This window comes from Lycium barbarum, chromosome 9, assembly GCF_019175385.1.
Source record: "Lycium barbarum isolate Lr01 chromosome 9, ASM1917538v2, whole genome shotgun sequence".
Classification (NCBI taxonomy): domain Eukaryota; kingdom Viridiplantae; phylum Streptophyta; class Magnoliopsida; order Solanales; family Solanaceae; genus Lycium; species Lycium barbarum.
This window is the reverse complement of record NC_083345.1, coordinates 122,661,985-122,733,719: the sequence shown is the minus strand read 5'-3', so window position 1 is coordinate 122,733,719 and position 71,735 is coordinate 122,661,985. Positions and strand designations below refer to the sequence as shown.

General features: G+C 37.5%; 4 protein-coding genes and 1 pseudogene across 8 annotated transcripts; 2 read left to right on the top strand and 3 right to left on the bottom strand.

Annotated features, from left to right (window-relative positions):
- Nucleotides 1-28,259: 28,259 nt before the first annotated feature.
- Nucleotides 28,260-29,207, bottom strand: LOC132612295 (probable glycosyltransferase At5g03795; annotated as a pseudogene).
- Nucleotides 29,208-30,363: 1,156 nt separating this feature from the next.
- On the top strand, nt 30,364-31,774 carry LOC132609805 (3'-5' exonuclease-like). The gene has a single exon (XM_060323966.1). The coding sequence runs from the start codon at nt 30,614-30,616 to the stop codon at nt 31,325-31,327; it is 714 nt and encodes a 237-aa protein (XP_060179949.1). The 5' UTR covers nt 30,364-30,613; the 3' UTR covers nt 31,328-31,774.
- Nucleotides 31,775-31,874: 100 nt separating this feature from the next.
- On the bottom strand, nt 31,875-41,591 carry LOC132609804 (protein transport protein SEC16B homolog). Of its 2 annotated transcripts, none has more exons than XM_060323964.1 (13): nt 39,071-41,591; nt 38,656-38,976; nt 37,330-37,458; nt 37,124-37,246; nt 36,649-36,816; nt 35,559-35,684; nt 35,319-35,453; nt 35,037-35,164; nt 34,852-34,960; nt 34,476-34,778; nt 34,224-34,385; nt 33,827-34,125; nt 31,875-32,775 (listed from the first exon to the last, which is right to left on the bottom strand). In XM_060323964.1, the coding sequence occupies exons 1-13, from the start codon at nt 41,180-41,182 to the stop codon at nt 32,265-32,267; spliced, it is 4,626 nt and encodes a 1,541-aa protein (XP_060179947.1). In that variant the 5' UTR covers nt 41,183-41,591; the 3' UTR covers nt 31,875-32,264. The 2 variants fall into 2 exon arrangements, with proteins under 2 accessions (XP_060179947.1, XP_060179948.1); XM_060323965.1 differs by having other exon boundaries at nt 34,224-34,379.
- Nucleotides 41,592-43,637: 2,046 nt separating this feature from the next.
- Nucleotides 43,638-53,251, bottom strand: LOC132609803 (protein transport protein SEC16B homolog). Of its 2 annotated transcripts, none has more exons than XM_060323961.1 (13): nt 50,617-53,251; nt 50,198-50,518; nt 49,553-49,681; nt 49,347-49,469; nt 49,013-49,180; nt 47,363-47,488; nt 47,124-47,258; nt 46,841-46,968; nt 46,656-46,764; nt 46,280-46,582; nt 46,028-46,189; nt 45,644-45,945; nt 43,638-44,510 (listed from the first exon to the last, which is right to left on the bottom strand). In XM_060323961.1, exons 1-13 carry the CDS (start codon nt 52,804-52,806, stop codon nt 44,003-44,005), a joined length of 4,704 nt encoding a protein of 1,567 aa, XP_060179944.1. In that variant the 5' UTR covers nt 52,807-53,251; the 3' UTR covers nt 43,638-44,002. The 2 variants fall into 2 exon arrangements, with proteins under 2 accessions (XP_060179944.1, XP_060179945.1); XM_060323962.1 differs by having other exon boundaries at nt 46,028-46,183.
- A 4,906-nt stretch (nt 53,252-58,157) lies between these two features.
- Nucleotides 58,158-71,689, top strand: LOC132609801 (DNA mismatch repair protein MSH4). 3 transcript variants are annotated; one of them, XM_060323958.1, is made up of 24 exons: nt 58,158-58,348; nt 60,955-61,158; nt 61,256-61,291; nt 61,396-61,508; nt 62,495-62,540; nt 63,264-63,310; nt 63,536-63,643; nt 64,095-64,170; nt 65,171-65,243; nt 65,335-65,480; nt 65,557-65,642; nt 66,174-66,313; nt 66,488-66,627; nt 66,704-66,754; nt 67,149-67,212; nt 68,012-68,155; nt 68,246-68,313; nt 68,441-68,499; nt 68,939-69,095; nt 69,346-69,398; nt 69,488-69,586; nt 70,414-70,528; nt 70,606-70,728; nt 71,247-71,689. In XM_060323958.1, the coding sequence occupies exons 1-24, from the start codon at nt 58,283-58,285 to the stop codon at nt 71,412-71,414; spliced, it is 2,382 nt and encodes a 793-aa protein (XP_060179941.1). In that variant the 5' UTR covers nt 58,158-58,282; the 3' UTR covers nt 71,415-71,689. The 3 variants fall into 3 exon arrangements, with proteins under 3 accessions (XP_060179941.1, XP_060179942.1, XP_060179943.1); XM_060323959.1 differs by lacking the exon at nt 66,704-66,754; XM_060323960.1 differs by lacking the exon at nt 58,158-58,348 and having other exon boundaries at nt 61,019-61,158; nt 61,252-61,291.
- Nucleotides 71,690-71,735: the final 46 nt, after the last annotated feature.

Below are 71,735 nucleotides of genomic sequence, written 5' to 3'. Positions count from 1 at the left end.
TTTTGTTTTTGTTTTTTGCCTTTGTAGGATTTTGATTTTTGATGTAAAAAGCATCCCTTGTATATATGAAGAATGTCTTTTTCCTGTTTCTTTGTTTGAATGTTCGCTTTTGTGTTTTGCCGTAATGGTTGGTCCGTTTTAGGACAAGCTGACTCTTGGTCGTTTAATTCATCGTGTCCGTAGGACTTATCCGATGCTTTATAGGTTCAGACGTCTCCGAACTACGATAGGCAATTCATTTAGGGTCGATATTTGTTCAGCCTTGGCTAAATTTTTGACATAGCAGTCCCCGTTTGGGGGAGTTTGTCAGACTTTGGCTCGGATCGTTTTGACCTTGTTGCCTTTGTCGAATTTCTGGCACAGTCCTCGGTATAGAGTTGTGAATGAGGCAGTGCCGGAATACGGCGGTTACCATCGAGGCAAAGTCCTTTTAATAGAAAGACACCCAAGATTTTTCTATCCAAGCTTTTGATAACTTTGTGTTTGCAAAATGTTTGCACATATGAGAATTTTGATTCCTTTTACCTTTGATGTAGGAACTATACAATGGGACACGATTCATTATGATCGTTTGGTCCTTACATTAAACGCTATGGCCGGTGACCGGGCCTTAATTTTGCCGTAGCAAGTGTTGAGCTTCTCCGTCTACTTTGACCGGGGTCATCTTTTGGTGCGGGCATAGAACTCCCCTAGCACTTATCCGAGCCTCGAGGTCGGGTTAGTGCTATTAAGTCTCCAACCGGAGGATGTGACCTCGGCTTTCTGGATACTCGCCCTTCATATTTGTCAAGTAACACGTTGTACTTGTTGCCTCATTAAAAACCTTATCGAAAAACCCGTCTTGGGACAAAACCGTACTAAGGAAAAGAGTGCAACACGTGTTTTCAGGCCTAAATTTTAACTTCATCTCGTTCTTGATTCCTGCAAAAGAGAAAGGTTAGTAGGAGAACACGGGGAGGCCATACCTTAGCAGTAGTATCTTTTCAGATGAGCCACGTTCCAGTTGTTACGCAGGCATTAGCCATCCATGGACTCCAATTGGTACGATCATTTTCCCGTTATACCGGTTACCTTGTACGGGCCTTTCCAGTTCGGACCATGCTTTCCCTCGTTAGGGTTCTTGGTGTGTAAGGTAAATTTTCGAAGCACTAAGTCCCCAACTTGAAAATGTCGAAAGTTGGCTCTTCGATTGTAGTATCTTTCCATTCTCTATTTTTGGGCCGCTATGCGGACCGATGCGCTTTCGCGTATTTCATCTGTGAGGTCGAGCTTCACGGCCATGGCCTCCTCGTTTGACTCCTCAGTGGTGTACCTGAAACGGAGAGTCGATTCGTCAACCTCCACGGGGATAAGGGCTCCGGCCCCATAGACCAAAGAGAATGGGGTTTCCCCCGTGCTCGATTTGGACGTGGTTCTATAAGCCCACAGCACCTCCGACAATACTTCCCTCCAATGGTGCTTTGATGCTTCAAGTCTTTTCCTCAGATTTTGGATTATTGTTTTGTTCGTGGATTCCGCTTGTCCGTTTGCGCATGGGTGATACGGGGTTGACACAATTTTCTTGATCTTTAATCCCTCAAGAAAATTGTTGACTTTGGTGCCCACGAACTGAGGACCATTATTACAAGTTATCTCGGCGGGGATGCCGAAACGGCAGATGATGTGATCCCATATGAAGTTGATGGCTTCTTTCTCTCTGATTTTTTCAAAGGCCTGTGCTTCAACCCACTTAAAAAAATAGTCAGTCATAAACAAAACGAAACGGGCCTTACCTGGTGCCCGAGGTAACGGACCCACAATGTCCATTCCCCACTTCATGAAAGGCCAAGGTGAGATCAACGAATGCAGCAACTCTCCGGGCTGATGAATCATCGAAGGATGCTTCTGACACCCGTCACATTTTCGGACAAAATTTTTTGAGTCTTCGTCCATCCGGTTCCAGTAATAACCGGCCCTGATAATTTTCCGATCCAGAGCTTCTGCACCGGAGTGGTTGCCGCAGGTTTCCTCGTGTACCTCCCTCATCACGTACTCCATTTCATCGGGGCCCAAACACTTAGCCAAGGGACCAAGGAAAGAGCGTCGATACAATTGACCGTCCACCAAGCAAAAACGGGCGGCCTTGGTTCGTAGTGACCGTGATTCCTTTGGGTCACTTGGGAGCTTACCATCACGCAAGTAGTCATTGTACTTGTTGCGTGAATCCCAAGTTAAGCCCATTGTGTATATTTCGGCGTGTCCGCTTTCTACGACCGTGTTCGATAAGTGCATTGTTGCCCCGAGGCTGATTTCCTCCCCCTCGACCGAGGATCCCAAATTTGCTAATGCATCGGCTTCGCTGTTCTGATCCCTCGGTATGTGCTGCATGGTCCATTCTTTAAATTGATGAAGCACCACTTGGGTTTTTTCGAGGTACCTATGTATTCGTTCGTCCTTGACTTCGAATACGCCATTCACCTGGTTTGCGACCAAGAGTAAGTCGCACTTTGCCTCGATTATTTCGACTCTCACACTTCGAGCCAATTCTAAACCTGCAATTATAGCCTCATACTCGGCTTCATTGTTAGTCAATTTAGCAGTTCTAACGGATTGTCGAATGACATCCCCGGCCGGGGTCCTAAGGATAATCCCTAGTCCAGAAACTCTAAGGTTCGAGACCCCATCCGTGTGTAAAGACCAAATGCTCGTGGTCTTTTCCGAGGTCAGAAAAAGTTCCTTTTTGACCTCGAGGACCATAGCCAAGATAAAGTCTGCCACAAAATCGGCCAAGATTTGGAATTTGATGGCCGTTCGAGATTTATACTCGAAATCGTAACCGCTAATTTCTACCGCCCATTTTGTTAACCTACCTGACAACTCCGGTTTATGCATGATGTTTTTCAAAGGGTAAGTGGTTACTACACATATGAGGTGGCATTGAAAATAAGGCTTGAGCTTTCTGGAAGCGCTTACCAGTGCTAATGCCAATTTTTCCAAATGGGGGTAACGGGTCTCCGCATCCCCCAAAGTTCTGCTCACGTAATAGATAGGGAATTGCTTACCTGATTCTTCCCGGACCAAAATGCCACTTACCGCCACTTTGGAGACAGCTAGGTAGAGGAAAAGGGGCTCGTCGGCCTTCGGTGTGTGCAGCAACGGGGGGCTAGACAAGTACCTCTTCAACTCTCGTAGAGCTTCTTGGCACTCCGGTGTCCAAATGAAGTCGTTCTTCTTCCTGAGCAAAGAGAAGAAACGGTGAATCTTGTCCGAGGACCTCGATATGAAGCGGCTCAACGCCGCTATCCTTCCGGTGAGCTTCTGCACCCTTTTTATGTTGTTCACAACCTCGATGTCCTCGATGGCCTTGATCTTGTCCGGATTGATTTCAATGCCCCGGTTTGACACTATGAAACCCAGAAATTTACCGGACCTTACCCCGAAGGCACATTTCTCCGGGTTGAGCTTCATGTTGTATCTGCGGAACACATCAAAGGTTTCCTGCAAATGCTTTAAATGGTCCTCTATTTCCAGGGACTTAACAACCATATCGTCAACATAAACTTCCATCGTTTCCCTATTTGTTCTTCGAACATTCCATTAACTAGGCGTTGGTAAGTTGCACCGGCATTTTTTTATCCGAAAGTCATGACGTTATAACAGTAAGTCCCGTAACGGGTGATGAAGGATGTTTTCTCTCGATCCTCCGGGTGCATTCGGATTTGGTTATACCCGGAGTAAGCATCGAGAAAACTTAACATTTCATGTCCGGCAGTCGCATCGATTATTCTATCGATGTGAGGCAATGGAAATGAATCATTCGGGCATGCCTTGTTTAAATTCTTATAATCGACACACATTCGAAATTTATTACCTTTTTTAGGCACCACCACCACGTTAGCAAGACATTCCGGGTATTTCACCTCCCGGGTGGAACCTATTTTTAAAAGCTTTGTTACCTCGTCTTTTATGAAAGCGTGTTTTGGCTTCGCCATGGGCCTTCTTTTTTGCCTCACTGGGGGAAACTTCCCGTCCAAGCTGAGCTTGTGAGATGCTATTTCTGGTGATATACCTGTCATATCTATATGCGACCATGCAAAGCAATCGGCGTTAGCTCGAAGAAACTCAATTAATTAGCGCCTGAGCTCCGGGGTAAGCCCCGTGCCCAGGTATACCTTTCTGTCCGGTAAGTACTCGAACAGGATGAACTGCTTCAGCTCCTCTATGGTTGACTTGGTCGAGTCCAAGTCATCTGGCATGACAAAAGATCTGGGTACCCCGAAATCATCCTCTTCATGCACTGGATCTGGCCCGGTATACTTTGGTTGCTATTGGGGGACCTCCCTTCCGGTTATACCCTTTTCTTCCTGAGCCGGATCCTTGGGCCGGGGCGCCGCCTCCTCTACTGTGAACATTTCCCTTGTTGCGGGCTGCTCACCTCGGATGGTTTTCAACCCCTCCAGGGTGGGGAATTTCAGCAACTGATGCAATGTTGAGGGTACTGCCCTCATGCTATGTATCCAGGGTCTGTCCAATAATGCATTATACTTCATGTCCCCTTCGATCATATAGAACACCGTTTGTTGAATGGTGCCATCCACGTTCATGGGCAACGAGATCTCTCCCTTCGTGGTTTCGCTAGCCATATTGAACCCGCTGAGTACCCGAGCCACCGATACGATTCGATCGAGCAGCCCTAGCTGTTCGACCACTCTCTATCGGATGATGTTGGTCGAGCTACCTGGGTCAACCAAAATACGTTTAACCTTAGTTTTAAAGATAAGTATAGAAATTACCAATGCATCATTGTGTGGTTGAATGATGCCTTCCGCGTCTTCGTCATTGAAGAAAACAGTGCCCTCGGTTGAGTGGTCTCGGATACGCTTTTCACGAACAATAGAAACCTTTGTCCGTTTCATTACCGGCCCCCGAGGGGCGTCAATACCCCCAACTATCATGTTGATTGTATGCTGGTGTTCGACCGGCTCGGCCCTTCGATGATCTTCCCTTTCCTTATAGTGATTTTTGACTTGCTCGCTCAGCAGATCTCGGAGATGACCGTTTTTCAATAAGCGGGCTACCTCTTCTCTCAACTGGCGACAATCCTCGAATTTATGGCCATTGGTTCCGTGATACACACACACCACGTTTGGATCCCATTGGCCTGGATCCAACCTTAGCGGTTTCGACTATCTCACGTCCGGGACGCGGCCGATGGCCGAGACGAGGCCTGAAGTACTAACGTTGAAGTTGTACTCTGAAATCTTCGGTGGGCCCTTATTACCGGCAGAACTTCCTGCATAGCTCCTGAACGAGAGCCCCCGACTACTCGTCGCTCGTTCGACCAGCTTGCTACCCCGACCCGAGAAACGGCTTGGGCTTTCCCTTGACTTTTCTGACCTAAAATTTTATCTCTCCGAATGGGAGTATGGTCGAAACCTTTCCCTCGACGATTCGGCCTTTGCTCCATAACCCTTCTTTGGCTTTTCAAAACTTCTATCCATTTTTACAGGGACCGGGGGGAGCTCGAACTGATCATCCTCCACCCGAATCTTCGATTCATTCCGGTTATGGACATCGTCCCATGTCACAGCCTTGTATTCCAACAAATTTTCTTTCAATTTGGCCGAAGCAGTTGAACTTAGAATGTTGAGCCCCTTTGTGAAAGCTTGTGCGGCCCATTCTTCTAGAACCGGGGGGAGTTTCATCTGTTCCCTCTGGAACCGATTGACGAACTCCCACAGTAACTCATAGTCCCTTTGGGTTATTCGGAAGATATCGACCTTGCGGGCCTGCACCTTTTTTGTCACACCCCCAATCCCGATAGGGCGTGACGGGCACCCGACCCTTACTTAGAGCCAAGCGAACCCACTGGATCTCATTGTACTCATAATCCTTAAGTCATGAACCGAAATGCATAGGGAAAGCTCTTAACAAAAACATTCTTTTTATCTTTCTCGAATCAAATAAAATTTGTAATCATATGAAATTTGTAATATAATGCATAATGATACATCGGCTTAAATAGCCGCTTACAAGAATGACATACTATATACGTGACTCTGTCTGCAAAGTCTCTAACATAAATCATTATACCATGACATGGATACTCCGACTCGGCAACACTCCTGAAAGAAATGGAGCTCGCCAATCCAGCTGGAACATCTTCTAGCAATATCCTCTACTCCTATTGTATGCACCTGCGTGGCATGAAACGCAGCTCCCACAAGAAGGGACGTCAGTACGAATAATGTACTGAGTATGTAAGGCATGAGTAACAACATAACATAAACATGAAAGTAACAAGGAATAAGAAAGATAACCTGTACATCTGAATGCCTCGTAGGGCGGATGTCGTGCATGCTTAGCCTTTTAACAAAAAAAAAACCTTTTTATACATATACATAGTAACATGCCCGGCCATTAAGGCACGGTGTGATATATATATAGTAACATGCCCGGCCATTAAGGCGCGGTGTTATCTTCATTAGCCTGCGTCCAGGCCTCCCGCGTCCGGGGCAATATCATAACATGCCCACTGCAGTGGTGTGCACATCTACGTGCCTGCCCGGCCGACTATAGCGCGGCGCGGTGTGAGAAAATACATACATATATATATATATATATATATATATATATAGCATGCATAAGAGCCCAATCAAAAGCCACAACTGTATCGGAGTGACGTAAGGTCGGTAGCCTCCGATTATACTATGGAATACTCATCGTCGCTTTGTCTCACCTTGAAGGAGCAATTTTTCTAAGGTGAGACTATCGATGAAGAATAGAATTTAGAGAAAACATAGAATAGGTTCGTAAATCTCGTAAAGCATCAAGCCATGTATTTTTGGAATCTTAAAAGAAATTAGTCATCATCCATGAATGAATTGAGAAATCAATAAATAGCTCGACATTCTCATATCGTCATTGAAATCATAAACTTGAAACCTTTAAACATAAGATCGTTCTCATCATAGTCATCAAAATGATATTCTCACTTTTGGCATCATCGTTGTCATTGAAAAACATAGCCTTTGCCGTTATCATAAGATCCCACATAATCACAACCTTTTATTTTGGAAAGTAGGAATACTTTGGAAAACATTTATGGAATATCAAGAAGGAAATCATGCTTTGGAATCTGGGACGTTTAACTTTTGATGACGAGGAAAATACGGAAACATTTATGAAACCATAACCTAAGGATCATGCCTTTGAAAGAAGGGGCGAGCCTTAACATACCTGAAGGATAATTCTCGACTTCTAACTTACTTCCCGTCTTGCACCTCTCTTAAGAATTATTCATAGCTTCGTAATCTACATATATCACCATTCATAATATCATTAGAGTCATCATCATACGCTCGACTCGAAACTTTAATTAAAATCCTTTTAAGGTTCTGTCGAAATTCGAGCAGCATTTCCCTTGTTTATATGCCTCGCCCGAAATTCCAATTCAATAACCAAAAACATCAACAACAATACCAATATTCGTAATATCATTTCCAACACCAACATATGCCATAAAACAACCCACACACTATTTCCAAATTTCTCAACCAATCCACTTGTAATTCGACTATTTAATAATCTTTATTTCCGTAAGGAAGTTGAAATTAATACCGATAATAATAACAACAACAATACCCTCAACATTCTACAAGATAATTATATATATTTTCACCCAAAATTCTCTTCCAACTCAATCCATAAATCAACAACATCAACACAACAAACTATAACCTCTATTCTTGCAATTATTCCTTAATTAAACTTGATAAATAGAGAGATTTGAAGATTCATACCTTGTTTTTATGAAAGTAGCAAAATCCCCAACATTTTCATGTTCCCGAGCTACTCTAACACAAAAATGAAATCATCATCGCGTCTACGCGTTGCTCGGACTTCGGTTGGTATTTCGTAGCTTGAATTTTTGCTCAAAATCCTCAATTTTAAGTGGCATAAGAGCCCTCTCCTTTGCTGAATTTTCTGGAATTTTATGGATAGTTTTGATGAATTGAAATGGGGTTTTAACCCCTTTTATAATAAATTGGGCGGACTGTAGCTACAGTACTGTAGCAGTTCTGTAGCGTACTGTGGCGTACTGTAGCGCCCTGTTTCTGCGCGACAGTTCAGTTTGTAACGTCTATAATTCTCTACTCCGAGGTCCTATCAACGAGCGGTTTGATGCATTACAAACTAGACTCGACGAACTTCATTTTAGGCTTTTGAAATGCCTTAAAACTCCAAATATACATGGGGATATACCCCTCCAAAGTTGACTAAAAATCTTTCCAGCATTTCTCAAATTTTCGTCGAATTTATTTTCTTCAATTCGCTCGATCTCGAAATATTCCGAAACTCTCCCTACATGATATTTATCACTTATTATACTAGTAATGGCCATATTCTCGTGTTTCAAAATACTCTTTCCCGATTACGGCTTACGACATCGTAGTTCACCCTTTACTTCATTGTTACATACTTTCCATAGCTTGTACCTTCCAAAACATCAGGGGACATCTCCGATACTTCGTTACTACGGTGATGCACATGTCATGTTCATGCTCTGAAAGAGCGGGGTGTAACATTTTTGGCACCGGCATGAGCCTTTACGAAGGCATCGGCGAGCATTTCAAAAGAAGTGATCGAATGCTCGGGTAGGTGGTCATACCACGTCAACGCTCCCTTCGACAGAGTTTCCCCAAATTTTTTCAACAACACTGACTCAATCTCATCTTCCTCCATATCATTGCCCTTTATGGCACAGGTATATGAGGTCACGTGCTCGTGCGGGTCCGTTGTGCCATCATATATCTGTATATCGGGCATTTTGAACCTCTTCGGGATCAATTTCGGGGCTGCACTCGGAGGAAAAGGCCTTTGGATGTACCTTTTTGAATTCGGCCCCTTCAGCAAAGGTGGAGCCCTCGGGATCTGATCCACCCGAGAATTGTATGTCTCGACCCTCTTTTCGGTTGAGTCTACCTGTTTCGCCAAAGTTTCCAGCATCTTTAGAACCTCGGTAGAAGAACCGGCTCCGGAGCCGTCGCTCTCAACTATTCGTGTCTCGTTCCTTCCGGTTTCGGCAGTACCCTTTGCTTTTTTCGGCTCTGCTTCACCTCTTCCACTATGCAACCGGGCAATTGCGATTCCTTGCTTGACGATTGCTGCTCTTTGTTCCTGCAACATTTCAAAAATCAAACGTAAGTTAACATTGTCATTTGGCGCATCCGGTTATCGCCGGCCCTGGGCCCGGGACAATGTAACGGAATTGTGAGTATTTAGAGGATCAGTGCCCGGTAGGGCGGCGTTCTCTTGGTCCACGATATTTTGCCGGTTGAGTCCCTCCCTCGAATCGACGGGGTTCCGGTCAGCGGGGTTTGGCAATCCCCGTAGTCCGCTGCCTTTATTTTCCGCCACAATCTCGATGTTATTGACATGACCGGATTGTTCGATGTCGTCCATTTGGTCCGTTATCGCGGAGACGGGCAGGGGATGTTTTTTATTTTGATGAATATGATAGAAGTCAAGGCCAAAGACCACTATTATCCTAGCCCCACGGTGGGCGCCAAACTGTTTACCCCGAATTCGGATAATCAATTAAATTTGTAAGTAGGTATAGGATATGTGTCTAGGTCTTGATGTGTGTTAGATAGAGAAAATATGTATATGAGAGTTCTTCAATAAAACGACTAATGATGACAATTTGCTACGAATATAGACGTTTGTAAACAATGTGGGACACTTGATGGAAGACATACAATAAAATGGAAACAAATGATCTTGGCCGAATCAGATATTTATAAAGAGATCGTAAGTATGGACTTTTTCTATTGCAAATGTTCTTAGAAAGTAAAGGAGCCAACCCTTACAAAGGAGCGGGATGTGCTCTATTTATAGCGTGACCTCCATGGGTTTCATACAATGTAAATTGATAAAATAATAGTGATAAGGACAGCTCTGAACGAATTTGGTGGGATTAGACTGACGACGCCATCTGACACACGCATGGTGGGTAGTTGACCATGACAGGACGCTACTGGCGCATGGCTCACATGCAACGGCCACACGGATCAACGGTTATGCGGGCCAACAACTATACGGACCAACGACCACGAATGCTCGGGTCACCGGACTTGGCCGTTTCAATGACGAAGAAGGCAGATCATTCGGTGCCCTCGCTTAGCTCCGGTCCAAGCGTCACCCCGGTCAAGGGCGAATAGTATCCGGCACCTTCTCATTCCTTTCTTCCGCCGGTTCCTCGTTCCACCGGTTTGCCTCATATCCGGTTTTTACCGTATACAAACTTATGTACATTACGATAAAAAATAGATCATAATGACACGTTTTAAAGTCATGCAGACATATGTCCAAAGTGTTACAATGAAGTTAACTTTGGACAGGCGTTCAGGATGGTATATGCAGAAACAATCTATGCTATATGGATGAAAAGGAATTTGAGAATCTTTGTGCAAAAGATAGAAACCGTACGTAGATAACATTGCTAGATCTATTGCTTTTTCATGTAACGTGAGAGCTTCAGCTGATGTTCGATGTCTTGTGCAGCCTTGGTTCATGTAAATAATACTCCATCCTCTCAATTTATGTGATATACACTACACCAAAAGAGGCTTTTTGTGGCAATAGTTATTGCCACAAAAATATTTATCAGCAATTGGTTAATGTCATTAGATCCAAAGTCGCTAAAGCCTTTAACGACATTTATTGTTAGGGCTAAAGTTTGGTATTGCCGGTAATAATTGATTCTAGAATATAATTAGCGGCAATTACGTTATTGCCGCTAATTAATTGCCGCTAAAAACATATTTTGTTGTAGTGTATAGTTTAACCAAACACGAAGTTTAAGAAAGAAAGGAAGACTTTTGAAACTAAAGGTCTAAAACAAGTCATAGATATTTGTGTGGTTATAAATTAATTCATTAAGTGTAAAAGAGTAAGTTTTAAGTTAAATTATTTCTAAATATAAAAATGTATCATTTTTTTTAACAGACTAAAAGAAAAGTGTATCATAAAATTGGGCCAAAGAGAGTAGCTATTAGGCAGTACAATTAAGTGGTAAATGAGGATGTTGTTTTTTCTGATGTTTGGACTAGCTTATTGTGGCAATTGACTAGTTTTGTAATTCTCATTCAGGTGATTAATACAATGTTAGTTATATTTACCTAAGTAAGAAAAAGTTAACTTTGGACAAGTTTGATTATGATCTATTTATCGACGTAATGTGTTGTCGTCAGTGATGCCAGGCTGTGTTTTTGTGTAGGACCCGCGCAAACTTTTCTCTCTCTATATATATAGATAGACCGATTAGACAAGGCAAAGCCAACACTTTTTTATAAGCTAATTAAGGTACCAATTTTATCTCTTAGTACTATTCATCATTCAAAATTCATTACTTACTGTAATATTGTTTTTTGCTTATTTTCCTGATTAAATCTTAAATACATCTTGTGCAGTTGAAATTAGAGTTCATTAATGGCGGATCAAGAGATTACTCTAACATTTATGGCAACATTCCTAGCTCTTTTCATTGCCTTGTTGCAGCTTAAGTATCAAGGCAATGTTCAAGAAACTCCTTTTCAAACACATCCCAGGACCGTGCACGCCGCAGTGAACGCTCTGGTAATGTGTTGGCTCCTATTCGGAATCAAGCTTAAGTTTCCAGAGTTTTATCTGCGGCGTGCATTTCCCTTGGGAGTGGACTTCTTTGGGTCACTGTCAATGGCGAGCACCGCCTCGCTTCTGCTACCGGATGGAGTCCGCCCGCTCGTGTATTTCATTTGCCTCGTTGCACCAACAGCCAAAATCTTGTTTCGGATTCTTATAGAATTGGAAATTAGACTCACAAGAAGGTATGATATCCTTAATTAATTCTCGGCAGAATACCTAAAGGCCCTCTAAAGTTGACACGTTTTATCTAAATTTTTCTTAAGTTATGTCTGGTCCTAATTACTTTACTGTACTTGACTATTTTATAAGTGTTACCCCCTCAAACAATAACTGGTTCTAATTACTCTCACGTACTTGACTTTTCTACAATTCAAGTAATTTCAAACGATGTTTGGTGTGTGAGAGTGTAAATAACAGCCACATCATATTAATATGATGTGCAAAAAACAAAAAACAAAAAAAAATCTAAAATATCATTTCCTTTTATATTTAGCAGCCATTCTAACGGCTTCCTTATCTTCCATATATCTTTTCTGTTCCTCCATTAAATATAGCTACCAATTTTTCTTTCTTCTACTTTTTTTTTCTTTTTCTTTTTTGAGAGGGTAACGATTATAGAAAAGCGAAGTAAAGAGAGTAATCAGGACCAATTATTGTTCGAAGGGGTAACGATTATAAAAAGAAAAAGGCCAAGTAGAGGAGGTAATTAGGACCAAGTACAATTTAAGGGGATCGAAATAAAACGCATCAAGTTTAGAAGGGTCTTTATCGTATTGCCTAATTATTAATAAATCCGTATGTAATTTATCGATATCTGATAGTATATATTTTCCTTGTGGAATAGAGCATATGGAGTAGAAAGCTCAAGGACAAACCAGGATATCAGTCGTCTAACAATTTCAACAATATTCTTGGCGCTTGTCCTTGCATTTATGCAGCTCAAGTATCACGATCATAAGGAGAAGACCCCGTTTTCGACACATCCCATAATCGTGGGCGTCGCAGTAATTTCTCTGGTTATTTGCTGGTTGCTATATGGCATTAAGTTGAAATTTCGAAGGCTTTATCAGATATGTAACGTTTCCCTAATTGGTGTGGACCTCTTTGGATCACTATCATTAGCTAGCACTATTTCGCTTCTGTTACCAGACTTCGTCCGCCCTCTCGTCTATTTCTTTTTACCAGGGAGAAAAATTTTGTATTGGATATTTAACAAGTTGGAACAACATTTTGGTGAAACGCGATTTTGGAGAACAAGTGTGGAACCTGTTTTACGCTATCTGAGGAACAGGGCGTTTCATCGAGTTGAACAGATAAACATATTTCCTCTTTGATTCTACCGAAATGAAAAGGGATGCATCATCGTTGCATCGACGCTGCATCCCTAAGTCGTATCAGCTCTGTATTTTTTGTTTCTTTTCTTCTAATTTCTAATTTGGACATTATATTGTTCTAGCTTCATTTCTGCATTTTTGTTGTTGTAGTTGTTGTGAACTTTGACTAGTGTTGTCAGTGGAAACTTTATTTTGAGGAATTTCTCAGCTGCTGCTTTCATCAAGATTTAGATTTAATTTGTACCAAACAAAACAACAAGAAATGAATACCCCCCCCCCCAAACCCCCCAACCCAAAATAAAATTGGGAAATAAAATCTTAAAAACAGAAGGGAATCATAATTAATAGTATAAGGGAATGAAACAGAAAATAATGTCCGTCATCTCGCAACAGAGACTGTACTTTGAACTATGATGGGTCAATCATTTGGAACTTGGACCAACTTTCGATATATCATATACTCCCTCCGTTTCAATTTAAGTGTTTTAGTAGGCGTTTGGCATTTTATATTTTGATTTCAAATCAGCGTTTGTTTATGCAATTTGCACAAAATTTCAACTTCAACCTCATATCATGATTTCAAATCCCAAATTCTTCCAAAAAGGTATGATTTGAAATTTCAAATTTTTTAAAATGTAAAACTTAACCCATAAATTTATATTTTGTAAAAAAAGATCCATAAGTTGGTACCTATATTTACCAACCATTTTTATCAAATATTAAAAGATCTGCAAGTTGGTAGTATATTTATAAAAAATTTACTCTTACCAACTATTTACCAATTGTCCTTACCGTGTGGGGGATTAATTTAAAGAATAGTTACATTACAAGTCTACCACTCAAGTTTAATTTTCCTTTTTATTGAACTAAAGTTCAATCAATTGATGTTGTATTTTTTAGTAAGGCCTTCTAGTAACTTCTTAATTTTGTGACGAACTATGATTTGCTAATTTGGTAAGATTGTATACGAATTGAGAAAGTTTTTATGGTTTTCACAACTTGTGGGGTTTTTATGTCTATGAGAAAAAATACAACTTAAGACATTCAAATTGCATGTCCAAACAAAACTTCAACTTCAACTCATCGTGATTTCAAATCATGTCCAAACGTCTCCTTAATTTTGCAGAAACTGAGTTCTGGATAACAAGTGTGGATCCCGCTTTATGTTATCTGAGGAGGAGGATGAGAAGGATTATTCAGCCAGCAGTGGGACCGACCATTCACATAATTCCTCTCTAGTTCGACAAACACCATTTCCAGGTTGTGCTTTGGGGTTCTTGCTAGGTAGGGTTCACTTCTGGGTGCTGCTTTGGGGGTTAGAAGGGCTAGTGTTTTGCGGGGGGTTTCAGGGTTCAGGGTGTACCTTATCTTCATATATATATGATGCTTCTTTGGGGGTTATAAGGGCTAGGGTTTTGGTCGGGTTCAGGGTGTACTTTTCCTTCATATATATGTCTGGTGTTGCTTTGGGGGTTAAAAGGCTAGGGTTTTGCTGGGGTTCTGGGTGTGAAAGTCTACTTTCTCATCATATTTATGGTGCTGCTTGTGGGGTTAAAGGGCTAGGGTTTTGCTCGGGGATTCTGGGTGTGATCACTGTGCTTATCTCTTGATATAATATAATGTTCCTGTTGTGTTTTTTATGCAATCTCTTGTTTGGATTGAATTATACAATCTTTCATATATATATATATATATATATATATATATTATGTTCATGACACGTTGTTGTGCCGAGGGTCTACTGGAAACAACTTCTTTATCCCGCAAAAGTAGGGTAAGGTATGCGTACATCCTACCCTTCGGAGAACCCACTTGTGGGATTACACTGAGTATGTTGTTGTTGTAGTTGTTGTTGTTCATCATGTAATAGTACTAACTGAAATGAATAGCAAATAATTTCTTCAACAACGAGATTTTCAGGAGTTAGTGGCGGAGCTAGAATTTTCATTTAAGAGGATTGAATTTTCATAAAAATAGGCGAGATCATGCTTTCCTTTCAGGTCAAGGTGATTCAAATCTTGTATTTAATTACTATGCATTTTAATAGTTTTAGCCTGTAGTGTTGAACTATTTAAAACTCAACCAAAGTGATGATGGATTTGTACTCTAGCTTCGTATAATGGTCTTGCGGTGTTTTTAGTGCGTGCTCCTGTTTTGATTGAATTTAAATATCTTTCGTAGTATATAATTATGTTCATCATGAAATGGTACTAACTGAAGTGCATATATATAGCAAATAATTTATTCTTTGACAACTAGATTTTTCAGGAGTATGAAGTTGTGAAAACCAGTACTCTCTCCGTCCCAATTTATGTGAAATTGTATGATTGGGCACGGATTTTAAGAAATAGCGTAAGACTTTGAATCTTGTAGTCCAAAATAAGTCAAAGATATTTATGTGGTTATAGATCATCTTGTTATGTGTAAAAGGTAAAGTTTAAAGTTAAATTATTATCAAATAAGGAAATATATCATTCTTTTTGGGACAGACTAAAAAGAAAGGTGTATCACATAAATTCGGACAGAGGGAGTGGTGTATTTTACAAGTCAATGTAGGGTAGATCTACAGTTAAGACTTCTCTTTAACAGTTATTCTCTATAATAATATCTAATTTTTCGTTATAATCGATTTCACGTATGTTATATGTGATCTATAACCATGTTTGCTATAACAGTCAAAAAAAAAATATTCGGATAAAAGATACGATGTCGTCATAAAAGAATTTGAATGGTATATTTGGAGGGATTTGGGGTGCAGAACAGGCATGCATAGACCTAGCTAAAGTTCATGTACGAGTATGTAAATGTACTATGAATAGTTGTATATAGTGGAGACAAGAAGTCCCACATCAATGGACTTCAAAGGAATTTGAGGATATTTAAAAATTGGACAACTACGTGCCTGAGATTAGTGACCCATCAAGAATCCTTAAACAAGTAATATATGCATGCATCACTTATACTTTACTTTGTAATTATGAATCTTTCTCAAAATACCAAGTTGGGCTCATCATGTAATAGCTGATGACGATAAATACATACATGCATCGCCAGTGATTTCTTTAACATTATTTCGCAGGAATAAAAGTAGACAAAAAAGAGACAAAAGACAAGAAACAGACCGGTACAGACAACAAGAAGGGAATAACAACAAAAACAAGAACCAACAAAAAAGGGGTCAAAACAATCAAGAGGAGGATCAACACAGAGAATCTGGTCATCCTATAGATAGCAAAAAATATGAAATCATCTCCTATTACATTTGATCCAAAGAACACCCCGGACATGAGTGCGTTGTTGATTTAGGATCATTAGAGGTTATACTGAATCATAATACTGACTATAGACATGGTCCAGACTTAGAACAAGGACATGAGTGCGTTGTTGATTTAGGATCATTAGAAGTTATACTGAATCATAATACCTGACTATATACATGGTCCAGACTTAGAACAAGATCAAAGCATAACAATAGCACTCTTTAACAAAGAAGAAGGGGAATACTCACATGATGATGATGATGGCACCGACAAAGCCTCAAAATCATCAAGATGATGAGGTTGTTGAAGGTCTTATAAAAATCTTTGCCCCTGACAAGCAGATGGAGGAGGATTTTGTATTCAAAGAAACCAAGAAAGTAATTGACAAGCAAGGATTCTCACCAAGAGGGTTCAGAAACAACAAAAATAAGCAAAAGGGAGGGATTGATCATCCTTCCTTCAGTTTCAAAATTTAAGTTGCCTATTAAATTCTAGATGTTATTATGATTAACATCATAATATGGAATATTAGGGGCATGAGATCCAAAAAGCTTCTGAGAGACTGCTTAAGTTAATCAGTGTCACGACCCAAACAGCCATGTGTGGCACCCACACAAATCCCCTAGTGGGCGAACCATCTACTTAACCAACCATCCAAACGATTACCAAATTACTTAGCCAATTTTAAAACAATCAAGGATATAGTAGATATAAAAATCTCCAAATGTCTAGTCATGTCATAAATAAATAAACTCTGCAGATGTCTAACTATTACAACCCTAAAATCCGAAAATCATCAAACAAGGACTCTAAAACACAACTGTCTAACGAATGAATAGTTGTCTAAAATAAACATAAATGTCTAAAATGAAATAGACATCTAAAATAAGAAAGATCTTCGGGCGGCCTGGCATGGATAAGAGCTCACCCTCGAATCTGTCGGGAACTGGCCTCACGCTAAATATGAGGTCTTGTAGATGTTTTTGGATCACAATCTGCACTCAAAAGAATGCAGCAAGGTAGTATCAGTACAAACACTATGTACTGGTAGATATCATAGGCCGACTAAGATTAGTATCATACATACAATCACAAAATTAATAAAATAGACAGATAGGCACAACAACACACAATCTCAATAATTATCAACAGAAATCATCCAACACCAAAACATCAGACCAACACAGGGATAAGGTAAATGCACACAAGTAGAAATCAATAAGAGTAACTCAACCCATGTAATCACCAAACACAATCGTAAATAACAAATTATCTCAACTCTGTCACATATCCGTATACACATGCTAAATGATAGTGTTTGACCCATTAGAATCTTACCTCGGATCACGAGCCTTTAACGTAGGTCACATCCTCACCCCCTGTCAAATGTGCCTTTTCATATTTATAATATCTTTCTCAACACAATGCATTTCCGTTCCACAATCAATAAGGAATGTGAACAATCAATAAATCAATATTAGGAAACACAAGTCACCATGTCACAAGTCATATCAAGACTCAACAATCAATTACATGAATAAGGGAATTCTACAAGTCACCAAGAAGAGTATTTATGAACTCCTTCTTTATCATTTCATATTAGCTCATCACATAATTGATCAATCAATATCAAACTGTAGGAATTATCAACCACATTTTATGTCTGAAGCCCTAACCATGTTTCTCCTATCAATTTGGTAACACATACAATCAATTAATCAAAGTCTAACTCAAGTAGATCATAACCTACCTCAAAGCAGAACTGGAACAATGTAATCACTCTGCGATAGTTTTCCCCTTTCGCAAAGTTTCCGATTGATCAAAGTCTAGAAATATAGAGCTATATGAGTATTCAAATCATCTATTCAAACAATACAACACTGTAGGGAAAAAACCCAACTTCTTCTTCATTTTTCAAATGGGTGAACTATCATTAAGAGTTATTTCATAGTAATATCAACCCCAATGATCATATTCTATCCGTTCATGGGTTTTCTAATCTTTTCAACCCTTTTTCAAGCTGCTTTTATGCCAAAGTTATCATCTTTATGAAACCCTAGGTCTAATTCAACAAGTTCCATCACTAACAGATAAGTTCTCATCCTAGGAAGTATTAATCCATACTCCTAGATGATTAAGTAGCGATAAATTCAACAACCCATTCATTATTCAAGGGCTTCTTAAGTTCTAGGATTTTAGCCCTTTCATTCTCTATCAAAAGACCTTTAACTAATCATGAAATCTATCATGATAATGGAATTAACAAAGTCAAGGGTTGAGACTTACCTTTCAAGTGTACTTTAGCCCTAGCCTTAGAATTTCACCATAGTAGTTCTTGAAAACTGTTTTGGTGTTAAGTGGGGAATGAGTTCGGAATAAATAATATAAAACTCGGATTCTGCCTCCCGTCGACCGCTGTAGTGGTCAAAGCCTCGCTGCAATGGTCTCGCTATAGCGGGAAGGCGCCCGCTATGACGAACCTCATTAAAGTACCGCCTCCCCTCGGCGGCAACCCCCTAACCGCTATAACGGACCCGCTGTCGCGGTCCCACACCCACTGCAGCGGTCCATTTTGACCAGTAGCTCAGGTTTTTGCACTAGTTTTCACCCAAAATCCCAACACCAATCTAAGGCCCTACAGACGCAAACAAAACACACACATACACATAAAATCACGCTACGGACTCACCAGCGGCCTCGAAATTCCCAACGGGGGTCTAGTTTTCTGGGTCACCCCCATAACGACCTAGCGAGTCGTTATAATCAAAATGCACAAAATTGATTTTGTGGCTTTTCAAGAGCCTTTTCTAACTGCTAACCAAATTGAAAGTTATAGATTGTACTTTGGGTTTGACCAAGCAGCAACAACAAAATCTGGTGCTTTTAGAGGAACAATATTGCTTGCAATGTGATTTCCAACAAGAAGCAACAACTATCTTTCAAATATAGTATTGTTAATGCTACTGAGCATTTCTTCATTTCAGTGGTTTATGCTAAATCCAAGGCTAGAAGGGGGAGGAAGCTATGAGATAATTTGAGGAACATCCACATTTTTGTGGATGGACCCTCGACTGTGATTGGTGATTTCAACTCCATTTTAGCTCCTGAAGAAAAGAAGGGTGGAATAATGCACGGTCTCACCAAAAGCTTGGACTTTATCAATTGCTTGGAAGATTGTGAATTATTTGATGCAGGGTATACATGCTACAAATTTACTTGGTGCAATAGCAAAAGATGAAGTTTCAAAATCAATAAAAGACTGGGCAGGGTTCTTATAAATGATAAATGGCCTGATATGTTCCAGAACTCCAGAGTTGATCATAAAGCTAAAACTAGTTCTGACCATAATTTGATGCTTATGAGATGCTCCAACAACCATGATCACCCTATAAAGTACTTTAAATTCCTAAATTTCTGGTCTCAACAACCAGATTTTCAAACAGTGGTGCAAGAATCCTGGGATCAGGAGGTTGAAGGAAATGCTTTATGGATTATGCAACATAAACTCAAACCATTAGCTCATAAACTAAGCTCCTGGTCTAAGGTATAAATTGGTAATGTATTTGACTTGTCAAGTAGATAAAAAAGAACACTAGATTGTTGGATAAAGCTTATGAAATGAATGATACAGGTAACAATAGAGAGCTAATGCACTAAGCACAAGCTGAATACATTTTATGGCTCAAGAAAGAAGATTCTATTCTCAAACAAAATGCTAGAGTAAAGTGGGCTGAAGAATGTGATATCAACTCTAAGTACTTCCACAGTGTGACAGAATCAAAAACAAACGAGGGCATTGGGTGGAAGGAAACCAAGATATCTCAGAGGCTGCTATTGATCATTTCAAGGAAATTTTCACTAGTGAGGAAGAGGATTATTCGAGAAATATCTTGAGATGGGTGGATCCTATCATTACTAAACAAGAGAACAATAGAAGAAATCAAACATGCAATTTTTTCTATTAATCCTAACAGTACATCAGGACCTGATGGATTCAATGGACATTTCTACCAAAGCACTTGGAATGCCATCAAGAAAGAAGTTTGTAACTTTGTACAGGCTTACTTTAATGGTGCCAATCTGACCAAATATTACACACATGCTTGCTTGGCACTCATTCCTAAAGTCCAAGCTCCTACTAACTTCTCCTAAATGAGACCTATCAGCTTATGCAATGTCTCTAATAAGATCATTTCAAAGATTTGGACTATGAGACTAGCCTTTTTACTGAGCAAAGAATCAAGTTGGTTTTGTCAAGGGCAGATTAATTACAGAAAATGTTCTATTGGCACAAGAAAATATTCATGGCATGAAGGAGACAATCAAGAAGGGAATCTGGTCATTAAACTGGACATGTCTAAAGCTTATGGCAGGTTATCTTGGGAGTTCTTAATCAATGTTCTAAGGAAAATGGGCTTCTCAGAATGGGTGATAGAAGGTATTTACAGGTTGATCTCCAACAATTGGTACACTATTATCATTAATGATACTAGATGTTGGTTTTTCAATTCTTCAAGAGGAGTTAAGCAAGGTGACCCCCATTCACGTGCTCTATTTATTTTAGCAGCAGAAGTGTAATGAAGGGGTCTTAAGCTGCTGAACAACAACAACAGTTTCAATGGTTTCTCTATGAGCAAGTCCGGGCCCCAAGTCAATCATCTATGCTATGCTGATAACTTGATCTTATTCAGCTCTGGGGAAAGAAAATCAGTGAGGCTAATCATGAGAGTCTTGAAGGAATATCAAAGGGCTTCAGGACAGGAAATCAACACAGACAAGACCAATTTTTATATTTATGGCATTCAAAGCAGAAAAAGTATCAGAAGGCTTCAAAGATGGACTGGTGACAATCATGCTAAACTTCCTTTCACTTACCTGGGATGTCCTATCTATACTGGAAGGAAAAAATGCAACCTTTTCTCTGACTTGGCTACTAAAGTTTTAAATAAAGCAGGAGGATGGCAAAGTAATATGCTTTCCACCGGGAGCAAGGCTATTGTCTCTAAACACATATTGCAATCTCAAACCCTCTATCTTATGGTTGATTTAGTCCCTCCAGTTACTGTCACTAAGCAAATAGAGATGTATATCTCTAACTTTTTCTGGGGTAGAAAGGAGGAGAAAAATAAGTACCACTGGAGCTCTTAGGATAATGTGTGTTTTCGTTATGAGGGGGGTGGACTTGGATTCAAGAAACTAAATGACATCTGCAAAGCTTTCACCACCAAAAGATGTGGGGATTCAAGACTGAAAAAAATCTTTGGTCAAGATTTCTTAAGGCTAAATACTATCCAAGATCTAATCATATCTCTAAATTGAAGAACTCTAAAAACTCTAATGCTTGGAGAACTTTGCTGAGTATTAGAGGGACAGATGAAAAGAATATGTTCTCGAAGATAAGAGAAGGCAATGCTCTTTTCTGATGGGATTCTTGGACCTCTTTTGGTCCTTTGGTCCATAATATCCATATTGTTAATCATTTGGTGAAACCTGATAATACTAGGGTAAATGAATTCATCCTAGATGGGGCCTGGGATCACACCAGACTTTCTAGAATCCTCCCTCATCAGGTGGTCAACGAGATCAACTAGAAAAGTTTCAAGATCAACAATAAAAATAGGGTTTTTTGGACCACAACCACTTATGGTAATTTTTCTACTGCTTCAGCTTATAAAATACTGAGACAGAAAAGAAGTCTCATGTCTCAGTCCAAAGAAATTTGGAGTAAAGGTTTGCCTTTTTCAAATTTCCTTTTTTATGTGGAGACTTACTAAAAAGAAACTTCCTTTAATGATACTCTTACCAGGTTTGGAAATTCATCCAGATACCAGATGCATTTGTTGCAGAGTTGATAAACATAAGACTCTTAATATGTGTTTGCTAGGAGTGGCCTGGCTAACAGAGCATGGAAAATGGCTTCAAATCCACTGGGCATCAACTGTAAGCAACTCAATGTTGTTGATATTTTGAAAACCTAGTGGAATAAGAAACCTGCTATTGTTGTTCACAGAGTTCTACTAAATATCACTCCAAGTATTATTTGCTGGGAAATTTCGAAGGCAAGGTGCACAAAGAAATATAACAACAAGAATACTTTTAATGCTAGAATCAAGCGAAAGCTCCTATTTCAAGTCAAGATCACTCTAGACAAAATTTTCAATGGAATGAATGAAGACTGAAACTGGGAGCTTGTTTGTGACATGGTTATCAACTATAGACTAAGAATCACCTGTTGGTCCAATGGGAATGCTCAGAGCAATATTCATTTATTTTGATATTGATGGCAGTTGTTCTCCCTCTTTATCCAGGGCAGGGGCAGGAAGAATTGTTAGAAAGAGAAATGGAGACTTGGTTATGGCATTTGCTAAACCCCTCCAATTTTTAACTAATAATTCTAGTGAAATTCAAGCTGCCCTATATGGATTAAAGTGGTGTCACAATAATAATCTTTCAGATTTTCTAATGCAATTGGATTCCCTCTTTGTTGTGCAGATGATTCAAGGTAAAAGAAAAGTTTCATGGAATTATCAAAGCTGATTGAGGACGTTAATAAGATGGTCATCCTAAGAAATGTCAAAGTAATACACTGCTACAGAGAAGCTAATATGGTTGTACATGCATTGTCCAAGTTTTCCAACAAACTGGATCAAGAAAAATTCTATTACCAAGAGAGTTACGTGCCAACTGAAGCTCTAGGACCTCTACGCATGGATAAAATGGGCCTCCCATCATTCAGAATCAGGTTTGCAAAGCATACAGGGTGGTATTTTGGTCCACCTTAGATAAGTTCCCAATGTTCAAACTGGACCTCAGTCTAAGTCTGTGAGGAGATGGGAACAAATTTTTGGTGCTCCGACGTGCTATATTGTAGCTGAGAATCATTCAGATCCTTCTTCCGATAAGTTGTAAGCTATAATGTACATGTCCTGTCTTAGTATAGTTTCCTAATACTAGGATAGAAGAGGTAAGTTTTATGCCCTTCTCCTTGTATTGTATTCCTTTTGGTTTTTCAATTAACAAGGTAGGGGTTTATGTCAAACCCCCCAACATCACATGGGCGAAAGCCTGGATAATTGGTTTTTGAAAAGAAAAAAAAATGAAGTTTATGAAGAATAATAAATTTTTATGTTTAGTAACAATTTAATTTAAATATTTTGATTTACCCTTAATGAAATGATTCATAAATTATACATATATCTATGACTTGTTTTATATCAAAAGTTTCAAAAGCCTTATTTTCATTTTTAAATTTCGTGTCCAACTATATACGTAATAATTTGTAAAATTGTAACGTTTCTTTTCGTCAAAATTTGTTAAATCTAGGACTTATTCTCCTTCAAAGATAATAAATAAAAAAATTAGAACCTTCATGTGAACTAATTAAACGCGTAGAATAAAAATTGCGGTTTGAAGCAGAGACCACAATGATGTTCTTTTGGCTTTTTGATGTTAACAAATAACAACGCATGATTGGATTTGGAAACATGGATTAGTGGAGAAATTAAATTATATCCGTAATTTTCTTTGACTAAGTATATTGTCGGAAACAAAACCAATCTTACTCTAATTAACAATGAGATTTAAAAAACAAAATTAAATGGCCCAGCCTGCATGGGAACTTGGTCGGAGAGAGACCACGTATTTCTTTTCTTTGTGATCAAGTAAAAATTATAATTTAATTGCAGCACATTCCCTGTATTTTAAAATCGGTCACTCACTGTTCTGTACTATAAGAATTAAAATATTTTAAAGTCTTTATATTTTAAAATCCTACATGCGTGCATCTAACTAATGTAAGTTTAATATAATATGAAGTGGAACAATAAATAAGCAAACAAAATAAAAGAATATTGAGAAATTATTACGTTGAATATTATAATTTCAAAATGATACAGATAGCTTCTATGTTTAAAATGCGAAAAAGTCACTACTAATAATTGATATTCAATATCTTATTAAGTAATAATATTTGGTCACTTCCTATTTAAGAGGTTTGAAAGATACATATTTTTAACATGAGAATGTCGTCTTTACTTGTAATTTTAATTTGTCTTTGCAAATTACTATCATTTATTATCCTTATTTACAAACTTACTATATATATCTCATATTTTTCAATACTATACATTTAATACTCTAGTAAAATGATAATATCTCTCAAGCTAATATTTGTGTAGGACTTTTATAGTATACTGTATATGGGGTGTAAGCATTTCATTTAAACATACAGGAGGTGTATGTGCAATTGAGATATACTGCATGAATACTTAGTATAATTTACTATTTTAAGTGATGTTACATAGAGTTCCATTTTCCTTATCTAATGTTTTTCTTCTTGTTGAAGTGTGCCACAAATAGAGTTTATTAGCTAGGTTATGCCTAAATTCATGGTCCTACTGCTGCAATAATAACATCATAAAAATGATCTCGATTTTTATATTCCAAAGAATGAAAAATCACGCTTCAACAAGTTATGACGAATAGGGTCATAACTATAGTATAATTTTCATTCTTTTACATCTTGTTAAATTATTAATGCGGTTTGTCGAGTTGACAGAATTTTCATGTGTTCAATTGTTCATAAGTTATAAAGGATACATCATATTCTACTTTAATTTGTTAAATTATTTATAAATCTTGTTAGATTAGGTGGAGAGGCATGTCTGTGTTGTAGCGCCAAAGCTAATTTTTAAGGGAAACTTACGTAAATGTATCATCCGGTCAACTAATTTACCAACATGGTTGAAGCATATACTCCCTGTACATCTATTAGTGTGTGTGTGTGTGTGTATCATATGCATAGTGTATGATATCATATGTATAATATATGTATATTTAGTATAAGATATACACTACCTATTCACTGCGTACATATTTTATAAACTAGACTGTAAATTTTTTCAATTTTTAAAGGAGGAAAAAGCTTAAACAATGGCCCACAGATATTATGTACGAGTTTGGCCATATAAACCAAATATTTTTCACTTTGTTTGGAAATTTTGAAGTTGCAAGTTTGGCCATATAAATCAAATATTTTTCACTTTGTTTAGAAATTTTGAAGTTGCAATTGGAGTTGTGTTTGGTTATACTTTTTGCAAAAGAATGAAGCGAACATTTTATTTTGAAATTATGAAGGTGGAATTGAAAAACAGGTTATAAACTGACTATCAAATTCCGAAAAAATGTGGCCAAACGGGTTCTGTGCAAATTTTCGGAGTCAAATACTCAAATGACTCAAATCAACTAGAGCACTAAATAGATGATTTCTTTGTAATTATGAATGGATTAACACAAAAGGGCCCCAAAAATTAGATTTCCTTATCTGTCTCCATTGCGCACTAAAGTTTCGATTTTGTTTTTTCCAAGTTCCAACTAAAGTCTCGATTCACATTTCACAATTTACGCAAACATCACATCTTCCACTAATTATTCTTAATTTGGAAGTATCCAAATTTTGCTTTAGCAATTTGAAGACTTATTCTTCTCCATAATTAGGTTAAGACATAACTACATTTCAAGCACCTAAAAAATGTGAGCTTATTTAACTAATATCTATAGATGGTGTAGAAATGTGGTATAACTATTAACATATCATATTTATATATATATGTTATAACTAGTAATTTGCTTTATATATTTTTAAGATTACAAATCACTATGTTTATGAATTTATCACAAAATCTAATGTTACATGCATGCGCGCACACACATATTACTTATTATTTTTACATATATATATTTATATGTATACTTAAGTTTCACTTCTCTCTTATTCTCCATTATCAATATATAAACGAGTTTTGGTTGTCATTAATGAAATATTTAAAATTATAATTTAAAATTCATTTATAATCTAAATAGATAATCTTTTATGAATTTCTTATGGAATATGCCTCTATTTTTATTAATTATTTTGTATTACCCGCATTAAATTATATTTATAAATTTATTTTTACATGTTATTTGTATAAATAGATATCAGGTTTTGATTATGATTAATAAAAAAAAAAATCTTATGCTTCTCATTTATTTCATTATAGAATGACATTAAATTATATACTTAACTAGTATTTTTCACTTCTTTTTTTCCGTCTCGAAAATAATATTTAATCTTTTAAAGAAAATTTGTTACATAGATTAAAGAGACAAAAAGAAATCATGATTTTAAAGAAGTAAAAGAAAAAAGAAAAAAAATAGACAAGTTGATAATGTAAGGGCAAAATAGGAATTTAAAAAAGTCAATTAGGATAAAGGGGAAGAATGACTATTGTTCAAAGTTGAGGGGGAGTCAAAGTTTGGGGGTGAATTTTCACCACCATCAACTTGTCGCTGTCTATGTGATTGCTTTGCTTGTCTCCATTTTAAACCTTTTGTGGCAACCAATTTCGTGTTAAAAAAATTTAACCTACTATTTCCTAGCATTCTCTATTGCTATATATATATACTCTAGACAAGTGAAAATATTCTTACTTCCTTCCATTATTCTTTAGAAACGTTTTATTCTCTTTCCTATATTCTAGACAAACGACTGGCAGCATGCATCAATCTCCACTTATTGAACAAGTTTAGTGGGTCATATATGTATTTGGCCGCAATACTGTATATCATACGCCAAACATACAAGTATGTATCACTTGTGCGTGACATTTATGTCATATGCATGCCCCTATATGTATAATTATACACATGACATAAAATAACTTATACATGAGATACAAGATATATATGCAATGTACTGTGATATATCACTTGTATTTCGTGTATATACAGTGATACACGCGACATATAGGTGCTGTTACGGTGGTGGTTATTTGAATCTCCATAATAGTGATTATTTTTCAATTATATGAGTTGAAAAAGTGGCTATTTGTGGCTTTTATCCATTAGCTATAAGTGAATGGCTCGGATACTTTGTGTATTTTAAGTTAGAATTGATTCTTTCAGGAAATGAAATTAAAAATGAAATCAAGATAGGAGGAAATGATCTCTTATTCCTACTTACAATTTGAATAGAAGAAAATGATCCTACGTTGTTTTCATGTTCATGTCTCAATAATATTCCTTTTCGTACGCGTTATTGACTGCTTATACATTATGCATATGCCAGTATAGAATAAGATTACAAATGTTCTCTATGGTACACATGTATATTCAATGTCATCTTAGATACAATTCAAACTGTATAAGTATTATATACTGTGTTGATACAAACATGAACTGGATCTTCTATGCATCATCCCAAATGCATATTAACACGTGAAACGAACTCTTAACAAAAGATGTTATGGTCAGAACTGCTAGGGGTCACGCGCAAAAACGAATAGCTAGGGTGAGTTCTGCTGTTCAACTGAACAGTCTGCTTTTGACTTGAACTATGCACAAGTGCAAAAGATTTTATATTGCATACATGTAATAAGATTACACTCATTTTGAACCCGACTCCTCTAGATTCTGAATCCGCCTCTGGTCACACGCAGAAAGTTCGCTAGCATGTACGTCAGCATTAACTCTCGAAGTTCAGTATTCCTCAGTCGCACTCATCGAACTCCAGCCAATCAGCAGTCATAGCTCATCTATAAATACAAAACAGCCAGAGCAAAGGAGGACTATCGTCAAAAATATTACATTATCTTGATCTTTCTTCTTCTTCCTCTCCACTTCTCGTTTTTTCACCCTTTCTTTCCTCTCCATCATTCTTCTTTCTTTCTCAAAGTAATCCTGTTACTTGCAAAAAGATTATACAGATATGCGCTACCATGTCAACACCAGCATATATAGCTTATAGTTTCATTTCTTCCTTGCATTTCATTTCCCTGGAATCATTGTAATTGTACCTTAGTTTGAACATCAATGGACTACCAATGATGTTTGGACAAAAATTTCAACCACAGTTCTTTTCGCCCTTCAACTATAAATAAGAGATCAAAACCTGCCAGGTTTTTTGACTTGGTACATGAACTGCATTATCCGAGTTAGTCTTCTGCAAGCAACTCTTTTTGTCCAGGGACAAAAGCAGTTTCTGAAATCAGAAATTGCTATATCTCTCAGACTAAATTCCTTTACAGAATGGAAGCCTTCTACAACCAGCTAGTTATTGTCTGTCTAGCTAAGTGGCAGAAGCATTCAATGAGATCATTCCAAGTGCACAAGTTAAGAGAACTGAACGAACTCAAGGAATTATGATACCTGTGATACTTGAAGCTGGTCGAGCCTGGTAAACCAAATTGAATGCAAAATCATATGGAACAGATCATATCTAGTCGGTGTTGAGTTCCAAAGAAAATGCTACTGCAACGTCTTGACATTATTTTGCATGGCCTTATAACGTCTCAAAGGTATACTTAATAAAATCTCCTTTAACCTAGGAATATCTTTCTCAGAAACAACCACAGAAAAAGCACTCCAATCAAGAACTTCACTAAAAGGAAGGGCGAAATTATTAGCGATGCTAACTGGAACACACTCAATATATTGCCTCGACAATCCTCAGGCTGTTCACTTCGTAACCCATCGGACAAAGGCAGTACTTGCTCGATTTCATGTGTTCGGGATAAGACATAACTTTTGAGACTCTATGGGGTAAAGGCCCGTAAATTCTTATGGATTCATCTTTGTTTCTCCAATACTTGAGGAGTTTCGGACGGACCGGACCGTGCATATTTCCAGCGAAAAAGGAAAGAATCGGGCGTGGTGACACTCTTTTTCCACCGAGGTTTCTAAGAGGCCTCCTGGGATTCCTTATGGTGGTCTCAGGAAGGGAAACATCCTTCCCAGCAACAAAGATTACTTCTGATATATCTGAATTGCAGAGAGCTTTTGTTAAAACACAGAGTAGTAAGAAAACGTAGAAAGCTCCAAAATCAGTAACCAGAAAAAAGTTTTAACACATATAATAATTGCAAATTCCCTCCAGAGCTGCATTGGCACTTCTACATGCATACGACATGTGCTCATACGTGCATATTTCACAAAGTGTTTCTTATTTGTACTATTTAGTTTAATATGCAGTTAAAGTACTCTACTTTTGGCCGCGAAACTATAACGATTTTCCCCACACTTCCAGGAAATCATGTTGAACTTTGACACATAAATATGTCCAAAACATATTTCAGAACGTGAACGGACAAAATGAGGGGTAAGATTATCTACTTATGATGAGTGATAAAATCTTGTTTAAGGACTTTATGTTATAGGCGGGTTTTGTTTGATAAAAGTCAGAGAGGTAATTAACTTTAAAATTAGATGAAACTGTATTGTCCGATTCTCAATATTGTTTTTTTGAGTGAAATAGTTAACGTAAAAGAGCCAAAAATACCTCTCCATTATGGAAAAAATAATAAATTTGTCCCTAGAATTTTGTCCCAACTATGCGCTATTAGAGGACTGACTCATATTTGCGTCGTAACTATGGGAAGAAAAAAATCTACCCTGAGTTTGAATTTGGTCCCAAGTATTCCCATACCCTTTAGTGGACTGCTCAAATTTGCCTATCAACTATGGGAAACAGAAGAAATTAAATCTGCCCTCCATTTGAATTTGGTCCCGTTCTTGTTAATTCTAATATTATAACTCATTATTATTATTATTATTATTATTATTATTATTATTATTCCCTAATTAATTTGTTCCCGCCAAATAACCCTTTCCTAAATTATTTCTACAAAGAAAAAAGGAAACAGAGAGAAGCAGTGGTTTCCTAAGCATAACGGCTTTAAATAGTCCGGGGATTATTTATGAGATAAGTACATTTATCCCACGTTTGGTTGGGATAAAATCGCAGTATAACTAATCCCCGAATTATAGTTTATTTTAACCCTGTGAAAAGGTGGAATAACTAATCCCGAGATAAGTAATCCAGAAATAACTCATTTCCCAACCAAACGACCCCGTAGGGTATAAAATTAGAAATTACTCCTATTTCTTTCTACTTTCCCCATTTTAACCTTCCATGGATTACTTTTTAGTCTACCGAGTGACTTTCTTAATGCTTGTTTTTACATTTTTGCTTCCTAAGCCAAAACCAACACAAAACAGGAAAAGAACTCTGAATCCCATTTTAAGTAGGGAACTTAAAGTCTTATATTAGAACAAGCTTACTACAATTATTATGACAGCAAACAAATTCTCATTAGTTGATATATTAGCAAGAAATAGGAAACAAAAGTTATAATTTATTGCAGCAAACGACAATAGTTCGAATAGGAAAAAAATTTGGTAACTTCCAAATTTGGAATTCTCATTCCCTATCCCACTTTAATTAGGAGACCTCGTTTCTTATATATACAGCCCCTATTAGTTCCACTCCACAACTTACTTCATATTTTACAATAGTTCTCTAGTATTCTTTTGCCAATGGCTGAGATTTATGAAGTCTCTTTCTACAGTGATGAAATTGAAGTTACCGTCACCAAAAACTCCTCAGTCGTTAATACTTGGATTGTGCAAACAGTGCAGATGCATCGTCGTAGGCTCCGCAAGCTCCTCGTGGGTCTTGATATCGAGTGGCTCCCCTGTTTCAACCCTGACGAAAACCACCCAGTCGCTCTCCTCCAGCTCTGCGTGGGGCGCCGCTGCCTTTTATTCCAACTCCTCCACAAAGACGCTGTTCCCGGATATCTCATAGACTTTCTCGGGGACCCAAATTTCAAGTTCGTTGGGGTTGGGGTTATGGAGGACGCTAAGAAACTGCTCCGCGATCACAGGCTGTTCGTGGCGAATACTGTGGATTTGAACCGATTGGCGTATTCGGTTTACGGGGAAGAAGTGTATGGGAAGATGGGATTGAAGAGAATGGCGAAAGAGGTACTTGGGAAAGTAATGGAAAAGCCATTGAATGTAACACTGAGTAAGTGGGATGCTGAGGAATTGTGTTATGAACAAGTTGAATATGGTGCTATTGATGCTTTTGTGTCGTTTGAGATTGGCAAGAATTTGTTTAATTTAGTGTGGGAAAGAGAGAAAGAGAATCGTCGTGTTGTTAAGAGGGAATGTTTGAATTGCCATTATCAGCCATTGTTGCTGGTACAAGATACACAAGGGATGTTTCGAACACCTGCTTTGTTTTGAATCTGAAATACTATACAAGAAAAATAGGTGAAAGAATAGATAAGAAAATTTTCTTGTAATACTGTATTAGTTTGTACATGGAACCTTTTCCTGTTTCTTGAAGATTTATGACACGCATTTTTTTTTATTTTTATTTTTTTTTTGAGGAAACATCGTATGAGGATGTCCTCAAGTTTGAGACTATGAAGTAATTTGCAACATTCTTTATTGTATCTTGCTTTTTGTCAAGTAGTTTATACTTTTTCGACATCAAGTAGTTTATACATGTACATAATATATTTGTTTGGTACCTCCAAGTAAAGTACAGATAGATAGTCACATACACTAAAAGAGTTCAAAATAGCTTTTGGTTTCTTTTTCTCCTCACAAACCATGACTTTCAAGGCATCACATGAGATAAGAAATTTAAATATGCAACTAGAAAATCAAATAACACACAGTTTCTCCCCAGGAAAAACTCATTTCTGCATTAAATATGAGAAACAAAGGTAACATATTTTATTAATTTGTTTCGGTCTCTACCATAGAGATGTACTTCAATTCAGAATTCATCAAATGAGAGTTCATTTTTCCTCAATAAATGAATAAATCAACTGTACAATGTTTCTCAGGCCACTTTCCTTGTGTTATAAATTATAATAACAAGTCTCTGAAACAGCAGGTGTTAAGAGAGAGAGAAGAACAAAAAATAAAAAAACTATACCCCTGCAGGTAAACAGCTAAATAAGCAAATTGCTTACAACATACAACTGATCTTACAAAAAAGTAGGTAAATTATAAGAGAGGAGAAAAAGGTATATTGTGGTGCGAGAAAGATGGGAGAGCAAAGCGTTTTCCAGCTTCATTGACCACACTTCACTGCTTACCAACGAAGTGAAGAGATTCCGAGCAGGATACCACGACGACGAGCAAAACTTAGTATGTACATCTTGTTGCGTCACAGGTCTACTTCATGAAGGTCATCACTGAAACTGCCACCATTTGTTGAGGAATCCATCGAATTAGCATCACTAGGCATGAATGACGACGGAGGCATACTCAATCCAGCACTCGGTGGTTTTACTTCAGATTTATTTGGGGAGTAAGCATTCGGAAAGTTTCCGCTCCATGATGCAGTTCTCCGGGAGTAAGCTGATAGAGAGCCAGTCCCACCAGCTCCTTTATTGGAGAGGTTGTCCATGCTTGCAAATCTTTGCATAGGCGCGGAGGTTGATGTTGGAGCAGGAGAATGGAACGATCCATTAACAGCAGTGGTTGAATCATTCTCACTATTACTTGAAGTTTCTTGCTCATTGGAAGTACCGTTCCCCGTCTCTTCAACAGGGGACATTGGGGTGGGAACAAAAAACTTGGCGTTGCCAGCAATAGCTGGCTTTATGGAAGGAACAGAAGGTGACTGGAATAGATTTGTTGGGTTACCACCACCTTTGTTGAATGTGTCAACGTACCTGCCAAAAGGAGGAAGGGAAGCCAGTCAGGTTTCTCTACTCAGTTATTGAAGACAGCACCACATATACTTATAATCCTTTCAGTGACCTATTTTTTGGGGTCATATGAAGCAACAAAAGTAGGTTCAAAAACTTGGAAAGCATTGCTTCTGCATCACTTTCAGTGATAAGGATTAATTCTTATGTTGTTAAACAAGCCTGTCAACTCAACTTTGCATATGGAGCCACCATAACAACATACCCAGTGAAATCCCACAAAGTGGGGCTTGGGGAGAGTAGAGTGTACGCAGACCTTACCCCTACCTTACGGAGCCACCATAACTAATAGACAAAAGAAACAAATGCTCGATAGTACCTTTGGATCACTGTCTTATGAGGTAGATGTGTATACATAAAAAAATTGTTAGTTTGACCTTTGATGCCTAGGAGTGGGGCTGGCAAAATGTTTAAGAAAAAAAAAAAGTAACCATCCAATCCGACCCTGAAGACATGGGTTGGATAACTGACTTTTAAAAAAATGGATACAACAACAACAAACCCAGTGTTTTAAAAAGTGGATCAAATATGGATATTATCCACTAAGAAATGGATATCCATATTATTTTCATGAGTTCTTGCTTTCTGGGAGTAAGATTATTTTGGCTTTTAGATTGTGTCCACACCTGACTATTCCTGAAACCATGGATAACCCATCAGTTAACCCATTTTTTATCCATATTCAATATGGGCGGGTCGGATATTTTATCCACTTTTTGTTTAACCCATTTTCAACCCGCCCATATCCACCCCACCCATCCGTTTGCCACTCCTACATAGGAGCTTATCAAGTATTTACTCTTCACCAATTTAAAAAACTCTTTCAGAATAGGACCAAATAAGTAAACAAGGGCTGTTTCGCCTAAGCCACCAAAAGGTTCAATGGGGTGATTACTCTCATAGCTGTCCAAAGATGTCAACTGATCATACAAGGTCTCGACTGGTGCACTATTTTTTTAGGTCTACCGGTCCAATCATATCATCTGACAATAATTAACACACCAAAATCACTTGCCTTGACCGGACACCCATACGACCACGAGCTGAGAATTGGTTGGAGGTAGGCGGAAGAGGTGGGATTCCCGCACCATTATCAGCAGAAGTTGGACTCATTTCCGGAAAACCATTGTTGCACATAGAACTTTCACTTTTCAATACACTCTTCACATTATAATCTGGTGCTCCATTCTGCAAAGCAGCAGCGGTTGGTGGAGGTGCAAGGGGCGGTTCGGCAGCAGGAAGTTCAGCGCCTTCCTCTACCCATCTTTTAAGTTTTTCATCATAATAAAATTTATTTGTATCTCCCAATTTTGCCTACAAGGAATCAAGACAAAAGGAACAAGTGTTGATATAAAATTTTATGAGCCACAATCTAGAAAACGACAAAGATAAGATTTTCATAAATAATCTACCTGACGGCCTTGACTGTTCAGTGGTTTGAGGACTAATCCAACAGTTTTCTGGAGAAGCTGGGAGCCAAAATTAAAGCCACGAAAGCGTGATGTCACTCCAGCTCCTGATGCACTGCTTGCTGTGTTACTTGAGCTTCGTTGCTTTGATGAGTCAACCTGATCCTACACAAATTCATAACAAATTCCTCTTTTCAAACCAGATCAGATAGATCCAGTCCAATGTAATATTTACAGAGAAACAGGATAAGACACCTGTCTTGGAGTTCTTCCAATGTCAGGCTCTGAAATACTTCTATTGTGTACTGTCATTCGACTGTTATCAGCTGCCCATTCACTTGCTGGCTCTGAGGGGATCAGTGATGACATTGCCATGGTTGATTGACTACTTGAGACTCTAGGCGCCGCAAACTGATGATGATGTTCATTACCTTGTGAACTGCCACTTGTTGGCATCGGTGGTGGTAAGCCCCCAACAACACGATGAGCCGTGCTATCAAAAAGGTTAAGCAATTTACCAACCAATTTTGCAGGAGCCAAATTTGTGGAGAACCCTCCCTGTATGCAGAAAGTTCCACCATAAGTATCTTTGAGACGTTCATTCAACATAGATGAGAGAATAAAGAGGTACCTGTTGGTGAGTTTTAATCCTTTCCTCAAGAGATGAAACTAACTGTCTCAATGTTTCAGTCTCAGGGGTTCGGCCAGTTTTAAGTGATCTTGACAATGCTTGACAGTACCTAAAATTAAAAAATGCTAAGGAACCAGTTGAAATGATTTCGAGGAACTTGCGTAACGTTAAACTTGGAAACATACTTCAATGCGTCGGATATCCTCCCAACTTCAGCTAACATGTGTGCATACACAAGTTTATATGGTTGAAAAGGAAGGAGAATAAATTGAGAATTCCCCAGCACCTTTGAGTATTCATAAATCTCAGTCCTCTGTCCATACAAGCATTTGATCAGTCAAGCGATAAACCCGTGTTAACCAGTAGCACATACAGTTACATGACTGAATATGCTGGCTGTGGCACAAGATGTTTCACATTTCTTCATATGACTAAAAAGATGCACAAAAACTAGATGTCAGCAGCACCTGAATAGCCTCTGGACTAGCATAAGTTCGGGGGAATTTCAAGTGATCTGCACCCACAAGACATAATCTTGCGGTGTCTGAATATTGTTCAAAGTTTGCTTCAGCCACTAGATAGCAAATGTGTGCAGCAACAATCTAGATCATATTTTTAGAAAATGCATGTAAGAAACCGACAACAAAGTCAATGGCAATCTACTGAATGAGAGTAATATAAAAGAAAAAACAAGGCATAAGACATACATCACTCCTTTCTTTCCACAAACAATCGCCAAGATGAATAAGCACCAGTTCGTCATCCTTCGTTCTGTTTGCAGTAATCACAGCTAAATTCTCTTCCCAGTCATCCAGCATGATATTAGCACCAAACTAGGATAAGCAGAAGAAACCAAAATAAGATAATAATCCAAAGAAAATATTATCCTTAAATCTTCAACAAGCAATAAACTAGGGAAGCAAACAACAGAAAGTCAATATCTAGACATAACTCCCTCCAAAGAAACGAGAAAACAAGAGAAAGTGATCCACATACGATCTATGGTATTACATAATAAAACAACCAAAATCAATGTCACAAAGCATAACAAGATGGACTTCAAAAATAACATCACAAAGAATCATAAATGGTTAAGGGTAGCTATTGAATCCTGTGCAGGTATATTAAGGTTCTGCACATCTGACAGAACAATGCCCCCATCTAACTCATCATCAAAGCTCGGGACTTCTGACTGAACAATGCCCACCCTTAACTCCTTTTTCAAAATAATGGTGGCGCCCAGCCCATCTTGTGCACACCTCGACTATTCCCCCGGGTACCTACTACCTCCCACCAGCATAAGTACCAATTAACTCGGTCCGCCAATGTTTAAGCAAGATGGGAAGAACTTGCCTAGTGTTTTTCTCTTTTTTGGTCTCTGGTGAGATTTGAACCCCAATGCCCACACTTAACTTATCTCCAACCAAACAGAAGTCCTTGCACTTCAAAAGAGCGGCCTTATTGAAATTCCAGGGATCAAAAAATAAATAGCTACGCTCCATTTCCCTTTTTTTTATCATATTAACCATTTGGTATGCGCTAAAATACCTTATGAGCTCTTTTTGTTGAAGCTTTTAAAAGTCCAAGAATGATTATGATACTATGTTCATAACTGCACTGCAGGTTATAGAAATGATATATACTCTATAGAATTAACATACAAGAGTATGTGCAAGCAAGATCCCCTTTAAAGGCTCAACTCCTGGGGCTTAGGCAAATCATTAAAAAATAAGCGGAAAAAGGCAGCAAATAAGCCATTGAATACTAACTGCTTGTAACAAGTTATGAACACAAAACCTGTGCAGGCTGTTGAACTGCATTTACAACAGGCATCCCACTTTGAGCTGTAGAATCTACAGAAAAGACATCAGCCGGTTGACCTGCAATTAGTAGGCACAGTGTCCGCAAAGGTGACCCTGCTACTAACTGTCGAAGTGCCATTTGCTTCACCGTTTCTACATAGAACTACAATCACGCATGAAATCAAAATATATTAATTGAAAGATATATATATATATATATATATATATATATATAATTTTCTATTATATATATGAGATATACACATCTCATACAATAGACCCTTGTGGTCCGGCCCTTCCCCGGACCCCGCGCATAGCGGGAGCTTAGTGCACCGGGCTGCCCTTATATGAGATATACACATATAATAGATAGATAGAAAAAGAGAGAGAGAGAGAGAGAGAGAGAGAGAGAGAAGGAGGAGGAGGAGGATGGGGGTGGGGGCTAAAGGGCTACTGAGAACCAGACAAACCTGATCACCAAGTTGTGCAGCCAGAACAAGAGCTGGCCCCCACAACTGCCCCTCTTGTGCACATTGTAATGCTTCTTTCTTTCTTCCAGATACTAGAAGACTTTGCACCTCAGCAGCAGTAGCCTAAATCATAAAATGAAAACGGTTGGCTGATCTAGCAAACAATTAAAATGGCAACTAAGAACAGAAAGTTGTAAAAGAATTACCCGCATCTGCCCTTCAGAAGGCAATTGCTGCAAGCACTGGGCAACAGTGCCATATTGATTGAGTTGCGTCCCGTTCCCCTTCACAGAAGCAAACAACCTGGCTACCGCTGTTTCTGGAACATCACTTTCCTGTTAAAGTAGCAGAACAAGTTAGCAGCAGCTACTGAGTTTGTTGATTTTGGTGAAAATAAAATTTAGACAGGAACTATTTTTCATGCTATAAGGCTGCATGCTTGTCCAAGATGAAAATTCTAAAATGCATTGCAAAAAAAGGAAGACAGTCCTTCACATACTTTCTTTTGACAAGGTAAAAATGGACCGCGAAAAAGCAAGCTCAGGAAACTTCACCAATTTTTTACCAAATATTGTGAAAACATAAGTACGTAAATTCATCAAAATTATAACAGCTAGAGCTTCAATACTCTTTTCTAATTAGTATAAGGTATTACACTACCACAAGGTATGGTGTTGATTCTAGCAAAAGATTTCTTCAAATGACAATGGACTCAAGGTTTCACGTACTTCTGTAGTGAAATCCATCAAAGAGAACACAATATAATGAAAAAGAAACACATCCCCCAAACTTCCTCCAGCAAGTCTTTGAGCTAGACAGTGATGTAGATCATGGAGCGGTACTGAACTAGACTTTTCAGTGCCCGATATCTGAGCTACTTCACAACTCTCTCACATGGTGATGCAACGCCTAATTATGGTTTCTTCTCTCTTGGTTATTATATGTGGAGCAGTGCTATTACTACCACTATTATTTGTTTGTTTAACTGCAGTCAAATTCCATTACTGGATTTATTTATTTTTCTTGTTTCCTACCTAATGCTCTCATCATTTAGGGAAGAGAAGCCAGTCGAATTTCTTAAACTTGGAGGAGATGCACTCATCCCATAGGTGATCAAGTCAAATAATCAAAACATAGAGAACAATTTATCTAAAAAGCCAAAAGATATGCTAGACCCAAGATATGCAAGCCGCATGAGAAACCATAAAAGTCAGTATGTGCTGCTACCATAAGTTTCCGAATCCAATGAACTTTGACCAGTATAATATTTTATCAAGTCTTTCAGTTGATAAAAATGACATTTAATTCTATAAACCCAAATAAAGCAAGTCCAGGTTGGATGGAGATATCAAAGGGCATTAGAAGTTAAAGGAGTTAATCTGCCTATATAGGCAACACAAACAGAAAACAATAAGCAATGGAATAAAACTTTACTTACTTGGACCAGAGCTTGATTTCAACCAACAGTTCGTTTTGAAAGGTTAAAGCTTAAAACAAATAATCAATTAACATCGACATGCTACAAATTTTACCTTCAACGCAGCCTCAGTACCAAAAGGAGAACGAAGTTTTCCATAATGTTGACATGCTATTTTTAGCAATGACAGAAGCAACCTCAAAACTTCGCCTTTCCTGTAATCCATGTCAGGAGATTCAGAGTTTGAAATCCTCTCATCAATCCATTTATTCAACTCCTTGATACTGGGACTTCCACCAACTAGTGGACCAGGGAATGATTGCTGGCACAAAACTCGGGTATAGTCACATGCCCCCATCGCAAGGCTTGAGCTGTCAACTCTCTCAGAGACAACATCCATCAAATTGAGCACAGATATTGAGCCTCCTACAGGATTCTTTACCCACCATGCAAAAATACTTTCACTCATTAGTAAGAGTACTGCAACCCAAAATACTAGGGAAGAAAAAAAAAACAATTTTGACACAAACCTGACTTCCGAAGGATGGGTTTCCAGAAGAACTATAATCTTTCATCACAATCAGTTTTCCACCAAAACCAAAAGTGACCAAAGCATGGGCTGGACGGCCAGCAGATGATCTTCCTGCAGTGGGAGCATGAGCAAACTGCTGGCTGCTCTGAAATGCTTGCTGGGAATAATTGGCTGTGGTTTGAGTCCCGTAATAATCACTTGATGCATGCTTCTGCTCATGTTGCTGAAATGTTGGCTGGCTAAATTGCTGACCGAAACTCCCACCAGAGAAAAAGTGTTGGTCGTTTTGAATTTGACTTGCTTGTGCATTGTATGGAACTGTTCCCTCATAATGATTAGAGAATTGCCTATTAACATGGCTGCTCGCAGAGAAGTCTTGGTTGTAGTGGTTCTCTAATTGATGGTTCCCCCTATATTCTGACACAGGGTTACTCTTTGCAACATTTTCATTTTGCAACATATTTGAGCTATGCTGATTATAATTACCAAAAGAACCAGACCAGTTGTTATCTCCTCCACCGCTGCTAAACCCTTGGAAACTACTATTCTGATTGTGCCCGTATGCACCATAATTCGTCTGATCATTGCTGTTAGAGAAAGTCTGCTGAGAAGCCAAACGATCCAGCTGGCTCTCACCTTGAACAGTTGATTGAGCAGACAATGTGTAGCTTTCCAAAGAACGCCATTCCAGTGCAATTGTATCATAATACCAACCAGGGTATTGAGGATCAAAAACCATATGTGATGGATACCCATTGTAAAGTTGTGATGCCTGATTCCAGTCAGTCACAGCACCCCCATAGTCACTCGCCTGCAAAGCCTGATTCCAGTCAGTCGTGACCCCACCTACATCACTAGCTAGTGACAACTGGTTCCAGTCAGTCACAGCCCCCCTACTGTCACTCGCCGGCGAAGCCTGATTCCAGTTTGCCACATTCTCAGGCACGTCGTTTAGCTGTGAAACCTGATTCCAATTAGTGACACTCTCAGTCGTACCCGTCTCAGCCACATTACCAGAAACAGATTGAGCAGTTTTCTGTAGGTACGAGACCTCTGGCGTTCCATCAGAAACTGACCAATCAGAAACCAAATTAGAATCAGTATTTCCTTGTACATTAGCTCCTGATTCATAACTTTCCACCTGATACCACTGCCCGGTACTTGCATCATACTTCCATCCGGGATAAAGATTTTCCCAATACTGACTACAATTTACATCCTGTCCATCTGCAACTTGTTCTGTGGTAGCATCATGTGCATAACCATCTTGACCCTGTGTTAACGAACTAGTATTCTCAAAATATGCTGTTTCATGAACCGGTTCAGCTGGCAAAACAGTTGACCCCTTATTCACATTTCCCGTTGCAGCACCGTTATTATCCCCCAATTCACTGAAGAAGTCCATGTAGGATCCAAACCCAGAACCGTCATTTGTAACTGGATCAGCATGAAAAGCACTCCATCCAACTTCCTTCACACCCGTATTGCCTGATCCACTGGTATGATTCTCCGTCTTAACACTAGTTACCTCACTCTCCAAATTACCATCTGACCCCCCAGAAGTCAATGACACTAAAGAACCACTACTCTTCTCTCTGTTCCCCTCAACTACCAACGCCGTTTTATCTACTTTCTCCTCTTCCTTCCCAGTATCACCACTTATACCACCATCATTGATACTAAGATTAGCAAAGTCTTTAACCTCATCAGATTCATTTCCATCAACATACACTGGGCTCACGCTCGCGCCCAAGCCCGAGCCCGTTTTTGCATTGCAATCAACCCCTTTATCTATTTTCTCCCCTTCCTTCATACTATCACCACTTATACCATCAACTCCACTATTGACATTCACCGGGCTCACACCCAGGCCCCCGGCCGGGCCCGCTGACAACGCAGTTACCTTAACTCCGCTATCAACATCATCACTAATACTGAGATTAGCAAAGGTTTTAACCTCATCAGATTCATTCCCATCAACATACACCGGGCTCGGGCTCACTCCCAAGCCCGGGCCCGGGCCCACATTATCGTCATCATCACTGACCAATTTATCGAAGAAATCCTCATCTGTTTGATCCTCCACTAAAAATGGAGGATTTGAAGCCATCTAACTTAATAACTCAATTAAATCCCTAACCCTAACCCTAATTTCTAACAAAATTGACTAAACTCCAAAATTGAGCTAATTAAGTACCAGATCCAACCTCAAAACTTCAATTAATTGAATTAATCACAAAACTGGAAAGATATAGGGTTTTTATTGGATCAAATCAAACCCCAAAATTGGGAAATTGTTTGATTCAATTTACAGCATTAATAAAAAAAACAAACCGAAAATTGATGCATGAAGTAATTAACTTACAGATCGAAGAAGCTGAGCAAATTTGATTATATATATATATACACGTGTGTGTGTGTCATATATATATATATATGTATGTGTGTATTTATTTATTTATGAGCTTGTTCTATGTAGACATAACAGAGAGAAAGCAAGCCCTCATTTTCGCACTTTGGTCCCCAAACTCGAAAATATTTATACCTAATTATATTTTATGCTAGAAATTATTTAAAAACTCTTTAATCTTGCATTTTCTCATTTTTGTCCTTCAATTTCTATTATTATCTGTTGTCTCTTGTACTTAAATTATCGTATTATTTTGTGGTAGTTAATGTTACTTTTTCAGACTGTTTATCATGCTTTATATAGTATTTTCTCATGTCCTCTTCATTTTTCATTAATTCTTTTTTTGACTGGTTTGAATTACTTTTCTTAAGCCGAGGGTCTATAGGAAACAATCTCTATAAGGCTTACCTCCGCAGTTCTCACTCTATCTGATTATAGTGGGTATGCTGTTGTTGTTGTTTTAATTACATGTTCTTAATTTCTTATTAGGATTCTAATATTAAATTATAATTAGTAATTATTAGATGCTAAAAATGCTTTGATATATTACACTTTATATTTGTTTCCTTTTATTTTTAAATAATCATAATGACCAGCCAGCTTGAATACATCTCGACTAATCTTACGGGTTACCTATAGCTTTCCTCCGGAACAAATTATAGATATCGTCGCTATTTATTTTACATAGCTTATCACAATTTGAATTTTCATTATGATTAAAAACAAAACAGCTCATTGCGCTAAGCTCTCTTTATGCGCGGGGGTCCCGAAAAGGGCCGGATCGGGTTTTTTTCTCAATCATATCAAAAATATTATAATCGTAAAAATAGTTAGTTTTAATATATTTTATTCCTTCCGCAAATACGTAAATTTCATTTTTATATAATCATTTAGTTCGAATTGATTAAAAAAATACAACATTTTGACTCTCGTGCTCTGAAATTATCTCGTTATTTTTTTAACCCAAGTCAAAAAAAAATCTCTTTAATTAACCACATCATACAATTGAGATGAGGAAATTAATAAATAATTATATGCAAATTCTTACATTTTTTATAGTCTGTAATGTTACATTTACTACGATAATTATATGGTAACAAAACCTTTCCTTACATGGATAAAAAGGTCTTCTTGCCGGCAAATAAATGACTGTCAATGAAGTGGGGTAAGTATTTAACTTTGTTGCCATGCAGTGCAACAACCTGTCTTTGTTGGTGCCCCTTTCAATTTATGGGCCTCTAATTATTTTAACACGAGTCATTCGCACAATTGCCCTATTTTGGGTGGTCTTTAATTTTGTTCTGGCTTCTCATGTAATGAAAATTTGTGAATCATAATATCTTTATATATGATCTAATTTTGCAGAGCATAAGTTTAGAAAACTTTTGGCTTATCTGGCATAAATTCAGTAGAAATTAAGTTGTCCAGAATAAATTGTGTTGTATCTAATTCGTTTGGCATAAGTTTACATAAATTTTTGCTTTGACTTCTGTAGGAACTTGTGGATTCTTAACCAAACTTATACCCTATCACCATAAGTTCTATAGGAATTAAGCGGCATAACTTATGTTATATTATGATACAAAAATATAAATTTATATTGACCGAATTACTTTCTGTTTTTTCAATGTTAGGGATATTTTCAACCACTTTTTTGTTACTTAAAGTGCCGAAGGACAACAATTAAAGACCACAGGTTTGGGGAACAAAAATTGAACACCACCCCAAGATAGGGGCATTCGTGAGAATGACCCGAAATGAAGCTTTTGCACGGATTGCCGTTCAAATGCACTGGTCTGTATTTTTGCCGCTTGTATCTGTGATCTTTTAACTTTTGTTCCGGAGATGATTCTAAGGGAAGCACAGAGCCTTCACCTTGTAGAAGGTAAGTGTTAGTTGTCTATTGTGTTCATACAGGTTTACGACATCTGCATGTTTATAGTATAGACATATATATATAAGGATGTCTGCTTTCACCCCTACTTCAAGGCATCACATAAATTAGAAATGAACTATGCAACCAGAAAGCTAAAAAACAGAGTGTCTCCACAGGGAAAACTCATTTCTGCATTAAATATGAGAATGAGAAACAAAGGTAACATTATTTTATTAATTTGTTTCAGTCTCTACCATAGAGATGTACTCCAATTCAAAATTTATCAAATGAGAGTTCATTTTTCTCAATAATGAATAAATCAACTGTACAATGTTTCTCAGGCCACTTTCCTTGTGTTATAATAAGTCTCTGAAACAGCAGGTGTTAAGAGAGAAAAAGGAACAAGAAATAAAAACCTATAATCCTACAGGTAGACAGCTAAATAAGCAATTGCTTTCAACATACAATTGATCTTACAAAAAAGTAGGTAAATAAAAAGAGGAGAAAAAAGGTATATTCTGGTGTGAGGAAAATGTTTTCCAGCTTCATTGACCACACACTTCACTGCTTACCAACAAAAGTGAAGAGATTCCGAGCAGGATACCCCGATGACGAGCAAAACTTAGTATATACATCTTGTTGCGTCACAGGTCTACTTCATGAAGGTCATCACTGAAACTCCCGCCATTCGTTGAGGAATGCATCGAACTAGCATCACTAGGCATGAATGACGACGGAGGCATACTCAATCGACTGCCCGGTAGTTTTGGTTCAGATTTGTTTGGTGAGTACGCATTCGGAAAGCTTCCGCTCCATGATGCGGTTCTCCGGGAGTAAGCTGATAGAGAGCCAGTGCCAGCTCCTTTATTGGAGAGGTTGTCCATGCTTGCAAATCTTTGCATAGGTGGGCCGCTAGATGTTGGTGCAGGAATATCGAATGATCCATTAACAGCAGTGTTTGAATCATTCTCGCTATTACTTGAAGTTTCTTGCTCATTTGAAGTACTGTTCCCTGTCTCTTCAACAGGGGACATTGGGGTGGGAACAAAAAACTTAGCATTGCCAGCGGTAGCAGGCTTTATGCAAGGAACAGAAGGCGGCTGGAATAGATTTGTTGGGTTACCACCACCTTTGTTGAATGTGTCAACATACCTGCCAAAAGAAGCAAGCCAGGTTTATCTATTGAGTTATAGAAGAGAGCATCACAAGCACTTAGAACCTTTCAGTGACCTATGTTTGTACCCAAACAAATTTTCTAGATAAAAGCCCATGTACATGGGAGGCATATAAAGTAGTAATAAAAGTATGTTTGAACCTTTGAAAGCATTGCTTCTGCAACACTTCCAGTGATAAGTAGGGGTGTCAAATGGGCTGGATTTGGGCGGGTCAATTTCTTTGTTTGTTCTTTTATAATTCTTTAAGCACCTAATAAAACTATTTCTTTTCTTTATTTTGGGTTTATATAACATATCATCAACAACAACAACAACAACATACCCAGTATAATCCCACCAGGTGGGGCCTGGAGAGGGTAGAGTGTACGCAGACTTTACCCCTACCTTTTGACGGGTAGAGAGGTTGTTTCCGATAGACCACCAGCTCAAGGAGAGATGAAAATTAAGTGACTAGGAGTACTTACCACTACACAAAAAAATATAGCATATCAAATGAAAAAAAATCCTTTTTGAAAATAGTTTGACAAGGTTTCTCTGGGTCAATTTGGGCTACATATCAGCCCAATCTTTAGATGAGCTAAAATGGGCCAAGCTAATGAATGGGTGGGTCAATGACCATCCAAAACTTGAGCGGGTTGGGCAGTACATGTTTTCATGGGCTAATTTTGCCACCCCTAGTGATAAGAATTAATTCTTATGTTGTTAAACGAGCCAGTCAACTCAACTTGATCATGGAGCCATCATAGCTAATAGATAAAAGAAACAAATGCTCGATAGTATTTTTTGGATCAGTGTCTTATCAGGTGGATATGTATACACCAAAAAATTGTTCGCTTGACACATAGGAGCTTAACAAGTATTTACTCTCACCAATTTAAAATCCTCTTTCAGAATTGCACCAACTAAGTAAAAAACAGCTGTTTTGCCTAAGCCACCAAAAGGTTCAATCAGGTAGGGGTGATTACTCGTATAGCTGTCTAAACTCTAAAGATGTCATTGACCATACTAGGTCTCGACCATACTAGGTCTCTACTGGTCCAATCATTTTTTTGAAGGTCTACTGGTCCAATCATATTATTTAAAAATAACTAACACGCCAAAATAACTTGCCTTGACCGAACACCCATACGACCACGAGCTGCGAATTGGTTGGAGGTAGGAGGAAGAGGTGGGATTCCCGCACCATTATCAGCAGAAGTGGGACTCTTCATTTCAGGAAATCCATTGTTGCATATAGAACTTTCACTTTTTAATACACTCTTTACATTATAATCTGGTGCTCCATTCTGAAAAACAGCAGCAGTTGGAGGAGGTGCAAGGGGCGGTACCGCAGCAGGAAGTTCAGCCCCTTCCTCCACCCATCTTTTAAGTTTTTCGTCATAATAAAATTTATTTGTATCACCCAATTTTGCCTGCAAGGAAACAAGCATCAACATCAAATTTTGTGAGGACCACAATCTAGAAAATGACAAAGATGAGAGAGAAATAATATACCTGACGGCCTTGACTGCTCAGGGGTTTGAGGACTAATCCAACAGTTTTCTGGAGAAGCTGGGAGCCAAAATTAAAGCGGCGAAAGCGTGATGTCACTCCAGCTCCTGATGCATTGCTTGCTATATTACTTGAGCTTCGTTCCTTTGATGAGTCAACCTGATCCTACACAAATTCATAACAAATTCCTCTTTTCAAACCAGATCAGATGGATCCAGTCCAATGTAATATTTACAGAGAAACAGGATAAGACACCTGTCTTGGAGTTCTTCCAATGTCAGGCTCTGAAACACTCCTATTGTGCATTGCCATTCGATTGTTATCAGCTGCCCATTCACCTATTGGCTCTGAGGGGATCAGTGATGACATTGCCATGGTTGATTGACTACTCAAGACTCTAGGCGCCGCAAACTGCTGATGATGTTCATTCCCTTGTGAACTGCCACTCGTTGGCATCGGTGGTGGTAAGCCCCCAACAACACGATGAGCCGTGCTATCAAAAAGGTTAAGCAATTTACCAACCAATTTTGCAGGAGCCAAATTTGTGGAGAACCCTCCCTGTATGCAGAAAGTTCCACCATAAGTATCTTTGAGACATTCATTCAACATAGATGAGAAAATAAAGAGGTACCTGTTGGTGAGTTTTAATCCTTTCCTCAAGAGATGAAACTAACTGTCTCAATGTTTCAGTCTCAGGGGTTCGGCCAGTTTTAAGTGATCTTGACAATGCTTGACAGTACCTAAAATTACAAAATGCTAAGGAACCAGTTGAAATGATTTCGAGGAACTTGCGTAACGTTAAACTTGGAAACATACTTCAATGCGTCGGATATCCTCCCAACTTCAGCTAACATGTGTGCATACACAAGTTTATATGGTTGAAAAGGAAGGAGAATATATTGAGAATTTCCCAGCACCTTTGAGTATTCATAAATCTCTGTTCTCTGTCCATACAAGCATTTGATCAGTAAAGCGATAAACCCATGTTAACCAGTAGCACATACAGTTACATGGGTGCATATGCTAGCTATGGTACAAGATGTTTCACATTTCTTCATATGACTAGAAAATGCACAAAAAAACTAGAAGTCAGCAGCACCTGAATAGCCTCTGGACTAGCATATGTTCGGGGGAATTTCAAGTGATCTGCACCCACAAGACACAATCTTGCGGTATCTGAATATTGTTCAAAGTTTGCTTCAGCCACTAGATAGCAAATGTGTGCAGCAACAATCTAGATCATATTTTTTAAAAATGTATGTAAGAAGCAGACAACAATGTCAAAGGCAATCTTCTGAATGAGAGTAATATAAAAGAAAAACAACGCATAAGACATACATCACTCCTCTCTTTCCACAAACAATCGCCAAGATGAATAAGCACCAATTCGTCATCCTTCGTTCTATTTGCAGTAATCACAGCCAAATTCTCTTCCCAGTCATCCAGCATGATATTAGCACCAAACTAGGATAAACAGAAAATCTAAATAAGGTAATAATCCAAAGAAAGTATTATCCTTAAAATCTTCAACAAGCAATAAACTAGGGAAGAAAACAACAGAAAGTCGACATCGTTTTTTTTTTAAGATGACAGAAAGTCAATATCTACACAACTCCCTCCAAATAAACGGTGAAACAAGAGAAAGTGATTCACTTACGATCTATAGTGGTACGTAATAGAACAACCAAAATCAATATGTCAAAACACAACAACATGGCCTTCAAAAAAACATTCACAAACAATCATATAACATGGACTTCAAAATAATACTCACAAACAATCATAATGCTTAAGGGTAGCTATTGAATCCTGCGGGGGTATATTAAGGTTCTGCACATCTGACAGAAAATGCCCCTACCAGCCTACCTAACTCATCATCAAAGTTCTGCACATCTGAAGGAACAATGCCCACACCTAACCATTTTTTTTAAAATAATTGTGGCGTCTAGGCCACCTTGCGCACACATCGACTATTCCACCGGGTACCTACCGAGTAACTCCACCCGCCAAGGCTTAGGTAGATGGGAAGAACTTGCCTAGTGTTTTTTCTTTTCTTTTCTTTTTTTGTTTTTGTTTTTGTTTTTGTTTTTTTGTTTTGGTCTCTGCTGAGATGGAACCCAATGCCCAGACCCAACTTATCTCCAACCAAACAGGAATCCTTAAGACTTCAAAAGAGCAGCCTTATTGAAATTCCAGGATCAAAAATTACATAGCTATGCTCCATTCCCCTTTTTTTTTTTTAATCACTAGTAACATTTTGCTATGCGTTAATACGTCTTCTGAGCTCTTTCTGTTGAAGCTTTAAAAGTCAAAGAATGGTTATAATCTAAGTTGCTCGGACTCGGGTGCAGGTATCCGATACTCGGGTGCAGGTATCAGATACGGGTACGGATCCAAGTGTCGAATTCGGCAAAATATAAATTTTAAGATTCGGGATGCGGATCCAGGAATGGATCGGGTGCGGGAATTTGGCTAAGAAAATTCAAAATAATAAAAATAGAGTTATAAAAAAAAAGACCCCTTGAAATCTTGGTTTCTCTCTGTTTGGCCTGAAACATGAAGCAATAAATGAGACAAAAGGACTATAATATTGAAGGTATGTCATTTCCCTGTCTTATATGTGTTTTATCTTTCATTTTGAGAGATCAAAATCTCAATTTTTCCCCCAAGTTTGTCCATGGACTCTGGTCAAAGTATCCAAAGTTGGTTGACCGTATCCGAGACGTATCCCGCTCCCGCACCCGTCCCGTCTCGACACGGAAGCGGCATCAAAAACGAGGAGTCCGCGCAACTTAGACTATAATACTATGTTCATAACTGCACTGGAGGTTATAAAATGAAGATACAGGAGTATGTCAATGGCAAGATCCCCTTTAAAGGCTCAATTCCTGGGGCTTAGGCAAATCATTGGAAATTGAGTTCAAGGGGAAAAAGCAGCAAATAAGCTAATGAATAATAACTGCTTGTAACAAGATATGAACACAAAACCTGTGCAGGCTGTTGAACCGCATTTACAACAGGCATCCCACCTTGAGCTGTAGAATCTACAGAAAAGACATCAGCCGGTTGACCTGCAATTAGTAGGCACAATGTCCGCAAAGGTGACCCTGCTACTAACTGTCGAAGTGCCATTTGCTTCACTGTTTCTACATAGAACTACAATTACGCATGAAATCAATATACATATTTAGAAAGATATATATATTCTATTATACTTACATATATAATAGAGGGAGAAAGAGAGAGAGAGAGAGAGAGAGAGAGAGAGAGAGAGAGAGGGAGAGGAGGAGGGGTCTAAAGGGCTACTGAGAACCAGACAAACCTGATCACCAAGTTGTGCAGCGAGGACAAGAGCTGGTCCCCACAACTGCCCCTCTTGTGCACATTGTAATGCTTCTTTCTTTCTTCCAGATACTAGAAGACTTTGAACCTCAGAAGCAGAAGCCTAAAGCATCACACGAAAATGGTTGGCTGATCTAGCAAACATTCAAAATAGCAACTAAGAACATAAAGTTGTAAAAGATTTACCCGCATCTGTCCTTCAGAAGGCAATTGCTGCAAGCACTGGGCAATAGTACCATATTGATTGAGTTGCATCCCATTCCTCTTCACGGATGCAAACAACCTGGCTACCGCTGTTTCTGGAACATCACTTTCCTGTTAAAGTAGAAGAACCAAGTTAACAACAGCTACTGCGTTTGTTGATTTTGGTGAAAATAAAATTAGACAGGAGCTAATTCTCATGCTACCAGGCTAAATGGTTGTCGAAGATGAAAAATCTAAAAATCATTAAAAAAGGAAGACATTCCTTCACATACTTTCTTTTGACAAGGTAAAACCAGACCACGAAACCATAAAAGTAAGTATGTGCTAATACCATAAGTTTTTGAACCCAATGAATTTAAACCAGTAAAAGCATTTACCAAGTCTTTCAGTCGATAAATGTGACATTTAATTCTATAAACCCAACTGAAGTCCAGTTTAGATGGAGATATCAAAGGGCATTAGAAGTGAAAGGAGTTAATATGCCTATTTGGGCAACACACAGAGAAAACAATAAGCAATGGAATAAAACTTTACTTAGTTGGACCATAGCTAGATTTCAACCGGGTTAAAACAAATGATCAATAACTACATACAGGCATGTAATGGCTACATATTTTCAAATTTTACCTTCAACACAGCCTCAGTACCAAAAGGAGAACGAAGTTTCCCATAATATTGACATGCTATTTTTAGCAATGATAGAAGCAACCTCAAAACTTCGCCTTTCTGATAATCCATGTCAGGAGATTCAGAGTTTGCAATCCTCTCATCAATCCATCTATTCAACTCCTTGATACTGGGACTTCCACCAACTAGTGGACCAGGGAATGATGGTCGGCACAGAGCTCGGGTATAGTCACATGCCCCCATCGCAAGGCTTGAACTGTCAGCTCTCTCAGAGACAACATCCATCAAATTGAGCACAGATATTGAACCTCCTACAGGATTCTTTACCCACCAAGCACACATACTTTCAATCATTAGTAAGAGTACTGCAACCCAAAATGTCGGGAAAAGAAAAAAATGGAAACAATTTTGACACAAACCTGACTTCCAAAAGAACTATGATCTTTCATCACAATCAGTTTTCCACCAAAACCAAAAGTGACCAAAGCATGTGGTGGACGGCCAGCAGATGATTTTCCTGCAGTGGGAGCATGAGCAAACTGCTGGCTGCTCTGAAATGCTTGCTGGGAATAATTGGCTGTGGTTTGAGCCCCAAAATAATCACTTGAGGCATGCTTCTGCTCATGTTGCTGAAATTTTGGCTCACTAAACTGCTGACTGAAACCCCCACCAGAGAATAAGTGTTGGTCATTTTGACTTTGAATTGCTTTTGCATTGTATGGAACTGTTCCCTCATAATGATTAGAGATTTCGCTATTAACATGGCTGCTTGCAGAGAAGTCTTGCCTATGGTGGTTCTCTAATTGCTGGTTCCCCCTATATTCTGGAATAGGATTACTCATTGCAACATTTTCATTTTGCGACATATTTGAGCTATGCTGATTGTAATTGCCGAAAGAGCCAGACCAGTTGTAATCTCCTCCGCCGCTGCTAAACCCTTGGAACCTACTATTGTCACTGTGCCTGTATGCACCATAATTCATCTGATCGTTGTTGTTAGAGAAAGTCTGCTGAGAAGCCAAACCATTCTGATCCAGCTGGCTCTCATGCCCGTATGCACCGTAATCCCTTTGATCATGATTGTGAGAGGAAGTCTGTTGTGAGGAACCATTCTGATCCAGCTGACTCTCAGCTTGAACAGTTGATTGAGCAGACAATGTGTAGCTCTCCAGAGAACGCCATTCAAGTGCAATTATATCATAATACCAACCAGGGTACTGAGGATCAAAAACCATATTTGGTGGATACCCATTGTTAAGTTGTGAGGCCTGATTCCAGTCAGTCACAGCCCCTGTATTGTCACTCGCCTGTGAAGCCTGATTCCAGTTTGCCACGTTCTCAGTAGCATCATTTACCTGCGAACCCTGATTCCAATTAGTGACACTTTCAGTCGTACCAGCCTCAACCGCATTACCAGAAACAAACTGAGCAGTTTTTTGTAGGTATGAGACCTCTGGCGTTCCATCAGAAACTGTCCAATCAGAAACCAAATTAGAATCAGTACTTCCTTGTACATTAGCTCCTGATTCATAACTATCCACGTGATACCACTGCCCCGTACTTGCATCATACTTCCATCCGGGATAAAGATTTTCCCAGTACTGAATACTATTTACATCCTGTCCATCTGCAACTTGTTCTGTGGTAGCATCATGGCTGTAACTATCTTGACCCTGTATTAAAGAAATAGTATTATTCTCCAAGAATCCTGTATCATGAACTTGTTTTGTCTCGTGAACCTGTACCGCTGGCAAAACAGTTGACCCCTTATTCACATTCTCCCCAACATTACCCGTTGCATCACCATTATTATCGCCCAATTCACTGAAAAAGTCCATATAGGATCCAAACCCAGAAGCATCATTTGTAACAGGATCAGCATGGAAAGCACTCCATCCTACTTCCTTCACACCTGAATTGCCTGATCCACTGGTGTGATTCTCCGTCTTAACAACATTTACCTCAGTCTCCAAATAACCACTGCTCGACTCGAGTAAACCATCTGAGCCCACAGAAGTCAATGACATTAAAGAACCACTATTCTTCTCTTCATTTCCCTCAACTACCAACGCTGTTTTAGCATTGCAATTAACATCTTTATCTACTTTCTCCCCTTCCTTCATACTATCACCACTTACACCATCAACTCCAGTATTAGCATCATCACTGATACTGAAATTAGCAAAATATTTAACATCATCAGATTCATTCCCATCAACAAACACCGGACTCGCGCTCAAGCCCCGGCCCGCTGACAATGTAGTTACTTTAACTCCACTATGGGTATCATCACTAACACTAAGATTACCAAAAGCTCTAACCCCATCAGATTCATTCCCATCGACATACACCGGGCTCGCTCCCAAACCCAAGCCCGGGCCCGCATTTACCTTAAAACCAACATCATCGTTTATACTAAGATTATCAAAGGTTTTAACCTCATCAGATCCATTCCCATCCACATACCCCGGGCTCACACCCAAGCCCAGACCCGAGCCCGAGCCCGTAGTTAACTTCAAACCAACATCATCATCATCATCATTGACCAATTTATCAAAGAAATCCTCATCTGTTTGATCCTCCACTAAAAATGGAGGATTTGAAGCCATCTAAACTAATTAACACAATTAAAATCCCTAACCCTAACCCTAATTTCTAACAAAATTGACTAAACTCCAAAATTGAGCTAATTAAGTACCAGATCCAACCTCAAAACTTCAATTAATTGAACTAATCATAAAACTGGAAAGATCTAGGGTTTTTATTGGATCAAATCAAACCCCAAAATTGGGAAATTGGGAAATTGTTTGATTTGATTTCAATTTAAAGCATCAGAGTTTTATAGAAAAAAACAAACAGAAAATTGATGCATGAAATAATTATTAACTTACAGATCGAAGAAGAAATTTCTCTAAATCTGAATATATGTGTACATACACGTGTGTATATATATCACAAATATATGTGTGTGTATATTTGTGTATATTTATGATCTTGTTCTATTGAGAAACAGAGAGAAAGTAAGCCCTCATTTAACGCACTTTGGTCCCAGCTCTCAAAAATATATATACACGTAATTATATATATATGCAGTAAATGTATTAACTTATTTCAACTTAAATGAAGTGATTATTTTCCTCTTCTTTTTTTCTTTTTAATTTCAAAAATATTGCTCCCTCCATCCTAATTTATACAAGTGTGTTTGGCTATGCACAGCGTTTAAAAAAGAAAGAAAAACTTTTGGATCTTATGGTCTAAAACAAGCCAAATAATTTTGTGGCTAGAAATCATTTCGTTAAGGGTAAAATGACAATTTTCGAGTTAAATTATTACATATCATTCTTTTTTAGACTGATAAAAAAGGGAAAAAGAGTCATATAAATTGGGACAGAAGGAGCAGTATTAAACATTTAGGTATTTAGGAAGCTTTTAATCTTACAATTCCGAGTTTTTTTTCCTGAAGGATACTGATATTAAATTAAATGATGAGTAATTATCAGATGCTAGATTTTCTTTTTAATTTCCTATTCGGTGTTATTTACCAAAAAAAAAAAATCTATTGTGTCCAATATTCTTATTGGATTTGATTAAATTCGAATTTCTACTAGAAGTCTCATATTGTGTGTAAAGCGTTGGTATATCATACCTTATTTGTTTCAGTTTATATAACGCTACTATAATTAGACAAATTAATTATTTTTTGTTATGATATTTTTCTCAATCATTTCTTAAAATTTTTAATTCTAAAATATTTACATAGTATTCCTTTCTCAAATATGCAAACTTCATTTTCTTAAAAGTCATTTAATTTGAATTGAGATTAAAAATATAGAACAATCTGTCTTTCGTGCTCTAAAACACTTTGTTATTTTTTGAAGTTGTGGCAATAATCTCTTTTTTATCAAAATTGGTATTCAATTAGCCACATCATATAATTGAAACAAGGAAGTAAATAAATAAATATATGCAAATTTTCATTTTTTTTCTAAATTTTACTGCGACAAAATGAGGATTGTTTTGTAATGGTATAACCTTATTTGTCTTACATGGATAAAAAGGTGCTTCGCTAGATTTGCCGCCAGCAAGGCAATAAATGAGGGAGTGTCAAGAAAGTGGGGTAAGTACATTTGACTTGTTGTCAGGCAATGCACCAAGCCAGCAACTTGTCTTTTCTTTTTTGTGCAACCCCACCCCCCCCCCCACCCCTCAATTTATAGGCCTCTAATTATTTTGAAAAGGGAAAAAACACTTTTTTTAAAAGTACTTTTAAAAATGTATTTTTGGCTAAAAGTAGTTTGTATTTGATCAATTAATTTAAAAAGTACTTTTGAGTAGCAATTAGTGTTTGGCCAAGCTTTTAAAAAGTGCTTCTATGTGTATTTTTCTCAAAAGTATTTTTCAAAAAAGTGTTTTTGGGCAAAAGCTTTTTTTTTTAGCTTCTGAAAAACTGCTTCTGCTACTCCCCAAAAGTACTTATTTTCTCCCAAAAGCTTGGCCAAACACCTCACTTTTTTTAAAATAAGCACTTATTGAAAAAATAAGTACTTTTGGGGAAAAAATAAGTTTGGCCAAACAGGCTATTAGAATACCTCTATTCTATTGGAAAACATTCATAAATATCTTTCTTCCATCTTTGGATTCAGGGGCGGAATCAGTAAAAGTCAAGAAGGCTCATCTTAATCCCTTAGGAGAAAAATTACACTGTTTATATATGATTAAAATAATTTTATATGTATATATAGTAAATGTTAAACTTCTTTAATTTTTTCGTGTGTTTACTTCTTCATATTTTGAATTCCTTGATAAAAATCTTGGCTCCGCCATATTTAAATCTAAAAAAATACTTAAAATTTATTTTTGGCTCAAATATACTCCTTAAACTAACAAATCAAATATTAGCTATTTCAAAAGTCACATGTCATTTTCTAGTTGGTGCCACGTTTTAATTTAGAATAATTATATAAAAGCCACGGAAGCTCCTATACCCAAACTCGTGGCCAACCAGATTTGAAATTAGAGCTCATAAGGTAGACCTTGTGAATTCAAGTAATTTCCTCCTCTTTCACTAGAGGAAATTACCTGAAAGTTGATGCAAAAAAACCAAGCAAAAAAATCGGACTTTTTCCTTCAAACTCCTCCCCCATTGATGAAAAAAATCATCCAGCTTTCTTGAAACCAATTGCTTCTCAAAATTTGTCACACACACACAACTAATAATCCCAAAAAAAATGAAGAGAGATCGCGATTAAGAAGAAACCCAATCTTCTTGTAAAGCTAAGATTTTGACGAAGAAAAAGATGTTGGAATGGATGAACTTTTAGCTATTTTAGGTTATAAAGTAAAATCCTCATATATGGCTGAAGTTGCAAACAAACTCAAACAGCTAGAAATGGCTATGGGTACAAATATGGAAGATGGAATAATTCATCTTTCTATTGATACAGTTCATAACAGTGGGTACAAAATATTGTTCTGATCGTACCTCCAAATCGGGTCGGCCACGGGTTTGGGTATAGAACTTGGGAGGGATTTATATAATTATTCTAAATTAAAACGTGACACCAATTAGAAAATGATACGTGGCTTTTTAAACAATCAACATTTGATCTGTTAGTTTGAGGGGTATATTTGAGCCCTAAATAAACCTCAAGGGTATTTTTAAACCTAAAAGTAGAAAGAGGTATTGATGAGTCTTTTCTAACAGGTTAGGGGTATTTATGAGTCTTTTCCATTTAAAAAAGAGTGTATTTTTTTATTAGATGTTTGGCCATGAAAATCAAATATTTTCACTTTATTTGAAATTTTAAAGTTGAAATTAAAGATGAAATTGTGTGTGATTATAGTTTTTGCAAAGAATATTTAATTGTTTGAATATATTGAAAGTGGAAAAAAAAAACGTGAAAACAAGGTTTTAACTGATTTTCAAATGAAGTGAAATAATTTTCTGAAAAAAAGTGAAAAAATTTCATGGCCAAACTGGCCGTAGTTTAGATAATCGGATTCAGTATTTGAACGTTATAGATACTCCTTCCGTCTCAAAATATTTATCGCATTTTTCATTTCCACGCCATTAAAAAAGCATTTATAAGGGTATCATTTTTACTAATTTACCCTCTTACCAAATTTCATCATATTCTCTCTCATCAATACATATTTACTCCATTAATGATAAAACATCTTAAATGTCAATATGTGAACTCACAAAATCAACACATTGATGTAATTAATATAAGGGTAAATGGGAAAAGGCTACCTAATTTTTATTTTATTTTTGCGCGGATTGCCCTTCTTTTGGGGTGATCTTTAAATTTTGCCCTTCAAATTTGTGGCCTTTAAATTTTGCCCCTCATATTTGTGGTCTTTAAGTTTTGCCCTTTGCTTGGAAAGGTGGGCGAATACATGAAGTTCTGGGTTCGAACCCCCGCTCAGGCATAAAATAAAAAAATAATTTCGTCAGGCAGGACTGGGGGAGTGTATGCTGGATCCAGCATACAATCTTTAAGGAAAAGCTAAAGTTATGCCGGATCCGGTATAACTAAAAGTCTGCCCCATAAGGCAGAATTTTTCCTAAGACATAGTTTAGTTATGCTTCATGGGGCAGAATTTTAGTCAAGGCATAACAAAATTATGCCTCATATTTGTGGTCTTTAAATTTTGCCCTTCGGCTAAGACCCATAGGTTCCGGATTCGAACCCCCCTCAGTCAAAAATTAAAAAAAAAAATTGCAAAGCAGAGTTTAAATTTCGTTATGCTCCCTCCGACAGACTTTTAGTCATGTTTAACTAAAAGTCTGCCGAAGGGGGCAGACTTTGCCTTGAAGCATATATACGTTTTTTTTTTTAACTTTTAAGGTAAACTTTTAGTAATGCCTTAACTAAAAGTGTGCCCCATAAAACATAACTAAAGTATGCCCCATAAGGCGTAAGTTTTCCTTAAGGCATAACTAAAAATTTTGCTATGCCCCCTCCGATAGACTTTTAGTTGTGTTTAACTAGAAGTCTGCCAGAGGGGGCAGACTTTTAATTGTGTTTAACTAAAAGTATGCCCTCTTCGGCAGACTTTGCATTGAAGCATATATATATATATATATATATATATATATATATATATATATATATATATTACTTTTCAAAGTAAACTTTTAGTTATGCCTTAACTAAAAAGTGTGTCCCAAAGACATAACTAAAAGTATACTCATAAGGTGGAACTTTTCCTTAAGGCATAACTTAAACTTTGCCTTACAAGGCAAAGTCTATGCCTTAAGAAAAGTTCTTGCCTTATGGGGCATAATTTTGTTATGCCATAACTAAAATTCTGCCCCATAAGGCATAACTAAACTATGTCTTAAGAAAAAATTTGCCTTATGGGGCAGACTTTTAGTTATGCCGGATCCAGTATAACTTTAACTTTTCCTTAAAGATTGTATGCTGGATCCTGTATACACTCCCCCAGTCCTTCCTTGCGAAATTATTTTTTTATTTTATACCTGAGCGGGGATTCGAACCCAGAACTTCATGTATTCGCTCACCTTTCCAAGCAAAGGGCAAAACTTAAAGATCACAAATATGAGTGACAAAATTTAAAGATCACAACTTTGAGGGGCAAAATTTAAAGACCACCCCAAAAGAAGGGCAATCCGCGCAAAAAAATGAGGCTAGTCTCAAAGTCACAAGGATAGTTCGCACCAATGTCCCTATTTGGGGATGTATCTTAAATTTTTGTCCCTCAAATTGCGATTTTTAATTTTTGTCCTTCAATATTTTTGGCGCGACATACATTAAATTTTGATACATATCATCACAATTAACCTCCACATATCATCACAACTGGACATACATATCATAACATCTACACAAGTTATGTCGAAAAAATCAAAACTTCCAAACACTCAACGTAATCTTAAAATATAACACAACCTTAATTTCTACCGAACTTATACCGAATGATACAAATGTCAATTTCCAAAAATAAAAATGTTACTTATGTCGAATGAGGACAAAAATTAAAGCTTTTGAAGGACTCGTCGGACCCCTATATATACCTTTGGCGCGAATATGAAAACTCACGTTTTTTTTTTCCAATCAAATGGAAGAGGATAACGGAGAAAGATCAAGCTTCGTCATCGGCCTCATTGAAAACCGTGCCAAAGAGGTTAGGGTTAATTTTCTGTCTCTGCATTTGTGTATTTTTCAACTGTTAATATCCGTAACAAAAGTTTATCAAGTTAATTTGAATTTATTTTGTAATGAATCGGTGAAATTATGCAATGTATAAAGAGAATATTTGAAGCTCTAATAATGCATTTGTGTATTTTTCAACTGTTAAAATGCGTAATAAAACATGAGTATATTTCGATGTATATCACATGTATAACCAGCAAATTTGTACTTTGTTTTGAGTTAACAGACGTGATTTTGCGATGTATAATAATGAGCGAATTTGAACTTATTTTTGAATGAATCGATGCAATTTAGAGAAGTAACTAGCAGATTTGAACTTTTTTTGCTTCTGAATAATAGGTTTATCTTTGTGGATGTATAATGAGCAAGTTTAAGCCTCTATCTGCATGTATAACCAGCAAATTTGAACTTCATTTGTTTAAACAGATGCATTCGCGACGTATAATGAGCGAATTTTGAACTTATTTTTGAATTAATCGGTGAAATTTTGCATTGTATAATGAGCGGATTTGATCTCATTTTTTGAATGAATAGGTGCTATTTCATGAGCATATTTGAACTTCTTGTTGAATGAAGGTGCAATTTTGTAAGTAACGAGCAAATTTGAACTTTATTTGAGTTAAACAGATGCAATTTCGCGGTGTTTAACGAGTGCATCGGAACTTATTTTTGAATAAATCGGTGCAACGTTGCGACGTATGACGAGCATAGTTGAACTTTTTTTTTTTTTTTTTTAATGAATAGGTGCAATTTCACTACTTAATGAGCAAATTTGAACTAGTTTCCGAACAATAGGTGCAATTTTGAGAGATAACAAGCAGATCTGAATTTTTCTTCTTCTGAATAATAGGTTTATCTTTGCCAATGTATAACGAGCAAGTTTAAACTTCTCTCCAGTAAATAGATACTATTCTGCGATGTACAACTAGCAAATTTGATTTTCTTTTGTTGAATAAATAGGTGCAGTTTTGCGATCTCAAGGGTGTTTTAATCATGTATATGAACACGTGCGTTGCAGCTTATACTTTGTGAAATTTGAGAAACGGATAAATATGATGCATGTGTTAGAGGATAGCTTTGAGTTCAGAAAAATTCAAAGATTGGATTATGCTTAATTTTGTGCGTACTGTCAGAGTATATATAGATGTGCTATATGTGAAATTTATTGATGTATTGAGGTAATCCAGATGCAGGACTAAGCAGGTCATCAAAATTTATAAGTTTCATGATAGACTGATAGTTTGGAGTTTATCAAATTCGAAGAAGAGATGGTATTATGCTTAATTTCAAGCTGTATGTCTGGGAATGTGGATATACAATGTGAAATTCACTGATGTATGGAGGCAATCAAGATGTATGACTACTAAGTTACTGTACAGATATCTAGACTATTGTTGGAGAAGTGATAGCTACTGAACTAGTGAAAAAAAAGGTTCTGAAATTGCAAGGATATTAGCAAACATTTAGGTTAATCAATTTGAAGCAATGGATAAGGCTAATCCCTCAAGTCCTTTCTCCTAGTGCTAAGTTGCTCTTCCCCATATAACTAGGTCTCTATATAATAAAAATAAGATATACGCTATATGTTGCACTTTATAAGATAGTGTTTGACAGTGAGTTTAAGATGTTAGTGTGACCAGAAAAAGACTTACATTAATTGTTGTGAGAGTAGTTTGATAGGTAAAATAGTAAACTACCACATTCAATTTTAAATTTGGAAAAGGCAACTAAATTTGAATTTTTGGAAGTCGTGGAAGTTGGAATGTTGGATAAGACAATATTATCAGTGGAATGGTGTAAAAACCGTTTTTTTGGAGGTCTTAACATAGTAAGATTGTCATATAAATTGAGCGAAAGGAGTAACTTTGCCAATTAATGAATGGATTTATGGCCATAATTTTGTGACTAAGTGAGTACTCATTAGTCATTATTATTTCTCTCTTCTATGGTTAGCTGTTGCATTTACATTCAATCATCTTAAATGCATGTATTAACAATAGTGTTTTCCTTCACCTAGAAGACATTGTTAATCTTGTGATGATGTTATACTGAATTCTTTAAGCAGCTTCTGGTTTGGTTGAAAATATGGACCACTTAATGTAGTTCCTCAGAACTTTACGGCTTAAAGTAAGCTAGAAAGGCACCAGCTCAGAAAGAAGTCTATGTTGCTTCTCAGGGTGAAGCTGCACTGTACTTTTTTTCTTGATGACTTAAATGGAGTTAGCGTTTTCTTTGCCTTTTTTCAAAAGAATCCAATGAGTACTTTGGTGAATTGCATTTAAAGAAAGCATCTGTGACTCAGGTTCCCTGGATGCAAGTCCCTTTGAGATGTCGATTCACTTTATGTAGAGGTGGTCGAGTTAAAAAATTGAATTTTCAAATTCATAAATTCTCCTTAACGTTCAAAATGACACTGTTCTCATTCTGCCACTTCTTCTGAGTAATATAAGTTCTCAGGATTGAATATTTCTTGAAAATGTTAATGAGTTCTTAAGAAGTAACTCAGAGTTGAAAAGAAGAAAACTATGCTTTGCTGAAATTTCACATCCTAAATGGCAATAGCATTTTTTTCGGCAGGTTGGAGTAGCTGCGTTTGATTTGAGATCAGCATCACTGCATCTTTCTCAGTATATAGAGACTAGCAGCTCCTATCAAAATACGAAGACTTTACTGCAGTTCTATGAACCTATGGTGATCATTGTTTCCCCAAATAAACTAGCGGCGGATGGTATGGTCGGAGTCTCACAACTAGCTGACAGAGTTTGTTCCTCCACAAGAAAGGTAAGTTTCCTCTAAACATATTGGACTCTATTTTGATAAAAATGTGTTATTAAATGTTATAGAAGTTAAGGACTTATGCTTATGTTGATGTAGACAGGTTATAATGGCTCGTGGTTGCTTTGACGATACCAGGGTATTGACTTTACTGCTTCCCCATTAAAGAGTGGTTGCTCTAAACTATATGCCTTGATGAATTTTAAACACTGACACTGCTTCAAACTTTAATACGTTCTGAAGGGAGCTGTACTGGTTAAAGGTTTAGCTGCTAAGGGACCGTCCGCTCTTGGTCTGGACTCATACTACAAGCAATACTATTTGTGCTTGGCTGCAGCAGCTGCAACTATCAAGTGGTATGATGCTATGGTGACTTCCAATTTATTGGATGTGGTATTGAAATACTTCATCTGCTCTTCTTGTATGTAGAATGATAACTGCATATTCTGTCATATCTTGAGAGTTGTGATACAGTCTGTAGAACAGTTTGCAACGACACTAATATCCATTTCTGATAGACACAAACACCAAATAGGCTTATTTGCTCGAAGAGCCTCACCAGCGCTGGTTCTGATACCCAAGTTTTGCAATTTGAGCCTGTAAGTTCATGAATGGACAGTTAGTATAGATCTCAGTTAGGTATTACTTGAACTCAAGTTTCCCGAGTCTAAAAGAGCAAGCCCAAGTCCACAATTATGTCCTCAAACTACTGTGCAGGAAGCCAAAAATGAATCTCCACAAATGAGTAACATTGTGGTATTGCACAATTGACACAAGACTTTGAGATCTCATCATTAGCCCTATGGAATTACTTGTTCCCACATTCCAGTAAACTGTGGTCTATAAATGACGAGCCACTTTTAAACATCTGAATTTCGTCATGTTAGTATGTTACTTTACTGACTACCTTGAGTAATGTGAAGACTGCCATTCATTAGCATTTATGAGAAACTGACACAATTTGATGCTTGGTGAGAGTTGTAACAGAGAAGTCATCTCATAGCAGGATTTCTCTTTTGCTGCACTAAGATTTTATTGCACATTACTGCATCAGATCTCCGAATTCTCTTCAATTTGTATCAACTACAATCAGAGACCCTTAACACTTGCAATGTCACTTTATGCTATTCTTAACTTGGAAAGAAATATATTGTCGATCACTTTTTCATCATTCAGGCCTCCCGGGGAATTTCATAAACTATGAGCTGTAATGCCAATATGTGAAACCAAAAAAGATTATTTTTCAGCATATTAAGATGCTAATGATTTAGAGGAAAACTGCCTCTTGTACCACTTGATCATTTTTCAGATATGATACAAATGCCAAGTACATAATGTGCAGGGTCGAAGCAGAGAAAGGTGTTATTATAACAAATCACTCATTGCTGGTATGTGCGACTTCTCATGCATGAAAGAATCAAATAGAAGTAGAAAAAAAACAGACAGCACTTCAATTTATTGAATTTATATACCACAAGAATGATTTTACCATGCAAAATGGTTAAATCTTTGGATAGTGCAACTATTGTTTTTTTTAATTATTTTGGCCATCAAATTGCATCACAGTAAAGTTTAATTTAATTTAAAAAGAAGTATGAACTAGTCCCTGTTCACCAATATCCCGTGATTTGGTAGTGATTATTGTAGTTGCAGCACAGCCAATTAATAAAACCAATAAAGAAGAATGTCTCAGATAATGTTTTCGCATACTATTGGCAAGACTGATTTGTCCTAGTTGGTCTGAGAGTTCCATGATGAAAAATTTCTTTCTTTATTCGTTTCAATTTTTTGCGAGTGGGCCATGGGGGCTTGATGAGTTAGTTAAACATATCCCGTTTCTTAGAAAAAACTGAAGTGGCATTATTTTCAACTCTTTGAAGGTTAGTATATTGAGTATTTTGTTCACTAGTGTCCTTTATAGAGTCACGTGCCCTATTTATTTGAAACTCCTTTGGTAAGAGAGATTTCTCATTATGTGGTCAAGAAACAAAATGTTAAAGATACATATAAAATGTCCCACTGTGGTGGATATAACACATCTAAGAATTTCAAGGAACTTTAAGTAATCAAAAGTAGTATCTGGGATTCAAAGTTGTCTTCTCTTTCCACAGGTTACTTTCAATGGATCTTTTGACCACATGAACATTGATTCCACCAGGTAGCCTCCTCATACCAAATTAGTGAGAGTTGCATGTCAACTTGCATCCATCACTTACTATTGCATCGATCACTTACTAGTCGTAGTGGCTACTGAGTTCCATTTCAGCTAACAACATCAGCAAAATACTTTCAAATATCCTAAAAGGAATGTGTTTAGGAAAAAATAGAATTTATTGTACAACTTTGTAGATGCTGTAATCTTACACTTCGTCTTTGATGGCAGTGTTCAGAACTTGGAGATAATTGAGCCTATGCACTCTTCTCTATTGGGCACAAACAGCAAAAAGAGAAGTTTATTCCACATGCTTAAAACAACTCGAACTATTGGAGGGTATGGAAATAATTGCATTGATAAGCTGGTATTATATATTTCACTTCAAGGTTATGAATGTCTTTGGGCACTTCTACTCAGTGTGCCTCTTGTTTCACATAATAAGGTCGTGTCGTAGATATTATTTCTCGAATTTTACCTAGTCTGTTTTTGAAAGACACGATTGTGAATGATGTAGGGTTTATCTTGGTTTCTGTGAAAAAGAAAAGCTAGAAATGATATAATGATTTGTGTATCTAAAGAGACAGTCAGATATGTGCTTAATGATTCCTCTTGCCACTTTGTGATTAAAAGTATGATACATTTATGTACAAAGCCCCCACACTCGAGCCAACTTCATAGTTCTTATGACGAAGTTCAGCTCAAGATGGAAAATACTGTAATCTGTCTTTTCAGTTTCTTGTGCACCTGCAGCATAATGCTGAATTTGCTTGATTATACTCCACTGCAGGACTAGACTTCTGAGGGCAAATCTTTTGCAGCCTCTTAAAGACATAGAGACAATTAACACTCGACTCGATTGCCTGGTAAGTTTTCAATGTATTGCATGAGACATAAGAATAAATAGCATGCTCAGTTGTTATGGAATCAGAATTTGCGACCATCCATCCTGAAAGATTTCATGTTTTACATCTACTTTTGCCCAGTAATTTTCTGCTTTAAGAATTTATCTATTGTGGTTATATCTCCTCCAGGATGATGACATGACTTGAGCTTAAATGGAATAGTGAGGATTCATATAGCCGACCCAACTTGTTTGGGACAGAGGCATAGTTATTGTTGGTTATGTCTCCTCCAGAAGAATTATTTGATTGAGAGGAAGCCTTCTCTGAAAAGGCTTTATTTTATGATATGTTAGTGTTGCTTTCGGTGATCGAAACAGGAAGGAGGAGATTGAGGTTTCTCTGAACTACTAGCTGAACTAAAGTGTTCCCAAGCAAAATAAAAGTTTTTGACACTGAGGGATAAGCTGTTTGACTACAGCTGCCTGATCATGCAATCACTTTGGTCATTACTTGATTGGGTTTTAGTTGCAATAACATTTAAACATGCCCGCAGCTTCTTTCTGAGTGTTATACTTTTGTAGTTTATGCCGTGCTTTTATGATATCATTTGACCTGGCCAAAACCTTTGAGTATATACTATCTTCAAGCAAAGTTTTAAAAACTATTTCTTTACCGATTTTTGACATTATCATGCTTTACAGCTTTTGAAAGCTTTTTTACTTTTCCTTTGAGGATATATATATCTCCTGGTCTTTTGCTAATGCCAAATGGATCACTGGTTTACTTTTCCCTTTTTTACTTTTTATTTATTTAATACCTCTGCCTTAGTATCTCAACCGAAGTCAATGCGGCTAAACTTAGTTCTAGTGCATATCAAGTTGGATAAAAGACAGGGTTTTAATCTTCACAGCATTGACATTCAGCTCACTACTTTAATTGTCCCCTTTTTGGTATATCCTTTATTAAAATCTCATGCTTTAAACAAGTTACAATGTTGACGCTTTTCTCAATTTATTTCCAGGATGAGTTGATGAGCAATGAGCAGCTATTCTTTGGCTTGTCTCAAGCCCTTCGTAAGTTTCCGAAAGAAACAGGTAACCGTGTAACAGAAAGGAGGTGGATTCTCTCTTGTATTCTATATAGTTCTTCCCATTTCAGAAAGTTGACGTATGCTTCTCCATCTAGATAGGGTCCTTTGTCACTTCTGCTTCAAGCCAAAGAGAGTTACCAATGAAGTCTTGACTTCGGATAATGGAAGAAGGAGCCAAATTATGATATCCAGCGTTATTCTTCTCAAAACAGCTCTTGATGCTTTACCGTTACTCTCCAAGGTGCAGCACCATTGTTGGGTTCAGGGGTTACATCTTTCTGGATCTTATCTGGTACAATAACTAGCTTGTGATTCAGGTGCTTAAAGAAGCCAAGAGTTGTCTGCTTGGAAATGTTTACAAGACCATATGTGAGAATGAAAAATATACTTCAATAAGGAAAAGGTAAAGTTCAAATTTGCTTAGATATGTGACGCTTTCCTCCAATTCCCGTCATGTTGGAGAGCCCTCTTCAGAATTCAGACAGTTCCTTTTCTTCATTGTGAATGTTTGTTGAATCTTCTCCACCTCAATCCCCTCTAGGAGGGCCTTCTTCTTTTTCCATTCTTGTTATGCCGAAACAGAGGATTCCTGTTCCTCAATATTGTCTAATGTCCATGAGCTAATTATTCCTGTTTCTACTCAATCCTTTTAGCTGCTGCGCAGTTCTAGTATGATGATTTAGGATATTCAATGGATACTGTTTTTGTTAATTTGAAAGTTTGTTTCACTTAATTAACAAAGTAAGAGATCAAAATAAAGTTCATCACTAAAGAATTAAGATGCTATGCTGTGCCAAATACATTCCAATGAGTGGTGATGTCTATTATAGTTTTCCAATTATTATATGATCATTCCTAGATGACGATAACCATGTCATTATATTCATTCAGCAGTTCATATACTTAATTTATCCAGTTGATATTTGTTTCTCAGAATTGGAGAGGTGATTGATGAAGATGTCCTTCATACACGAGTTCCTTTTGTTGCACGGACACAACAGTGTTTTGCTGTTAAGGCTGGAGCTGATGGGCTTCTGGACATGGCTCGGAGATCATTTTGTGATACCAGCGAAGGTTTTCTGCTATATTACACGATTTAGTTTCGTTCTTGGAATTGAGTGGAAATTCTTGGGGTTTGTAAAATTGGGTATGCAACAGATATGAGTGAAGGGAGCTGTGATTTTGGGAGTTTTCTGTTACATGGTTTAATTTCTTCTAATCTTAGTTTCTAACACACTGAATTCATAGCTATACACAATCTCGCAAATAAGTATCGTCAAGATTTCCATCTGCCGAACTTGAAGATCCCATTCAATAACAGGCAAGGGTTTTACTTTAGCATTCCACAGAAGGACATACAGGGAAAACTGCCTAGCAAGTTCATCCAGGTTGTTATGCTATGTTATAAATTAACTGTCCTTAAGCATCCTGCTTCTTTTCCTCTAACAAGTTTCACATAATCAGGTCGTGAAACATGGAAACAATGTCCATTGCTCGAGTCTTGAACTTGCTTCAGTGAGTATCACTGGACATCCACTATAAGCTCCATTCGGTTGGAAGCAAAACATATTCCATAAGATATTCCTCTTGATAAGTTTTATGAGGATATCCATCTACTGGATCAGTGTAAAATGTTTCAATATTGAATAATAGCAAAAGGCAGATCAGGCAATACTGTTTGGTAATAGTTGTATAGATTGGTGAAAGTAGTGTTAAGACTTAAGCAAGGACGGTAACTGTAGTGGAGAATGACTTACACTCGTGAAATACATAAATTGTTTTGTTTCATGTGGTGTAAAATACTTTCGAAAAGCTTAAGACAATCAAAGTAACTAGAAAGTAAGTGCCAATATTCAGGTGGTTATCCGTATCTTTGCTCATAGATGAGGTGGTTATTCTTCATTCACAGTTGAATGTGAGGAACAAGTCTGCAGCTAAAGAATGCTGGTTGAGGACTGCACTTTGCCTGGAAGGTAAATTGATGGTTCAAATGCACAACTTTTTCTACTATTGCTATGGAATCTCTTGTCTACCTAATCAAATGCCTGTCTACTCAGATGATAAATTAGTGGTGACTTTATAACTGAAACATTTGCTTCATAAGGCTTTGATATTTCTTGGGTACTTCCATGGGGCAAGAAGAAATGATTTGAGGTTTACACATCATGGGTCTTTAACTTTTACCTTATCAAAAAAAAAAAAGAAAAAAAAAAAAAAAAAATATCATGGGTCTTTGTCTGGTCTCTTTGTAGATCTGAGTAGTAGCTTCTCAGATCTTAATGATTCTAAGTGGCAAATCTCCAGACATGGGCGTCTTCCCTTCATTATATGGGGTAGCCGGATGCTTAGCAAGAGTTACATTACTTAAGCACTCCGACTTGCACATATTATAGGTTTCTCAGTTAAACCACTAATTGTGACGGCCCTTCTGGCTAGAAAAATACAAATTGGATAGTGCTAGACTGGGTTTGCTACTAACTCCACTAGTAACGACATGCCGATTACAAGGATAGGGATTTGTCTGAATGAGATTGGATTGCAGCTCTTGTTAATGTTCTTGTCCAATCTGTACTTGGAAGATTACAAACCATCTCATGCATATTGCTTCTGTACTAATATGGGTTTTCTTATGTCTCTGACAAATTTTGCTCAACACATGGAAGATTCATCTGTTAACCCATATTCAGCAAGTGATTCTCTATTCTGTTCACCCTATTGTTATTTAAGAACTATCCGTACTTAAAAAATTTGCCCTTTCATGCTAACATGCAGCATTAATGGATGCAATACGAGAGGATGTTTCTGTGCTTACTGTTCTTTCAGAAGTGTTGTGCCTTTTAGACATGATGGTAAATTCATTTGCTCACATGATATCAACAAAACCAGTTGATAGATATACTAGAGCTCGTTTTACATGTGAGTACTGAGTATTTAGTCATAACTCTCGATACTTTCTTGATGCCAAGATTATGAATAAATTGAGTGGTTTAATTTTCCCCCTCATAGGTGATGGCCCATTGGCAATAGATTCTGGACGGCACCCCATTCTGGAAGGCATACACAATGATTTCATTGTATGTTGTGTTCTTCAATGATCTTAGTAGAAGTTTGGAATTCTCTCCACATAGCAAGTTAATGGCTTTTCCATTTTGATACTACAAATTTCTGAATTTGGAAGTGTTATTGAATTCTCTTTTGCAGCCAAATGGCATCTTTCTTTCTGAAGCATCAAATATGGCTATTGTAATGGGCCCAAACATGTAAGGAACCTTATCCTTAATAGCATCAATCTGTCGGTGTTGGTTTGTTCGTCTTATGGGTATCATGGCATCCAGTATAGGTGACACCATATCCCCCTTCACATCATGTCGAACCCTTTAAAACTTTAGAAATTTAGGGAAGCAAACAAATGAGAACCTTCTTTTCCTGATGAAGATTTTATCCTTGAACATATGTTTAATGGGAAACTACAGCATAAGTTTCTTTCCTGTCTTTCAATTGAATCACTGAGCAAAGCAAGATAATGGATGATGAGGACTTCAATGCCTCTATCTAACTCATCTCTGTCACCCCTCACATGCGTCTTAGACAAGCTTTTTCTGCCTCACATGGGTTGTTGTGTCATTGAAATTTGAGACAGTTTTTACACTAACTTTTGGTTTTTCCATTTTTCGACCTGATTACTCCTGTATATTATAGGAGCGGAAAAAGTACTTATCTTCAGCAAGTTTGTTTAATGGTCATCCTTGCTCAAATTGGTTGCTATATTCCTGCTCGATTTGCCACTTTGAGGGTGGTCGATCGTATTTTTACAAGGATGGGAACAATGGATAGTCTCGAATCAAACTCTAGCACGGTATAATCTTCTACTTGTGAATGGTCTATTAGGGTATGGAAATTCAATATTTTAGAAGAGCATTGATTTTGTTAATATATTTATCTAATAGTTAGTTGTACTTGTGAAGCTTCGCATTAGTTTTGCAAAACTTCCAGATGAAGTTTGACCTCTTCAAGTTGCAAATTTTCTCTTTATATTTGAATTATCCTCTCATGGAGATGGCCGATATAAAAATCACCAGTATTTCATGTAACTATGGTCTGTGCAGTTCATGATGGAGATGAAAGAGACAGCTTTTATAATGCAAAACATTTCCCATAGGTAGATCATTCACCAACTGTTTCCACAAATTGGCATGAGGATTTGTCTGTCTGAAGATAATAATCTTCTACTTCCTTTGCTGTACACAGAAGTCTGATTGTTATGGATGAATTGGGGAGGGCGACTTCATCCTCTGATGGGTTCGCAATCGCATGGAGCTGTTGTGAGCATCTATTGGCACTTAAAGCGTAAGCTCAAAGCTCTCTTTATACTTCAATCTGAAACGCAATATGGTTAAGTATTGATTACCCCAAGCATGTATTTCATACCAAAACTTATAGGTAGCTTATATTTTACATCGTATTAACTGCAGCAGAGTTTGAAATTTAGGCTTTAGTTTTTCGCTTCATAAGTTTAAGGGATATTTGGGTACTTGCAAACTGCTTAGACTACTGCTTTTATCTGGATGATAGATATGATTACCAATTCTGGGCCTTTAAGAGTAGGATTCAAAATTATGTTACCTTCTCAAAAAAAAAAAAAAAGAGTAGGATTCAAAATAAGGAGCAAAAGATTTAGAAACCAATCAAGACTGTAAGTGAAAATAATGTTTGAAAATTTTCTTTATTTGTTATTTGAATATGAGGGTTAAATAATAAAACCTGTGCTTGACCCTGAAATAGGGAGTGGACTATGCATTGTCGTCTTTTCTTGGAAGAAGAAAGGCCTTTAGCATTCATCTGCGGACAGTAGTGGACACGCATCGGATTGTTCACTGAGCCTCTTATAGGGTCACCAGTTTGAGTTCATTATAGAGAAGCAAGATATTATCTCTAAAGATTTCTCCATTTGTTTTGTTCAGAAGGCTAATAAAATTCATCTTGTACACGTTCATTAGGTTTTCATAAAGAACTGCCTCTCTTGCTGTTGGATGTGTTTTATTGTTGAATGTAATACTTACAGCCAAGTTTCATAATGCAATCCTCCAATTTCGTCTCTTTGGTCGTGGAAGACCTATTAGTGAACACTTACTTTTTCCATTTCTAGGGAATGATTCTATTTAAGCTGTTTTCAGGTACTCAATATTTGCTACTCACATGGAAAATCTGTCAGCGCTATCCACCATGTATCCAAATGTGAAAATTCTTCATTTTGATGTTGACGTGAGGAATAACCGCATGGACTTCAAGGTATATTTCTGAATCATTCAATGGTTTATAGCCAATTTATACCCACCAATTCATTTCCTCTTGTGTTTTCTACTAAGTTTCAACTGAAAGATGGGTCACGTCATGTGCCACACTACGGCCTCATGTTAGCTGGGGTAGCTGGATTACCAAGTTCAGTGGTGGAAACCGCCAAAAGAATCACATCTAGGATCACAGAGAAGGTAACTTGTTTAAGTTCAATGTCTTGTTTGAGAAATTGCCATTATGCGTTCACAAGACTTTGTACCTCATTGTACCATTGCAAATTCCATTTCTTTCCACCCTCATCTTTCTCTTAGTAACTATCTCATTCTTGCATCATAGACTATTTTAAATTAGCATTAACGTATCGAAGCATGAACAAAATCTCCTTTGTTCTTAAAGCCTAGCGAGTTCCTTCAGCTAATAAATGTCTGGAATCTTGGGTTACTAATTGGTGGAATACTGGGAATCCGATTTCTTTTATGAATAATATTCAAGAAAAGAGTTTTGATAAATTTGCAATCCTACTCCTTTATCCGAGTTTGGTACAAATTACACCTTTGTGAGTGCACATAGGCGGAGCTTATCTCATCCTTGCATGTTCATGCATTTGCACTAGCTGCATTTTGTGCTTCCAATTTGCCAAGCTTTGAGAAAGCTAGAATTTGCACATCCATGTTCTGTTGATCGGATTGGCCTTTTTTTTTTTTTGGTATAGGAAATGAAGAGAATGGAGCTGAATTGCAGACAGTATGAGGACGTAAAATTGACTTACCGTGTGGCTCAACGGCTGATGTGCTTGAAATATTCTGATCAGGATGAAGATTCTTTAAGGGAGGCTCTGCAGAGCCTTAAGGAAAGCTGTATTGGTGGAAGGCTTAGATAAGTAGAATGATTTACTGCTTATCTTTCTTCCACACTGTGACTTGAATACATCTGGACATCTTGGACTTAGGAAATCGAGGGTTAACTGGTTAAAAGTAACGGATAAGCATCACGTGCTGAAATTGAAGCTGTTTATATACGAGTATTTCGGATATTAGAAAAGATTTATGAATAAAATTCTAAAAGTAAACCAAAAGTGTTATAACCTGTAAAATCACAAGCTAAGGTGACCAACTAATGACTGGTTTTAGCTTATAAACACTTGATTTTTAAGCACTTTTTGAATTTACCAAAATGCGTAGATAAGCCAAGAAATGCTTAT

Bases quoted from the DNA above. Each gene is read 5' to 3' on its own strand.
- LOC132609805 (XM_060323966.1), top strand. From the start codon at position 30,614: ATGGCTGAGATTTATGAAGTCTCTTTCTACAGTGATGAAATTGAAGTT.
- LOC132609803 (XM_060323961.1), bottom strand. From the start codon at position 52,806: ATGGCTTCAAATCCTCCATTTTTAGTGGAGGATCAAACAGATGAGGAT. The intron at 46,969-47,123 runs GTGCTGCTGACT...TTGTATGGACAG, and splicing joins CTAGTCCAGAGGCTATTCAG to AGAACAGAGATTTATGAATA. The intron at 46,765-46,840 runs GTATGTTTCCAA...TTGTAATTTTAG, and splicing joins AGGATATCCGACGCATTGAA to GTACTGTCAAGCATTGTCAA.
- LOC132609804 (XM_060323964.1), bottom strand. From the start codon at position 41,182: ATGGCTTCAAATCCTCCATTTTTAGTGGAGGATCAAACAGATGAGGAT. The intron at 36,817-37,123 runs GTTTGTCTGGTT...GCGTGATTGTAG, and splicing joins CTGCACAACTTGGTGATCAG to TTCTATGTAGAAACGGTGAA. The intron at 35,685-36,648 runs GTTTTGTGTTCA...TGCTTATCCTAG, and splicing joins CAGTTCAACAGCCTGCACAG to TTTGGTGCTAATATCATGCT.
- LOC132609801 (XM_060323958.1), top strand. From the start codon at position 58,283: ATGGAAGAGGATAACGGAGAAAGATCAAGCTTCGTCATCGGCCTCATT. The intron at 68,156-68,245 runs GTGAGTACTGAG...TCCCCCTCATAG, and splicing joins TACTAGAGCTCGTTTTACAT to GTGATGGCCCATTGGCAATA. The intron at 69,096-69,345 runs GTATAATCTTCT...TGGTCTGTGCAG, and splicing joins TCGAATCAAACTCTAGCACG to TTCATGATGGAGATGAAAGA.